Source organism: Mytilus trossulus, chromosome 13 (assembly GCF_036588685.1).
Source record: "Mytilus trossulus isolate FHL-02 chromosome 13, PNRI_Mtr1.1.1.hap1, whole genome shotgun sequence".
NCBI lineage: Eukaryota > Metazoa > Mollusca > Bivalvia > Mytilida > Mytilidae > Mytilus > Mytilus trossulus.
Genome location: NC_086385.1, coordinates 26,889,011 through 26,961,099, shown reverse-complemented (window position 1 = coordinate 26,961,099; position 72,089 = coordinate 26,889,011). Strand labels below are relative to the sequence as shown.

The 72,089-nt window shown below is 31.5% G+C and overlaps 1 protein-coding gene, 1 long non-coding RNA gene and 1 pseudogene across 2 annotated transcripts; all 3 read left to right on the top strand.

Moving 5' to 3' along the window:
• The first annotated feature begins 3,524 nt into the window (after nucleotides 1-3,524).
• Nucleotides 3,525-4,925, top strand: LOC134694707 (innexin unc-9-like; annotated as a pseudogene).
• Nucleotides 4,926-19,477: 14,552 nt separating this feature from the next.
• LOC134693944 (uncharacterized) lies at nucleotides 19,478-24,213 on the top strand. The gene is made up of 3 exons (XR_010102528.1): nucleotides 19,478-19,497; nucleotides 21,975-22,018; nucleotides 24,077-24,213. It is a non-coding gene; the product is annotated as an uncharacterized LOC134693944 (long non-coding RNA).
• Nucleotides 24,214-30,553: 6,340 nt separating this feature from the next.
• Nucleotides 30,554-51,481, top strand: LOC134694202 (obscurin-like). The gene is made up of 6 exons (XM_063555198.1): nucleotides 30,554-30,610; nucleotides 38,802-38,840; nucleotides 39,933-40,199; nucleotides 40,501-40,767; nucleotides 45,378-45,641; nucleotides 51,132-51,481. Exons 3-6 carry the CDS (start codon nucleotides 40,007-40,009, stop codon nucleotides 51,479-51,481), a joined length of 1,074 nt encoding a protein of 357 aa, XP_063411268.1. The 5' UTR covers nucleotides 30,554-30,610; nucleotides 38,802-38,840; nucleotides 39,933-40,006.
• The last annotated feature ends 20,608 nt before the right edge of the window (nucleotides 51,482-72,089 follow it).

Genomic DNA, 72,089 nt, shown 5'->3' with positions numbered 1-72,089 from the left:
GATGTAGAAAGATGTGATATGAGTGACAATGAGACAACTCTCCATCCAAATAACAATTTATAAAAGTAAACCATTATAGGTCAATGTACGGCCTTCAACACGGAGCCTTGGCTCACACCGAACAACAAGCCCAAAATTACTAGTGTAAAACCATTCAAACGGGAAATCCAACGGTCTAATAGCTTTTTTGAACGATTGTTGTGAAATTGTGAACAGAAATAAATAAGAAACCCGATAAACTTTAAAAAAAAAAAATCCGTTATCTACACTGTTCATTTATAAATATATGAAGCTCTCTTTGCTATTCAGATCTATTCACAAGGACGTACAACTTACATATCGTCCATGCTGTTCCAATCTGAGTTTTTATCCATACAATACCTATACATAGCCAGGTGCTGTTCCAAGTATAGTTTTCTTGTTCTGCTTCTTGAGAAGTATTTGATTTACCTGTTCAGTCACTATAAAGTGTTTCAATTCATATTTAGACGCAACACATATATAGTGACCAAAAAGGTTCCGCTATCGCATGAGAGAAGCTAGATAGAAAAAAAATGAAATTTACGCATTTTCGATTTTTTTGTGGTACCTTGTGGGCCCTTAATTGGTAATAAGATATATCTTTTCTCTTATACAATTTCAAAAGATGTGGTTTCATTGTCAATATAAAGACAACAGAGGACAAAAAAGTGAACATATTCAAAAAGGGGGTCTTCAAATGCAGATCTAGGATAATTTTTTCTAAAGGGGTAACCGAGGGTACCAAACTGGACAACGTTTTGTGTGGAACAGACATGAGGCAAAAATTTTGCATTAACCATAATTGTTGCCTTTATAAGGGTGACTGACCCGGGTCGCCTTCCCCTAAATTGGCTTCTGAAATATTAAAGGTAATCGCAAGTTTCATATTTCTAGTCCGTGTTAAAAATAAATGAACATGACTTTGAAAAAAGCAAAAAAATTAATTCAAAGTTGAGTGACGTCTATTAAAATGTTTGAAATAATTATGAAGTCGACAAGAAATGAGCTTGTTCGGATAATTTACAGTCAGCTTACATTGCCTCCTGAAATGTCTGCTTACTGTGGTTTCTTAAAATTATTTGAAATCAATGTGATCGTTTTCATGACGAACGCTGAGCGAATAATGAGAAGATTAATGTAATTGTATCCACTTAACTAAGTAAAATATAATCGATGTAATTACAACTTGTCGTTGAACTTAAAAATGATGCACTGCGACAGAATTTCAAATGGCGTAATGCAGCCTGTGACGCAAGTGTGAATCGCCGTTATTCGACGCGAAAAAGTAGTTCGTTTGCTATTTTCCCTCTTATTGTAGTGATTTTCTTCTTCTTTTTTTCGGGCTCACCGGATATTTTACTGTGATAAAGTCAGTGTCAAAAACAAAAGTTCTTTATTCTATATATATCGGACGAAAGAGGAAATGGTAGTTCGAATATCTATTATATCGAAAACTGTATTTATTTTTTTAGAGAATAAAATATCTATCTATCTATGTTTCTAATAACTTGTAGTTAGAAAACGGAGACTATTTTATTTTATAAAGACAATATCGGAGATCCCGATGCAAAACAAAAAAAATATGATTTTAGCTCTTTTCTTACCGTTATATTTACAATGATGCGTATTATTTTGTTTATCAATTCAAACTTACCACCGTTAGGGCATTTGATTAAATTCCTTAACATCGCGATTACCCAAAAATATGAAAACAAGTTCAAAGCGCAAGGCTTGTTATTGGACGCAAAAATATTCAACTGTGTTAATGAGAATCGATGATTAGAGAAACAATTAAGACCTCTGTTGACTGTTTGAAATTATAGTTCTTCCTCAAAGAATATTAGGGTCAAGTTATGTGGTATTGTATTTTAATTTGAATATTTAAAAGTTTTTCTCAGTCAGTAATTATATCCGAATTATCAAATTTGTGTTTAGGCTAATTATAAAATATAATAATACTAATGAGAAATTATTGATTTTTTATACAGTCATATATTTTAGGAAGTAATAATTAATAATGAAGAGACAAATTGTAACGAGATTTAAAGTTTATTCATAATTTCTTAAAAAGACGTATTAATAAATAGAAATACCAGTAACACTACCAATTGTAAAAATTGTAAAAAAAAGTATTCATCTGAAATTATATCACACGTATAATAGTATAACTTCCTTATAGAACAGATAATATAAAGAGATAATGGTATGTTATTGAATTTGCCTTATTTATTTCGTTTAAAGCTTTGTGAGAACTCATTCAAACGTTTCATTATACAAAGATTTTATGTCCATATAAACCAAAGAGGCACACAGGGATATTTTCGACGGTAGGTAGGTATTCATTGTTAATATTGAGAATTTACGAGAATAAGAAAGTAGGAAATCAAATTCATGCCTCCGATCAGTTTTGCTGGATGTACGATGATCTGGACAGCTCAAAGACGAATATTTGAACGCAAAAGCTGTAAAACCAAATTTTGTAAAAATATTTGACGAAGACAATCGATCATCGGCTTCACCTCTCAATTAGTGAAATAACAAGTGGCTACTGAGGTACTGGCGAGGTCCTGAGTCTAAGTGTAGTACATGTAAATGTGGCAAAGATAACCTAGTTTGTTTAGATTTTATTTATACACTTTACAAAACACAGCGTGGAACTCCGTTTTTATATTGTATGTGTTTTGTCGTCCTTTTTAATGTGTTTTACATTATTCCCCTCTCATATCTGCTTTCTATTGTTCTACTATAAAGGTACAAGTTTTGTACAATGGGAAAAATAGGTTTTGCACCTGTCCAAAGTCAGGAATCTGATGTTCAGTGGTTGTCGTCGGTTTATGTGGTTCATAAGTATTTCCCATTTCTCGTTTTTAATATAGATAAGACCGTTGGTTTTCTTTTCTTTGAATGGTTTTACACTAGAAATTTGTGGGGCCCGTTATACATGTAGCTTGCTGTTTGTTATGAGCATAGGCTTCGTACTCAAGACCGTACCTTGACCCACTATTATGGTTTACTTTTATGAATTATGACTTGGATGGAGAGTTGTCTCATTGGCACTCATACCACCTTTTCCTATATCTAATTCCAAACGACATTTTCGTAATCCAGAGCGTAATTATTTGTTTCAGCTACTTAGGAATTTTTGGCAGTTCTTTTGTTGGTATATCTATTTCCTTAATTCCTTTATGGATCTACAACACACCCTATTGAAAAGGGAAAACACTCAAGTGTGTGCTGAATCGCAATGTTAGGGATTTGATTTTGACTGGGAAAAGTACTTAAAATAAGTTTGACTTGTTAGATGAGCGATTTAAATCAACTAGCTTTCATGTTAGGCATGTATCTTCAAAATGCATAAACTTCTTTAATTGGCCTTTAAGCCAAAAAATCGATGTAACAAAGTTTTGACATATAATTAAGTAGAATCTCGTTATAACCCTTTGATACATGTTTATTTTGTAACCAGTAATTGTTGCTAAATGGCTTCTTTTCGTTTTCTAGACATGTTAGAGCTTCTCACATTTGTACCTTCATTTTCAAAGCTTCGGGGAAAGCCAAAATGATGACTGGATAGATCGGATGTCGCATGTTTATACAACATCGATATTGATCATCTTCACAGTTACAGTAAGTTCAGGTCAAGTATTTAAACATCCAATACAATGTTGGGTTCCGGCACAGTTCGAGGAATCGATGGAGAAGTATACAGAGTATCATTGCTGGATTAAGAATACGTACTACGTTCCAATGCTTCAAGAAATTCCGGAAAATATTTCCGAACGTCAGGATGCAGAGATAACGTACTACCAGTGGGTTCCATTGATTTTGCTTCTCATGGCATTCTTATTCAAACTTCCGAATGTCGTTTGGAGAATATTTAATGGCGGATCTGGAATGAATCTTGATCAAATGGTACTCTTTGCGGAGCAAACTCAACTTGGATCGCCAAAAGATCGCGAGAAGTCGATAAAAACTCTGGCTAATTTTATGGACAAATGGTTGGACTCCAACGTTGAAAAGAACTTGAACTTTATTAACAGGAAAAAGGCTGGGAAGTATTTAACCGGTCTTTTCCTTTTTGTCAAGGTCTTATATGTTTTAAATGCATTTGGACAAATATTCCTATTGAACGCCTTCCTGTCAACTAAATACAGCTTTTATGGTTTTGACTTCTTCGATAACTGGAAAAGCAATAGACCATGGAGAGATTCCCCAAGATTTCCAAGAGTAACATTATGCGATTTTCAAATAAGACAGCTTCAGAATGTTGAGAGATTTACTATTCAATGTGTTCTACCTATCAACCTTTTCAACGAGAAAATCTTCATTTTTATCTGGTTTTGGTTAATTTTCATTACTTTTTTGGCCGCATGCAATCTTCTCATGTGGATTTACATGATCATATTAAACACCAACAAAATACATTTCTGTAAAAAGTATCTGAAAATGAATCATGAGCTTTACAACAAGTTTGATAAAGTACTTTGCCGCAAGTTTGCAGAACATTACATACGAGATGATGGAGTATTAGTGCTGCGAGTTATTTCGAACAATTCGTCTGATATGGTAGTGAACGATCTCGTTAATGAGCTGTGGGCAATATTCAAAAACAAGAACAATCGGAATACCAAGACAGGTGAAGATATTGCATTATTGAATCCAGTTGTTAACGCAAACCTTAAATGATGAGAATTATCAAATTTCCCAATTCAATATATATTAGGCTTCTTACTTTTGTAAAAAAAAGGTTTTTCCTTGATCAATCTATGACTTTTAATATATTGTTTATAAATTGGTCTATGAAAGCCATGACTTTACCAACTTAAACTTAGACACGTTCTGAATGAATCAAATTAGTTACAATATACACAATAACAATTTGAAATAATATCCAAATAGAAATAAACGAGAAGTTAAAAAAATAAAACCATTTACTTTAAAAAATATAAAAAAAACGTTTATTATGAATGTTCATTTCAATCATTTTTGTGTGAACTGAAACTTTTTACGATAGTGATAATAGCACAACACTTTTTGAAAACTGTGAAATAAGCATCCATATTCTAATTAGATATGTCTTCAAAACTTTTGAATTCTTGAAATACAAAGGTTTTTCTACCTCAGGAATAGATTACCTTAGCTGTGTTTGGCAAACGTTTAGAAATATTGGTCCTTAATGCTCTTGAACTTCGTGATTTATTTTGTCTTTTTAACTTTTTTGGATTCGTGCGCTACAGATGAGTCTTTGGTAGAGGAAAACACAGTCTGGCGTGAACACAAAAATGTTATCCTGGTATATATGATGTCAACTATTAAAATTTTACTACATGTATATCAAATCAACATAACAGCTTCAATCGTAAACTCCGGCTTTGACAGTCGAAAAGAACAAGAAGATTCTAATAGATGTATGGTGAAATCCGTAATTCTTTGATTAAAACCTTTCTTCTCATACTGTGATCTACATACTATTCAACTCCGGGTGTAGAAGAGACGATTCGGGTATCTTAAGGATGTTCTTAGGTGAGGTTTTGGAATTCATGTCAAATGTTCGGACTCCTTGGTGTTTTTCATACAATACAGGGTATAATACTTTGCCCCATAACACCAATCGTTCTTTGAATAAAAAAACTTCAATAGCTCATAAAAGGCCATTTTCCAAAATTTAAGTAATTTCTTAATTTTTGTTCTTTCAATTTTAGACTCAAGTAATACCAATGCAAATGCAAGGTAAAAGCCCGAGTCTGCCTTTTCCCGCTTTTTAAAAAAAACTCAAATATCCAGAAAAGGAGGTCCATGACCTATGAATATTTTTAGCCTATTTTGATCCTTAACTGGTGCTATTTCAAAATATAGTATCAATTTTAATTTCTTGAATTTTAAAATTTCACCTAGTAAGTACATCCTTAAACGTTTATTGGTTTATTATGCAATACTAATGCATTTGCGATCTAGGTCCAGTATTTAGAAAATTAGATTAAGAGATCTAAAAAAGAGCAATCATTTTTTTCAGTTTCAAATATACGTAACCCTTATTATAGCTATTAATTGCCTTGGTATTATTTGATTAAAAGCTTTGACAGATAATAGTCTCCGTACACATTGAATATCAATTTTTATTAAAAAGTAAAATAAAAAAAATCCAAGTTCCAAGAAAACTACAAAACGGAAAGTCCGTTATCAAACACTTCAAACGAATGGAAAACAGCTATTATTTTCCTGACTAAGTACATGTATTTCTTTTTTTCTCAAGAAAATAGAGGTAACAATTAAGTTATATTTAACTTTAACAACTTGCCTATTACCTGAACATATCTGAAAAAAGAATTTTTCTTTTTCAAGATCTAGATAGTAGTCTGATCTCATTGGTTCAAACTCAGTTGACTCTAAGTTTCTGTTGAGTCGAAATTTTCCCGTAGTCTCAGTTTTGGGTGATATAAAACAAAATGTATTACTACTTACGATGAGTCGAAATTTCGGATGTCCAGAACTATATTTATAGTCAAAAGGTAAACAAAATCATTTAAATTCTTTATGCCGTAACAATACACATGAAACTGTCAAAACATGACCTCGTGGATTTAAATTGATTGTATAACGAGTTTTATCTGACACCACACTATATTGATTTATGAAATTCCTTAGTCACGACAGTTTAAAGTCTCTAATCAAATGGCAATATCAAAAGACATAAATACATGAATATAAGAAGATTTGGTATAAGTGCCAATGAGACAACTCTTCATCCAAGTCACAATTTGTTAATTTAAAAGTAAACCATTATCAGTAAAATATGGTCTCAACACGGTGCCATGGCTTACACCGAACATGTATATATTCAACAGAATGTTTCCACATTAATCCTACATAAAGAAATAAGGCAAACCCCATTTAAAATTGCAAACTCGGCATTTGTATTAGAGAATACAACTAGACAATTCAGATGAAACATGTTTAAAAATGTTCAAAATGTTTCCTGTATACTTTGATGTTCAGAATACGTCTTGATAATATCAGACTGAATAAAGTCTGCTATGAATGACACTAAGAAGAAAAAAAAGTGTTGTGAACTAGTTGAGACTAGGCCGTGTTTAGAATGTGTAAAATGTGCTGAGATCTATTCTGATAAATTTGGGGTACTTCTATATTTGTTGGTTTTATAAGACAAAATTACATATGTAATATGAATTCAGAAAAAAAACAAATGGTTCTTCAACACACTGGTTTATTTAGTAGTGTAGGGGAAATAACAAAAAGGTTTGGTGAAGAAGAGAGGCGTAATGTACCAAACGGATATGCAAACTCATTATGCCATGGTATGGTACAAAAAGGTAGAAAAAACAAACATAACACATTGCATACAAATAGATTTGTCCAAATGAATTGTATCCTAGAACTTTAAAGGTGTCGTCGAATAACACTCTAATTGGTGTATACGGATCACTTAATTGTATTCGTGTTTGTCGAAATTAAAGAGAATGTTTTCATTAGAAATTCTACAGTATAGTGTAAAAATAAAATTTATAAAAATACAGAACTCTAAGAAACATTAAAACACAAAGTCCCTTATCGAAATGACAAGATCAACAGTTCAAATACATTTAACGATGATAATGACTTGTCGATGTACTATCAACGACTATTTCTGTGCTTTAAAATTGTATGTGTGTTGTGTACGAGAGCTGTATAGCACATTGTTTTAAAGGATAGTTTTTGAGGCACAGTTGAGATTGAAAAATAGTTCCAATGACAACTAAAATAAACTGTTTTATAAATAGGAAACTTGTGCCATATTACCCAATACGTAATCTTTTATTTGCTTTTCAAGAGATGCATGAGCTTCTCTAAATGACACTTTCATTTTTGAAACCATTGAGGAGAGACAAATGATGACTGAATTTACCGAATGTCAAATGGTATACAACCAAGGTTGTTAACTTACTTCTCAATTGCAGCCAATGTTTCACAGATCCGATAAAATGTTGAAATAGTTTAAAGACCGTTCGATGATAAATACAGTTCTCTCAGATTTGTATTTTGCGTCTTTTGTGTTTTTGTTAGGTTTCTATGTGATTTGAACTCATGTGATGAGTTAAGCCCTTTTCAACTGAATTCCATAGTTTGGTCTTATGTTGTACTGTTACACCCCTTTCTCAGGTTAGGAGAAGAGTTCGGTGCGAGCAAACACGTTTAACCTCGTATCTTCCTGTATGTCCCTGTCCCCGGTTAGTAGGAGAGTTTAGCTTCACCAAAATAAGTTTATAAAATGCTTACACATTTTGTATGTGATTGTTCCAAGTCAGAAGCCTGAAATTCATTGGTTGTCGTTTATTGCTGTTTTTCATTTATTGTTTTTGTTTGGTACTTAATTTTGGCCGTTTGTTTTTTTCTTTTTAATAGTTTTACATTTGCCATTTTCGAATTGTATTGTTAAAAGATTGGTTATTTCTAATTGTTGAAGGTCATTCAGTGATCTATAATAGTGACCTACTTATGTCAATTGGTCTCTGGTGGAGAGCTGTCAATCAGACCACATCTTCCTTATTCTCATACATATGTATTATCCTATATAGAATTATTGGAGTTTTCATGTTCATTGAAGAAAAAAATATCGGTTAAGCCGAAAAATTGAAATTTCATTTGTGTGGTCTGTGTTAAGTTTCGGAAAATCTTCGTGTTGCATTAATACCCGCGTTCAAATAAACATAACGATACATAATCCATTTACGCACGGCAATTATATTACACATGTATACATGTACGTTAATTTGTACACAGCAAAACTTTGGTTTCAATACTAACTAATGTATTCATACAGTTTCATGAAATGTAGAGGACACCAGACCATAGAAATTGATACATGTTATAGAAATATCCATTCATATTTTTATGCTTCTTTCAAATGGACAACATCAACAAAATTAAAGGGCAAATAATATAAGAAACAAGGAATTGAACAACATAAACCAACCATATTTAAAATGATGAAGCTCAATAATTGGAATCAGTCGTAAATGGTAATGTTGATGACATTAAAAAGTCTCAAAATTATGAATATTCCTTATATTGACAATAAGTGACTTATTTGTCCACCCAAAGTCTTCCAGGTCAAATTGTTTGAGATCCAAGATAAGGAAAACTGTTGTATTTGTTGCATTTGACATATAATTTCTAAGGTGTTTTCTTTTTAAAGCAACGAAAGGTAAATATAAATGAATCGTTTTCTATCTTACTTTATTTTGTCTTTCTTATGGTACAAAAATATTGAATAATGAAATGCATATCGTTATTCTTCCAGGTTTTTAACTAAAACATGAGTTGCTCTACGGCGCATTGAACCTTAGAGAAATACGTCACAATTTCCAAAAGTTACCTTTTGGGATAAGCAGATTTGACAGTTCAAGAATATTAAATGATTTCACGTTCGATGTGTTTTACTTGTCAACCTACTAAGAGAAAATATTTTTTTGGCATTATTCAATCACTTCTTGTTAACATATTTAACGGGTGCCACATGTGGAGTAAGATCTGCTTTCCCTTCAGGAGCAACTGCGATCACCCTTAGTTTTTGGTGGGATTTTTGTTGCTAAGTCTTTAGTTTACTATGTTGTGTCTTCTGTACTATTATTTGAATGTCTTTTTTCTATTTTAACCATGGCGTTGTCAGATTATTTTCGATTAATGATAATAAATAATGAGCTCCAAACAAAGTTTTATGTCGACGAAACGCGCGTCTGGCGTTAATACAAAATTTAATTCTGGTATCTATGATGAGTTTATTTCCATGGCTTTCTCAATTGTCTTCAAAGATTACTATTTTAACCAGGTATATATAACCTTAGGCGTATTTGACACAATTTTTTAAAATTTTTGGTTATCAATGCTCTTCAAGTTTGTAATTGTTTGGCTTTATAACTATTTCGACCGGAGCGTCGCTGATGGGTCAAATGTAGACGAAACGCTCGTCTTGCGTATAAAATTATAATCCTGGTACACCTGATACTATTGTGTATCAAATTATCTATGACAAAATTATTCAGTCTAATAAATTTAAATATACAAATATGTAACGTGTGGTACAAGGCCGTATTGCTACTCTGTTTGCTAAGTTACACAAAATGACAAAATATATTTATACTCAACAGAAAAAAGACTTAAAACTACTGATTTTTATTGTTTTCAGAATAGAATTGTTGCGCTTATCATATTCTTAATCTTTATCAAATATGTTGTATTTTTTTTTCTATCTGTTTTGTTTTAAGTCGTATGACAGTGATGCTTATAGTCGGATTCTCTACATTCAGTTAACTGTTGGGAAATTCAGTATAATTTTAGACGCGCAAAAGCATAGTTAATTTAGAAATGACAATATAAGTTTGATTCACTTGTGCCTCATCCCTTTTGCAAACTTTTGAATATATAATATTTAAACTGAACTTATTTTTAAGATTATTAAAACGGATTCCAACATTACCTTTATTTCAGATTATAGCATGAGTGAACATAAATTAAAACACGCAAATTGTTCGGTCAACCCTTTGTCTCGCCACTGTCAATAACACTGTGAAATGAAATCTCAATGAGTTTAAAACATGATTATAACTGATTTTTTTCTTTAACCTTAGACTGTATCTAATTCTTAGAATGCAAACATCACACATTTATCAGTAACATAAGGTAGATAATTAGATGATGAAAAAAAATAACAGATCGACAGGTCTACCTGATTATATAATTGACGATTTTTTTATGAACCCTAATTTTATTAAAAAACTATTCCATGGAAGAAACCAAAAACATTCGAATGCAAAAATTATCCCTTTTTAAGCGTACATCAGAGACAGTCTATGGAAGAAGCGAATCGATAAAAACTTTTCTTATATCAACGAGCGATATTGTCTTAAAGGTTTATTTAAACGAGAAAATGGAGCTGTTGAATAAATGAAACTCAAATGCACGAGTTATCATTTGTAGATGTACACATTCAATAAATATCATGTAGCAAATTCAGTGGAATGCAATTGAGATGAATTCAATTGTTTGCTAGGCCAATATCACCTATAAGTCAAAGATACTGCTATATTTTATTATATCAATGCGATGTTTGTCTTATATCATAGCGATGTTTTTTTAATATCAAAAATTTATGAATACGCTACTTTTCTAATATAACTGCTATAGTTTTTTAATATAAAATGAATACGATGACACGTTACAAATCATGTCAAAAAATCGCAAACATAATTCACAAACTTAGTTCATGACCGGCTTTATGTTTGAGGATCAATATCACTAAAATATCGAATCTGTAACAAAATTAACGCTTACATGAACTTATCATTTCGAAAATGTTGCTTAACCCTATTGATAGTTGGAAGTGTTAACAACCTGTTCAGTTTATTGGTTTCAATCACATAGTTTAACCGACTAGGTCAATTGAAGTGATGATGCAATGGCCGAATTTAAATGCGGTTGTAAATAGTCTTCCGATTAGATTCTAATATAGGTGCAGTGGCGGATCCAAGGGGGTTATATCCGGGGGTTGGAAACCCCTTTTATTTGTTTTTGACCGATCAATGCATTTGAATGGGGACATATGGTTGGACCCCCCTCCTTATCCTGGGTTTGGAACCCCTTTTTGAAAACGGCTGGATCCGCCCTTGAGGTCACACTGCTATAGCCTATCCACATGGGTAATATCGAAATAGACAAACAATATCATGCCTTAAAAGAAAGAAAAAACATTCGTTCAAACAATCCAATACAGCTCAAAATAACAATGAATATTCAAATGGTAAAATATATATCAAATTAAAATGTACACATGCTAATGTCCTGAACTTTGAAGATACCAGCTGAGTAGCCTCAGACTATAAATAGAAAAACTTCAGATACTACGTAAATAAAAAATCTTGTCAAACAGAAAATGTATTTATTATTAACATAGAAAATAAAGGGAAGGAAAACAGTTCTTTTTGTACATCAAAGACTTTTCCCGTTGGTAAATCGATATATCTATGAATATAATCAGCTCGCCGCATATAAGCTCTTTAACATTGCGATGACCGTGAGGGCATTCCGATGTATTGTTGCCACAGAGATTTAACTTTCGTTTTTGACTAGTAACCTATCGTAGAAATACGCGAACATTTCTGAGTGCAAACAAAATAACAATCTTTATCGCTTCTTATAAATTCATTTCTTCAATGAAAATTCAAAAAAATGTTTAGAAAACAAATAAATAAGATGTAAATGTCTGTTGACGTTAGAAGTGTGTATATATATTTTCTATATTTATAAATTTAGACCGTTCAGTGCTGTTTATTTGTTTTTTTTATTGACGTAATCGTTTTTGTACTTTCATAACTGTCGTTACCGTTAAAGCTTTAGAAGTGTGGTTGTTCATATTGCACTTTACAAAAGACGTTTTTGGAGGACTGGAAAGCAGTTATTTATAAGGAGAAAAATTTAAAGATTTATAGATATAAGAAGATGGATGCATGAGTTCAAATGAGACAACTTTCCATCAAAGTAATATTTTTTTTCAAGTAAACCGTTATAGATCAAAGTACGGCCTTAAACACGAAGCCTTGGCTCACAGCGAACACCACGTTATATAGTAACCAAAAAATTACCAGTGTTAAACCATTCAAACAGGAAAACCAACGGTCTAATTTGTATAAAAATGTAGATTTAAAAGTACAGGTCAGATTTTGTCGAATCAATCTGAATGAGGACAGTATGATTTATCTTTGTCACAGGTTAGTTTCATTGTTTTCAATATAGAAAGTCTTCCATGCGTGCGTTGCCAGCGTAGCAGATATACATTGTATATTATTACGGTGCGTTTATTATGAAATTTGCTATTAAATGTTATATACGTGAACAATAATTTTGATATTTAGCTATTTGATTACGACATTGTTTATTAAACCTTATCGGTACTGGCATTTTCAAATTTTGAAAATGGTGTATGGAACCTAGTTTTATAGCGCTAAACCTCTCACTTGTATGACAGTTTCATCAAATTCTGTCATATTTACAACGATACACAACGATACGAAAACAAAACAGACATAATAGGTAAAATTGTCAAAATATGGGTACAGCAGTCAAATATTAACACTAGTAAGTACTAATATTGATATAACAAAAACAACGCTATGATATTTTAAAGGTATCGCATTGATATAAGAACTAATAGCATTTGTATATGTATGTATATAAGAAAAACACAGCACTTCAAATTTTACACGAACATAAACGTGTGCTTCTAACTAATTTCTGAATGTATATTTAGACTCAATTTGTTTTTATATTTTAACAATAAGTTTTACAGTGAGTATTTTATTAATTTTTCGTTGCTGAAAACAACATTTTCCGCATGGAATATCTGCATATTTAAAATTGATATTAGACAATACCGCTATGTTATATAAGAAAAGTTTTTATCGATTCGCTTCTTTCATAGACTGAGAGAGACGCCTGTACAATTTTAAAATTTCCAAACACTACATAAAGACTGCAAAGATATGCCAAAATAAAAATAGTAATTTGCGATCTGAACTGGCAAAACTAAAAAATTCCAAAAGTGACGATAGTTAAGATGTTACAACAAGTGCGGGGAAAAACAGTCCCAATTAACTTCACTAACTGATCTAAGTTGGTATAATATTTCAAATTTGACAACTGTAGAGTAATTGCATTAGAGACTGCGTGTGTAAGCCTCCCAAATAAATAGCAGTTGAATAATAATAAGAAAGATACGTAAAATTTTATTTACTTCTAAAGGTAAAATAATTGAACGTGGCTGCGTACTTGTACATCCATCCCAAATGAATGGAACACTGTAATCTAACCTGGTGTGCATTTTAAAAATCCTTAAAACTGTAAGTCCAGTACGGAAGCCGTAGTTACTTGAAATAAGTGATGGTAGGAAAAACAGTGATGGGAGAACAATGAGTAATGGTAGGGAAAATGAGTGACTCATTATGGTTTTTCATTTAAGCCCGCTGCAGAAACTGTCCTTAACTTTTTAATCCAAAACTTATCCCTACCAAGTCTGTCGGCCCTCAATCAAACCTCGTTGTTGTCTATGATTGCGATGGAAATGTTTATGAGATCAGCTTGGGCTTGGGAGAACGTGCTTGTCAGTGTAGTCACTTCGATTACCATGCATGCGTTTGTAAAATGGATGGTCTGTCAACATGTCACATCGACACTGAAGAAGGTATCAAACATTTTGGGATTGCAAGTTACATTAAAAAATACAAACCCAGTGAAGTGGCAAGTAAATGTTGATTTTTGACCTTCCTTTATAAATGTAGTTGTGTCTAAGAAATCTATTTTCTGACATTTCATAATATGTAAATTTAATTGACTGGTGGGCGTTGTTTGCATGTCTGATAAAATCATCCAATTTGTGTTGGGATTCAATCCGTTTCATGTCAACATCATCAATGAAACGGAACTAAGACAGAGGTTTGGATAAAGATGTTGAAATAATGTTGGCACCGTCTTACGCCAATATTTTTATGGGAAAAATACAAAATCGATCCATTTCTTGTCAATATCATCAATGAAACGGAAACAAGACAGAGTTTGGATAAAGCATAACAACATATAGACACAAAATTTTCAAAAGTTTTCATTACGATCGTCGGAAGTCAAACTCGATTTGTTTTTCATCTCAAAGTTATAAAACAAATAACATGAACTGTATGCGGTTGATAATAGACCATGGATATCCCTGCAAATATTTCCTTAAGTTACACTATTCAATCTTAAAATCAGGCAACTTCAGAATAAATTAAGATCTACCTTTCAATGTTTTCTATTAATCAATGTATCTTCATTTTATTTAAAGTGATGTTTCTGTCATTAATTAAGAGAATAGCATATGTGCCTATGCACTATTTCCTTATTGTCTTGTAGAAGTACAAATTTGCAGCCCTCCTTCTGATTTGGCCGCTGTGACAGGACTTACATTTATGCTGCTTTATTGTTCTTCCTCATATATGGTCTAGTATCGTGTATATACATTTATAAAAAAGATGTGGTAAAAATGCCAGTGAAACAACTCGTCACAAGGGAACAAATGGCTCAGAAATAACCAACCATCGATCAACGTAAAAAAACATGCACAGTGAATAATCTCCCTTAGAACATATGGTAAATAAATGCAACAGTAGTATAACGCTGTTCGAAATTCATCCGGGTTACAAACTAAAACTGACGAAACACAACAAATGTAAGAGAACTAAAACACAACAGGACATAACATAAAAATGTAACACACACAAAAAACGAACTATAATATGACAATGGCCATTTTCCTGACTTGGTGCAGGACATTTTAAGAACAAAATGGTGGATTGAACCTGGCTTTGTGGCATGCCAAACCTCCCGTTTTTATAGCAATGTTAGCTTTACATTAAAATGAAAACATGACAGGACTACAAAACAGATTAATGGAAGAACTTATAGAACAGAAACACACAAGAATAATAGCTAACAAAAGATACCAGTTTTTTTTAATTTGATACACAAAACGAATGTTTCGTCTACACAAGACAAATCAGTGACGCTCTGATGACAAAATTTCGAAAGCCAAAACAAAAAAGTTGAAGAGCATTGAGGACCAAAAGTTCAAAAAAATGTGCCAAACACGCCTAGGATTTTCAGCCTTGAACTGGGACAAGAACATCCTTACTACCTTTTTAGTATTTGGAAATTTTTTTACTTTTGCAAACATCATTTGTTTTATAAAATGACTATATAATAGATATACATGACAACATTGAAGTAGAACTAACTACAAAATATAAACGGACGCATAAAAAAAACTAAACCAGTACATAAAAAATCACAGCCGAGTTAGCCAAAGCGATAAACGCTCAAAGTAACGTCACATTTTAATTTCTAAAATTTTCCTAAAAGTAAGATAGAATTAGGATAGTATTCAAGATTAGATTTGTAATACGGATATATAATATCTTTAGCTGAAGAAAAAAAACTCATACCCAGTTCATGACATAGAAACTATATACTAAATAAGAAGACCTAATTAATTAAGGTCATTTCCTTTTTCAAAAGGGAAAGACCTTACTGTATTTCTTCTGTTATTCTTTTTCCGCCAGACTTTTACAAATTTATCCGCGTTAACCGTAAGACGTGTCGCTTTCATGTTCACACTTTGTTTCGGTGTCATGAATACCTATCCGTAACTCACCCCGTGAATCGAAATATTTTGTCGGTTCGGAGTAAACCCTCCAAAACCCAAAAACCTTGTTATCGTTCCAACACCGTAACCGTAATAGGTAGAAAAAAAACGAAGGGTGAAATTTGTTCAGGACCAGACCCTGGTTCTTCCTTACATTTGGATCGAAAAGATTCAACAACTCATTGGTAGGGTTATGCCCCTATACAAATTAACCGGTGTCGGTTGGCCACAAAAACTCAGAAACCGTAAGTCGTAGACACCTAGGATCTTCACCATTCATCATCAATTCATGTGACTTTGAAAAATACCTCAAGGTCAAATGTGTATGTTGACCTTGACCTTTGACCTAACACCTTGTTTGCGGATAATCTCAGCAACCTTAATACTTTCAGAAGTGTTGTATAGCAGAAAATGTTTGAGTCATTTATGCGCAACTTTGTTACATTTTGACCGATTTTACCTTTCTGTAAGGGGCATAACTCTTGTTTTAGGTTTCTGAAAAGGCAAAATCAGCTTTTACTATATGACCAAAGGTCCTATCCCATGGGATCTTCAGCAATGACGTTGGGGACCAATTACCTTGACAAAGGTCAACACGTCGAAGGTCTCACATATAGCGAATTATGTGTTTTTTTACCTTATTTAAAGAATTTTCAGTGTATTTTAAAGCTTTTTAAGGTCGACCTTGACCTTTTCAATACATTCTACGTCTACTTGAACATGTATTTTACATTACAAAAGGAAAGACCTCTCAATTGTTTTCATTTTAATTCTAAATATTATTGTAAATTCTATACTGGGTATTATTTTCCCCGTATTATGAAAACAATTATAGAACGTTCCTGTTTAAATTTGTTAACGTACTTGGTTTTCCCAAATGTATGACTTTGTGTATTGTTTATCTTCAACACATTGCTGAAATTGTTGAACTAGTGAAGTGATTACCATCCATAAACAATTACTACATTTACAATTTTTCATAAAACTCGTTTGACTACAAATCTCAATTTTTAAAAAAATGAAATTTTCAAAAGACTGTTAAGTATTATTCATAAATAAAAACTTTGATTGTGTTATTATATAAAGTTCCTAATTTTTAACAAATGATGAAAATTGTGGCAGTACAATTAATAAAAAAAAGTTATGATGAAGAATTGGAGAGAAACTGAACATTGTCATATTGATAATATTATTAACTGTTATGAAGGAGTTTAGTCAAACATATAAAATGTTAGTTTTTCGTGCCTCGTTTTATTTAAATTCTTTTTAAAAACAGAAGCTACTTTACAAACGATAACACTATTTAGAAATTTAACAGCAGTTGTACAAACCAAACATTTTAAATCCGAAGGTTTTTTAGATAGTTTTGTTTGCCCATGTTGCCGTAATACAGAATTATTATGATTACATTTTGATAATGACGTTATTGTACATGGACACTTATAACCTGAAGACTTGTTTCTCTTTTTTAACCTTCAAAAACAATAACAATAGATTGAAATATAAAAACGTTAACATAACTAGGTAAATAACCTATTAACGTGTAAACTTATCTCAAGTACCCGAACTTTTGGTAAATTGCGTATGTTCAGGCATAGAACATATTGCTGTTAGCATTACTTAGTAATGAATAAATAAAACAAAACTTTACGACAAACGAGATTATTTCAGCTTCCCAATTGTGAACTGTCCATTTGTATATGGCAACTTTCCAGCAGCGCCTGCATACATATAGTATATATCTTCAAATTGATGCGATATTCTCGCGCTTGAATTTCTTATCAGGTTTTCAATGATAGAGTGTGGCTGCTCACAAGGAAGCTCTTAAACCAAGAGTTCCAAATGGTGAAGTTGAAATCATCCTTTCGTAAATATTACGGACACCACGAGTTGGAAGACCGTTATGGAATAACCGTTTCACCGATACTAGCGGATATGTTTCTTACGTTATCACAATCCTCTTCCCTTTTCATTTACCGGGGTTTGTAATAACATGAACAACACGACAGGGATCATATGTGGAGCAGGATTTGCGTACCCTTCCGGAGCATCTGAGACACACCCCCCCCCCCCCCCCCCCCCCAGTGTTTGGTGGGGTTCGTGCTGCTCAGTCTTTAGTTTTCTATGTTGTTTCTTGTGTACTGATATGTGTATGTTTGTCTTACTCATTTTGAGCGATGGCGTTGTCAGTTTATTTTCGATTTATGAGTTTGACTGTTCCTCTGGTATATTTCGGCCCTCTTTTATTACATGTACCTCCGGTTTTTTAAGCAAATTTTTTACCTATATTGTTTTCAAATTCTAGACATTGCGTAATAGTCTTGATATATTTGAAAAACAATAAGGCTTCATCTTATAGTTCATTAATTAAGAATGTGGCCCACATCCATTGCTTTATTTCAACTCTTACATGTGTTTTTCCTTTCTGTATCAAAAAGTGGACTTATTAATCAAGTTTGTTTATAGTCGACTAACATCTATAGCCAAAAGTTAACAAACAATCCCAAAGCCATCGATTGTTCTTCAACGTAGTGAGAATATCGGACAACCGGAATCGTTCTTTAGCTGACCCATTATCAAAAATGTGTATTTTAATTCAGCAAAATGTGCGTTACTCCAAAACATATACATGTATATACATAAACTTAATAAAAAAAAAAAGATAACAAAAGCTAGATTTTTACTGACTTTTGACAGGCGAACCCATACCAATAAACTCTTAAAAACGGCAATATAGATAGTTAAAGTTAATAATGAATAAAACAGGTTTTATTTTTGTAATTTACACCATTACCCACTTTATGTTCGTTTATATAATAATAGGTCACTCCATTTAAATCTAGTTTGAATACAAATATTAAAAAAAACAGTAATCCTAAACCGTATTTTACATGTTTAAAGGAAAAGAATAAGAAAAAAACTATATTACCTGTGCAGGTGAACTGTAATGGGAAGTAAAGTGAAAAACCAGTCATCTTTAGTTGCTTTGGGTGTCTTATTACAATATAAGGTACAGTAAGGGATAATAATAGAAAATTATTTATATCTAACTGTTATTTGTTTTGTTTTTAAATACATTTTACTCATAACTATAATTCAAACAAACTCTTCTGACAACGAAGTATGAATCTATTAAGAATAGCAATTGGCATCATTTGTCAATTATCTAACTGAATTGCCCCATACACAGTACAAATGTATATTCCCGATAATTTTATAATTTAGATAACAAATGAATGATATGACGGAATACAGTGAGTTTTTTATGTATTTTTCTATAACTCTAGATATATCAATTCTTAGCTTTAATGAATTTATCGCACATATTCAATATTTTTGAGCATATAGAAACAATTAATTAAAGGAAGTCGTGTTTTTTTTTTTTAAAAACAATAAAGTTTATCCGACTAATATCTTAAAATATTGACTTAGGCGAAGTATTTTCTAATTTCATCTGTCTACGTTATTTGGTAAACAATGTACCGATAATATAAAGGGCTTACAATTGTTAAAGCACTGTACAAATATGTTTATAGTGGCCTTTGTAACTTACTGTTCGTTTACAATTCAAGACGCCATTGTTCAACTTAATTTATATGTTTATAGCTGAGTTGATAGTTTATTGACCTTTGAAAAGGACATATCATTGGTTGTATGACATGTCAAAATATAGTACATTTTATACATTTTATACATTTGTCTATGGTTTTAAATTAATGATATGGGAAAGTTAAACACATTTTGAAGGGATCTTCATAAATTCTGAAAATGTTTTTAAAGGAAACAATAGTATTCATTGTTGTGCAGCAATGATATAAATATTCGAGGTATTTTTTTCTGTAAATGGTATAATTTTAAAAAGTTCTGTATTTTCACTTTTACATATATCGATAATTTAATTTCTATTCAATGGCTCCATTTTTGCATCTTAAATATCTTATTAAACTAATGCTTTATGTTTAGTTTGACAAACAGAGACGACTTTTTTTATATATATAAGGCCATTAGTTTTCTAGTTTGATTTTTTTTACATTGTCATTTCGGGGCCTTTTATAGCTGACTAACCAGTATGAGCTTTGCTCATTTTTGAAGGCCGTACGGTGACCTATAGTTGTCAATTTCTCTGTCATATTGGTCTCTCCTGGAGAGTTGTCTTATTGGCAATCATACCACATCTTCTTTTTTATATTTAAACCAAATATACTACAAACATGATAATTTCATCTTTCTAATTGTAAACTTCAAAATGTACAACTTCCTAACAACCTCTTGATATGGTTACACTAAATTTACCACAATAACAGGACTTTGCTCCCAAAGGGGTTTGAGGAAAAGGTAAAGTCACCATGAATAATTGTTTTACATATTCGTTATGTTTGTGAACCTAATCACTAGCGATATCTTTTAGTTGTCTATTCTGTCAGTTTAATGACCGTACCCTATTTCCGTTTGTTACATGCGTACCGCGTTTGGTATAGCTTTAGTGATGAAGTGAATTCTGTCAAAGTTCCTGTTCATTGTAAATGTTGTATATATCTAATAAAATGTACACAGTCGATAATATTTAGCCAGATCAAGAACGAAATAACAATGACCAAAATAAATTTTAAAAAATTGTTTCTGATTTGATCTTTAACATTTATAATTCGAGCATCACTGATGGGTCTTATGTACACAAAAATTGCGGTAAGTCTACCAAATTTTGATATCTGAGATTTGGTATTTGATAGTCAACTGACTTCCTGATGTCACTGCTTGTGTATGTTCGTGACTTTTTTTTTGTTGTCAACGATCGTGGTTTATTGTGAATTGTCACATTAGTACAATAAGTAGTTGGCAACTTTAATGCTCCGACTGAATTAAAAACAATATGAGCATGATGCTATATCATTCGTTAGATTATTTGCTTTATGTCCTGCATTGCTCTTACGTCAATCAGTTTCAATTTCAAAAGTTCAGAAAGAACCTTCATTAGTATTGTTAAAAAATAACTAATTGTCTTTTGGCTTTTGTACTAACCATGGCCTTTTATCTTGATTTTTATTTTCAAAAATTGCTTCGAACAAATATTTGTTGAACTGCGATAAATGATTGATATATTAAGAAGGAAAAAATTGGTGTGGTGTTGCTGAGCTGAATTTCAGGCTATTAACAATTTTGATGTTCTGATTGTTAAGTCAGATTTTTTATTTAAATCCTTTGACAGAAACAAAAAAAAACTCTTACGTTGATAAATGTTCACATGAACAACGCAACATGAAAAACAACTTATCTAAGTAAAATAATGTGTGTGAATAGCATTAACATATGCAATGTAAAATTGAGAAAAGAAATGGGGAATGTGTAAAAGCGACAACAACCCGACCATAGAACAGACAACAGCCGAAGGTCACCAATGAGTCTTCAATATAGCGAGAAACTCCCGCACCCGTAGGCGTCCTTCAGCTGGCCCCTTAAAAAATATGTATACTAGTACAGTGATAATGGACTAACAAAGGCCAAAGGCTCCTGACTTGAGACAGGCGAAAAATTGGGGCGGGCTTAAACATGTTTGTGAGATAGAAACCCCCCCCCCCCCCCCTTATACCTCTAGCCAATGTAGAAAAGTAAACGCATAACAATACGCAAAATGCATGTTATGTTTAACTTATTACAAATTTGTTTTTTTGGCAAGTATTTAACATAGCTGTCATTTTCCATAGCTTTGATTTTTACGAAGATTTTTTCACAGGTAAAGATTCATCAAAAAGGATGTTTTTCAGTATTTTAATCCTGGTGAGTTTTGCAGTTTGATGGACATATTAAAGCATAATTTAATAAATAGAGAAGAGAAATTGAAAAAGAGGTAACGACAAATCTTCGTCTTCAGACGAATGTACGAAAAACTGATCATTGGAAAATACCGTTATTTAAAATAATATCAATAGAACTCAGATCGTCTCGATCGATCTGAAAGAGTAATGAGTTTTTGGTCGACAGAGGGAACCTTCCCTGTTTCATATACAATTTTGAGATATCGTGTGATCATTGATTTCATAAACAATAACATTAAGACGAAACAGGGAATACAACAAGTGGACTATTCCCGTATGTATGTTTGAGGCAGAATTTATTATTAAGATGGATTTTGATAAACAGCTTCCATATACAACAATGTCACTAATAGGAAACCAAAGATCTTGAATATGTTGATATTTTTGAGACACCATCATATATTTATTTTGATACAATTATGCGCGTCTGCAGAACCATTTCTTAATTTCAGAATTCAACCGATCAAATAAATTCATTAAATGTGTAAAACACTATTTTGTACTCCACCTCCTGAATACAAATTAATGACCGTAGGCCCTGGTCCCTTTGTTGCATTTCTTCCAAATAAATGAAAGAGTAGTCATGGGGTATTCTTATAAAAAGGAAGATTAGGTATGATTGTCAATAATACAACTCTCAACAAGGGACCAAATGACACAGAATCAACAACTTTAGGTCACCGTACGTGTAAAGGCAGAATACCAGACAAATACTGTATTGTTTGAGTAATGTTTGACCAACAATGTCCTGTTATTAATCGAAGCACTGAGGTGTTGTTTCCGCCAGGTGAAGACTGCTAAAACATTATTTGGCTCAACGTTTTGAACATTATATCTTTGCTTACTCTTAAATTCGTATTTGATTTGGCTTTCCACATATTCAAAATGGCTTGATTCGAGTGTAACTTTAATACACAATTTAAATCTGATATCTATGATGAGTTTGTTTACAACCACTGTGTCGATACCATTGCTGGTGGAGTTTTAATTCCTCGAGAGTATCACCAGCCCAGTAGTCAGCACAATATTGACATGTATTATTATTGATATGTCATATTTATAAATTAACTGTTAACAACTTTTGAATTTCTGAAATACTATGACTTTTCTGCTTCAGGAACAGAACACCTTACCTTTATTTGTCAAAACGTTAAAAAAAATTTGTCCCCAGTGCTCTTCAAGTTTGAACTTCATTTGGCATTTTTAACTTTTTTAATTCGAGTATCACTGATGAGTATTTGTAGACAAAATACGCGTCTTGCGTAAATACAAAATTGAATCCTGGTATCTGTGATGAGTTTATTTAAGCAGGTGTGGAAAAATGCATGCCTTGCATCGTTGATGATGATTTTAGTTTGTGTTTGTTCACATTTTCTAGTGTCAATATTCTACCTAAACAATAACAAAATGTTTCCTTTTCAAATTTTACTTTAAAATTATGTTCTTAAAATTTGATATAGTTTGCAATTCTGTAAATATTGACAATGCAATTTCCCATAGGTACTCCCTTTACGGCAAAAACTGTACAATTTTCACTATGAAATTTTGAAAAAAATCTTATCCTAGAATTGAAAGTTCATAAGCATCATATTTTTTTCAGAGGTAAACAAAATAGGGCTGTGCAGCATATTTTCAACGTTTATATGCCCTGAACTTCTTAGAGTTTAAGCTAACACTAATTTTCGTAACTACTCCTACCTCGAATGAAAGGTTACCACATATTTCAATGTAAACAATATGCACAGGTAAATGAACTGGTAACATTCCAAATTATGTCTCTGTGAGATGGAACACAGAGAGCATAACTGGGAACCAGTATGTAAACAAAATTAATTTTCTTTGAATATTCAAGTTTTTCCTAAAAGAGGCGTGTTTTGAGAAACAGCTGTATTTACAAAGTGCAACCTATAAGTAATTGAGAGAATGTCGTGTTCAATAAAAATGCAAACCATAAATCAATGATTTTTGCTTAAACATAATTTTGTTCAAAGATATAAAGATAATATATCATACATTTCAGGTTCATGGTTGTGTGGCATTCCCATTGAAATGCCCCGAACCAGCGCAGTGGTCACTCCGTGCAAGAGGTCATTGTCCAGATCCATCTAAGTATTTCTGTTTAAAGAATGATCTTATCAATGGGTTTTCGGAAAATTGTACAATTTTCGATTTTCTGCAGCCAGGTAAATTTCTCTTAATTAGAAGACCAATATCAAAAGTGATTTGAATTCAAATAATTCATTTAAAAAAATTTCAATCCGTTTGAGTAGACATTTACAAAATTACAATATCGACGTGTTAATATCATTCAGTTTTATTAAAAAATATAAGATTTTGTTAATATTTAGTCGGAAAGGTTTTTCTTGACTTTTCGATGTCAATATTAATTTAAAAAAATTACTTCACCTACTGCTACGTGGAAAATCTGAGTAAACAATTATTTTCCTACAGGTAGGAAAAATGTTCTTCGAGGAGGATTAGATGCCGACATTTGTTCGTCAAAGCGTTACCAACCGTGGCCGATAAACTTTTACACAAATGTCAGTACCAATTGTATATTTCGTAAAACTGAATGTAAAGAAGAAGGGCAACTTCTTCATGGTAAAGGAAATCGAAACACAGATACAACATGCAGATGTGACTACAAAAGCGGTTATGATTTCCTGATCAAACCTCAGAATATATGCTTTTGTGTCCCATCAGAAGAAGATTGTTCGTGTTATTTAAAGACGTGTCCAGACTCAAGATATGTGTTATCACAAGGTAATTATATAACTATTTTTTTCAATATGACAAATTATTTGTAGCTGCTGTAAAATGAAAACGGTTACAACACTTGAAATGGTTGTTTCACAAATAATTCACGATGGTCTTGAAGTATGAATTATAGCACTAGTAACCATAATTTAGCTAAATCGGCCAAGTAGGTATTAACCATCTTTAAAAAAGATTACTGGAATATTGAATAAGATTAACAAAAATTAAAAACGATGTTCTATCTTATTCAATCTATTTTTATCTATTTTAATACCAGTCAAATAGCTTCCCTTGCGGTCATTCAAGTTATTTTAAGATAAGGTTAACCTCCGTCAATCTAATAAGCCACGCCCCCGTTACACTAATTCAAACTGATGTTAAGGCCTTTCTAACTTTAATTTGTCCGCCACCTTGTAAGGTAAATCACTGAAGCAGAAAAGCAACCCCGATGGATGTATATTTACTTCAATCCATTCCATACGTTATCGATTTTATAAAAAAAATATTCAAAATTAAAATGACTTAATGACAAATACATAAGAAAATAAGTACATGTAACTTAAAGTTATTGTTCCAAGATATTTTTAAAATGCAGCAAGAAAAGCGAACCAATTAAAAATAGATATTTACGGTAAATAATATGATTTTGATATGTCTACATGCAGTAGCTCTTTATCTGAAAGAGTGTTGATAACTGATATGAAAACTCAGTATTTGTGGTCTTTAAACAATAATTTCTAAACAAATTAAAAAGAAAAACTATATCAAGGATTGTGAAAGACAATAAAGAAATCAAATAAAAATAAACTAAATACAATAAATTTGTCAGTTTGTTACTCTTTATGGTGATGACTATTATTTATATCTGTATTTCTTTTATTTTGTCGTATTCCCGTATATTTACTTTTTCTCTTCGTCTGTATTCCTATCATGTATTCCTTACGGATAATTAATAGAGTGGTAAATGTTAAAGGAAGAGACAATAGTGATTGTTTACATAAATTAAATCGATATAATTATGTATCCTTAAAGTTAATGAATTGCATAATAGCATTCGATAATTTCTTGGATATAGAAGGGAAATTTGATGTCTAGTTTGTCATGATAGCATAACACAAAATGATATCGGCTTACCTGAAATTGTTTTCATATTTTATCAATAGACTAAATAAAAGAAGAATGGCTAGTAACACTATCAGTAGTTCTGTAAAAATTTCTGTTAGTTTGAATTAGAATTCCACATGTGTCCTTGAAGGAAATAAATTCTTATATAACTATCAATGATAAATAATATTCAATTTATTATGAAAAGATTAAAATATTACAAAACATTTATATTATATTATTGTTTTACAGATTATGAATGCATTAATTCACAGAAGAATGTATCTATGAGCCATTGTAATCCAATTACAAATAAGAGGTAAATATCACATCAACAAGAGTGCTTACTTCATTTGTACTTCTTGACTGTTTATGTCCTCGATGAATCGTGGACGAATCGGCTATCATTAGTTACATCGCCCCAATGATTTTAACAAAAGTATCAATGAAATGAACGTCGATGTAGTAAGAATTTGGGAACACTAAAATACTTCCCAAACTAGTTTATTTCTCTATAATAACTACTATGAACCTGTAAGGAAAATGGGTGTTATGCCCCATTACCTATTGTCCTCATTTTGTACTATGTCGGTAATGACAAAGTTGTGTGATTTCAATTCACTGTGTTTTAAAATCTGAATAGTGTTAAAGGAAATGTTATTAGGTTGGAAATAAGACAAAAATGTACTTTACTTTTCTTTTAAATTCATTTCAAGTAGATATAAGATAATGTAAAACATATTGACATTTTTATTAGGTTTTTACTCAGGTATAAAAGAAACCTTCATCTAATATAGCATGTTTATAATTTTGTACGCCAGGAATATTTTTTCATATGTCTCATCAAGATATTTTCCAAACATTTTGCAAATGATAGTAAGTAAGGGTGAAATAAAGGATGACGTTTGACATGTTTGATAAAAACCATAATATAACGGAATATTAACTAAAAATATAAGATAAAAAAAGCCGTGAAACTAAGTCGATGCTTTTTTTCTACTTTCATGAAATAACGAAGGTTTGAACTATCCTAGCCAAACACTAAAGCTATAGCAATAAGACAGATGTAAAAACACGTAATAGCCAATTTGAAATATTTTTCCTATGTTTATTCTGTGGAAGAGTTTTCTGATATTCCATTCACTTGCTATTACTCAAAATGAAGGATAATCAACCTTTCACATAATGTATACGTAATCCTGTCGAATGATTATCATTATAGACTATAAGAAATACAGAATGCAATCCTTGTGACTGTTCGTGTAATAACTCCTAATTGTACTAGCCAGATGATTATTAGGGATCTTAAATCAAATTGATAGAAATTTTGTCTGTTGACATTATGTATACTCCATTCATAATAATGAGGATAAATAGGGTCGATCATGAACTTGTCTTTAAGAACAAATGTAGGCAAATTGACATTGTGGTGGATGAATATTTAGGTATTTTTAAAGATAAGAATGTGACGATATAAATTTTAATTTATCGTGTCACAAACAATTAAGAACATAATTAAAAAGACAACATTTGATGATAATCACTAACGTATTTTTGCTTTTCAGTAACAGGCTAATTAACAGTTAAAACATATTATGAAACAAAAAGCAATGTATCCCTCCGAGTAATAATCAAGCAAAATTATAAAATTATTGATATAATCAATATTGGTAATGATAAATTTAATGATTTACTCAATACAACATATCAGTGCATCTAATATATATATATCTGCAAACATATTCACTATAGAAAATTGTGGTTGTAAAAACAGAACATGTTTTTATAGATTTTTTTTTCATTTTCCTGGTTTTCAAATTCGGTCTAACACTTATTTGTTGGAGGTTGGTTTATGTGCCTGGAAATACGTATGATAATTTTATATCACTACAATTGCTGATGTCTCTCTGTGTCCCCAGTATTAAACCGTGCCATCAATTCAAGCAATAGAAAGTGTTGCGTTCTCAACGAGTGCTTTAAAAAAGGGAATGTCTTATGATTGCCAATGAGACAAATATCCACCAGAGTTCATATTAAGTGGAAATAAGCAATTAAAGGCCACGCAAATCCTAGAATACCATATCCACTGAGATAAACAAAATGAATTTACAGTTCGGATCAGTTCTAACCTCTATTAGTTCCTTTATCTTCTTCATTTCTATACCTAATTTGTAACCAAACATATCTTCATTTGTATATAATAATGATTTAGCAATCAGGAAATATATTTTTAATAATTCTGAATAATGATACAAAATTCAAATTCTATTTTCTCTTTGGAAATATATTTATACTAGTTAGAGAGCACCTTGAAGTGTTTATTACAGGTAAAATATTTGGATTGCACAGTAATCACATAATTTTTTGGGGGAATGATTAGATACCCGAGTTTATCTGACTTTTTTACTATTATGTGACATACATATGTAGTCTAGTATTATAATGATAAGTTTGGTACGTTCTCATATTCACAATAGTTCATTAAAAAAATAAAAATATTTTTTTTAAATACACAAGTATACGAAATAATAAATCCTGACAGATTACAACACTATCCAAGAATATATTGTTGACATACACTGAAATATAAAAGTTAAACAAAAATAGATTAATAAATAAGAAAAAACGAAAGAAAGAAAACAAAAGTATAAATGAATAAACAAGGACAAAATTAGATGAAGAAATATATTTATGCAGGTAGGCTCATTACGTCACCGTAGTGTATTCTACCTCTACAAAAAAACAGTCGATTAGTGTGTGTTGGTTGTAATTAATCAAACAGACAGATCAGAGGATAATTTTAGAAAATGATAATTTAAATCAATGTAGTACGATGAAATTTTCTCCGAGCATTCAGTGTTTCTATATTCATATTTGTATGATTTTATTGATATACTATGGTTAGATTAGTATTTACATGAAATCCAATGAAAATTTTATTATATTTTATCGTACTTTTTAGAATGATTTACCAAGAACTTGTGCAACCTAGATATTGTATCATTTAAATAGATCATGAAGAATTATTTATATGTTTCAGAATGCACATAGAAGCAAATCAAAGTGATACCAAGCACTTACGGCGAAAACAAAATACTTCATTTTCAGGTAAATGATATTAAATTCAAAATAAGGTTTCGTTAAAAAACATACATTATAAACTATAAATAGACTTTATGAGTATCGACATAGATATAAAATATTAGGTGCACGTATCCATGTAAACACCAACGGCGAAAAAGTGACTCAACGATGCAATGACTCCAAATATTTCATATATATTATGTAGGATTTACGTAAATGTGATAGCAATCCAACGAGATGGACAAAAATCATTAGACACGAACAGTCATCACAAGACATTTTACGATAACCAGTATGTTTATAAAATATTTTAATCTCTAATCAGATCACGAAACTTTATAGATATATGTAACCACTGACTATGTTACTGAAACAAACGAGATATAAATCAAAAGAAGAAAAATGTGTGATGTTGACGATCTGGTTGCAAGGATGATAGTCATCAGCTAAAACGAAAGTGTTTCGATACTGAATGAATATAACACTTTATAAACATTGAGATTCCGATAGGTCTTTTCTATATAAACGATCACGTGGAAAACTCAATCTAAGATATTTGAAAACCAGGTTGTGTAAAAAAAGATATTAGGGAAAAAGTGAATACGTCTAACGTCCACGTCGTCTGAGTGAGTCGGAACCCTAGTTTCTTTGATTATTTCTTATTTTATCAACGGTAAATATTAAAATAATATACCGACTGACCTAAATACCTACCTAATGACTTATATATCCACCAGCAATTTTATCGGCCCAGTGCTAGCAAGTAAAAATAAAAGATGATATAGATTTTGTTCCTCCGACGTGCTTTTCTGGATTTACATTCAACACGAACGCACAAACATAAACATTGAAAAGCCATGAAAGTGTAACTATGCTGTATGTGCAAAGAAGACACATAGATGATAGCAAGTTCATCGGAGACTAACTTTGTCTGTCATGTCTGTATTAAAGTTAAATCCGTTGTTTCTTTGTTATTTCTTATCTTATCAATGGGTTATTTTATATTATAGTAAGTTCTAAATCTTGTAATATAGTTCCGAAGCAATGACTTCTTGCCTGATGATACTCTCTTTGACCAACAGTCCACCAGCAGTAGCATCGACCAAGTCCTGGTAAATGAAAAAAAAAAACTCTTGATCAATGTCGTACGTCCAAAGTGACATCTGGATTTATTGGGAACGCTCAAGCCTAATCATTTGGAAGCCAGGGATATGTAATACCGCAGAAATGTAAGGAGCTGTATAAGCAAAGAGGACATAAAAAGAATGTTCAAATTGATTTCAGTTCAGATACCGACATGATTTTTGATTTAATTGTCATATAAATATATGTACCGTCTTTTAAGTTGTATTGTCAACATGATGAACTTGAATACTTAAAAAGAAGAAATAAATGATATAAGTATACTAGATTATATGCATAGAGGAAATAACATTTTTTTCAAGAGCAGATATATAGTTCATAATTCAAAGAAGATAAAAGAAATTTCAATGTAAATAGAAAATAACATGAACTGTATTGAAGAACTTTGCTTTTCAGAAAAAGTATAGAACTCTTGCAGCAATTTTTGTTACATCTGTTTTACCTGTCATTATTGTCTTCTCTTTTCGTAAGTACAACATATTTTCACTTGTAAGGCTAAATAGCTGTTACTTTTGGTTCAATAGCTTAATAGCATTTTCCCCGATGTTTTATCTGAAGTAACAAATAAGGTGTTTTAAAATGAAGCAACAGTTAACCCCAAATTATGGTGAGGGGGTCATATAGATGTCGTAATAAAGATATATAGATATATAAATGCACTGTAAGTTGTTTTTTTTAAAGCAAAATACCGTTTAATCGATTCAACAGTATATGTGTCGTTCGAAATGTATACCTTTTCGTTTCTAAAACAGCATACCCTTCAAGAAAAAACTTTACGAAAATACGGAGACGTGGTATGATTGCCAGTGAGACAACTATCCACCAGAGAACAAATTACGTTAATATAAGCAACTAAAGATAACCGTACGGTCTACATCAATCTACAAAACCATTCTATATTAAGCAATATAAGGCCTCGAAATGAAATTTAAAATAGAATTCAAACAAGAAAACCAACAGCATTTTTATTAATTTTGTAATTATATTGTGTCATAGATCAAATTTAATCGTTCAGTGTATGTTTACTTGTTTTGTTAATGCCATTTCAATTGATATTTTATAGTGTGTCTTTCTATGTTGTAATGTTACACTACTACTTCAGGTTATGGTGAAGGTTGGCGCCTGTTAAAACGTTTAAACCCGCTGTATTTATGTGCACCTGTCCTAAGTCAGGAATCTGTTGTTTAGTGGTTGTCGTTTGTTGGTGTGGTTCATTAGTGTTTCTTGTTTGTCGTTTTTTTATATAGATTAGACCGTTGGTTTTTCTGTTTGAATTGTTTTACACTAGTCATTTTGGAGCCCTTTATAGGTTGCTGTTCAGTGTGAGCCAAGGCTCCGTGTTGAAGGCCGTTCTTTCACTTTTAATTGTTTACTTCTTACACCTTGTGACTTGGATGGAGAGTTGTCTCATTGGCACTCATACCACATCTTTCATTTATCACTGTGTTTATTAAATTTGTTTAAAATAAGTTCCTTTAGGACAATTGCAGCAGTTTTTATACACTTTTTGGTAATTTAACACAAAGGTGCTATCAAGGTAATGTTGGGTGTAGTGGTATTAGAGATTTCCAATAAAATGACATACGCACGTAATTCGACGTTCGGACCTAATGGGACTGGTTATTGCCAACCATAGAATTTGATTAAATTTGTCGCGTGGTTTTCTAGATTCCCGCCTTTTTTCTCACTGACACGTATAAACACAAGTATCCCATACCTATCATACATGCGATTTGAGTTATCTTTCAAGGTTTGGTTTATGACAATTATTTTTCAATATTCTTTGCAGATGAACGCTCCATTATATTTTTTTCTGTCTTTCTTTATAGTTTATCTATCTTTTTGTAATATTTGTTGCGGGGAAATTATTAAGAAGGATATTTCCCTGACGATTTCAGAAATATCGAAACCAGAGTTTGACAGAATCTGTCTCTTTATAAAATTTGTAAATTGAGATAAAACTATCGCTTCCATTTAATTTCTAAACAAAAGTATTTTTCATTTATTATAAAATGTATTAATAAAAAATCTCTATATTTGTTTTTTTTATAATAAAGGTGTGTTCGATTAGGGGTTGTTCTGTATTTAATTTGTTTAACGGGAATGCTATCGGAGTCCAAATACAAACGACGTTTCCAGGGATTTTTTTAATATTCCTTGAAGTAAATTAACTTTAAATATTTTATCCATTTTATTAATAAACAATTAAAAGGGGGTCACCGAATTCATTTTACTGAATTACATCATTAACAGAAATGTGTAAGGTAAGTAACATTGAACAACATAATATTTCGTTGCCAGATGATGATCAAGGATTTTGAAAAGGGGGGGGGGGGGGTAAAGTCAACGTTAAAAGTGGAATAGGTGTTCGTTGCATATGTTTTTCACATATGCATTTTTAGAACAAGAGGATGAATATCAACCAGATGTGTATTATACCACAGGAATACATGTCATCCTACCTGGACACATGATTTTGACCCCGGTCCGACCAATATTTGCTCTAATTCCGAAATATTGCGTGCTTGGCAGAGAAGCAACCGATCTTCAATTTGAAATGGGCGAGGATCGAGCCCAAGACTTCCCACACTCGGGCAGGGGTGTAGCTTTTATTCACGCAACGAGACAACCGCCTCACCAAATTTTTTACCATTAAAACGAGAGATAAGAAGAATTGTATACCATGTACGTCATAGTATACTGAGTGACGACGGTGCAAAACGTTGACTGCTTTACTCTTTACTCACTCATTTCTCATTTTTAACGTCTTGAAAGCTTTCTTTTCATGAAATGAAAAAGGTAGATGCAAATATCTTTTTTAAGTAACAGACAAAGTATACCTCGCAAAAAAGTTATTATACAAGAGTCATAACTGTGAAATTGATATAATGCTTGATTTTTTTTTCTAACAACGAAAGTGTTTCTTTTGGTGGACAATGCTTTTAAGAGACACTTGGCATTCCTACATTTTATGTAGTAGTCGTCTACCTTGTTAATAAAAGCATGTAGAAGAAGGTTGAAATCCTGATCACTCCTGAAGATAAGAAATGTTCTTATCAGCCAGTAAATCTTCAACTGAAAATATTTGCATGCCATGAAATAGGTAAAACAATTTTTACAAGTTATATGGACTGACATTGGGATATAAAGAGATGCGAGGTTTCGTCACTGAGACAGTAAACTGAAAAAACAACAAAATATCTAAAGAGCATTGTAAAGTTTTTAACTAATGAAAATGTGTTTCTTAGTACGTTAATCTAATTATTATCATTCATACATTTTAACAGAAGCTAAACGTATAAAGTTTAAATACATAGAGGATCTCAAACCTATTATCCCTAAATCTATACAAAAGCATTTTATAGGAGGTCATACATATAGTTCTGTCAATTATTTTTGTTTTAATCAGGACCTGTCTGTAACTGAATACTGATAATTAAACCTTAATCTAGCAGTTTCATTGAAATATATTGATTAAATGCGCACTCGAAATATAAAATTCCACAAATCTGGATTTTTTATAGACAGGATTTTTTTGCCAGTGTGTGACCTATCAAGAGTATGATCAACTCTCCCCATTTTGAGATTCATATTTTCAATTAACTGTCCACTCCCTATTGACATTGCCGTCTGTTTACCAAGGTGAGGCGTTGACTGCCAAGATTCCAATCATTTGTCTCACCAGAAATAAAATTCAAGTGACGCTACTGCCGATTGATTGATAGTTGATTGCTTAACGTCAAGTGGCAAATTTTCCATGCATAAATAACGTGTAGAGAGCGTGATATTTTCTCTATAAGAGGCATCGGATTACACCTTCCTACTCTGACCGGACGAGACTGCGTACTTGTACATCCCGCACAACCAAACGGACTCCCCACTTTGGCAATGGTTTAACTGCCGATCGAAACGAGACCAATAGTGACTATATTTCTATTCCCCCGATCACCTGTGAGGGGTTACTGTCGAGGCGAGCGCGCGACCAAAGACAGTTATGAATATTGAAGATACATATACATTTACGTGTATTAATCAAACTATTTGCAACAATAATGTGTGGCCTTAAGACACCGTGCCCCTTCACATGATCATATTACCTTGTTCAGTGCACCACTTAATCCGGGTCAAACTCTAATTTGGTATATGATTTTAAACTCTTATACTTTGAATAGAACGGATGAACGGATAGATGCACAGACCAGTAAATATTATATTCCCTTGCTGTCATATGTTGGTCATAAAAGTAAAATGATCATCCTACTTAACAAAACTTCAAACACATATTCCGTACATGTCCGTTTTTCATACGTATTTGTATAAGTTTAACGTCAAACATTTTAGAAAATCTGATTTAAGAGCAATGACGTTAAATTACGAATAGGTTTGTACGGGATCTTCCTAGAATCTATGCATCATTATAATTATTAAAGACAAGTTATAAAAAAAAATTACTGATTCAGTAAAATGTTATCATATTTTTTCTTGAAGATGCGTACTCATAAATTATATTTGATTAAGTTCTACGGAAAGGTGACAAAGTACAATGGTGTGAAAGCGGAATGTAGAGAGTCAAAAAATCGTAACTGTCAATCGAATTAAAAAAAAATCATCAAAACATGTAATTTATGTTTAAAAAAAAGTACACTCCAAAAATAATTATTTTCAGGTGCTGTTTCACAAAACTTTATATTTAGTTCGTTGAAAGGAGTAATGGAATTAAATCAAATCACTGGAAAAAAAGTTGTGCAACACTTTATAGAAGCCGAGATGAAACGGTTTTGTTGTTAAGTTTAGTTACATAGTAGGGACGTTCAAATGGTCAGATGAGGCGTTAAGGTACTCAGGAAGATAAGATGTGGTAAATGTATGATTCTTTACTATTTGGCTCTCTTTGTGGGTGTACGAATCTGAAAATAGAAGAACTAATAAGTTTGTTATTTATAAGTATTTACGTCACACCACTACCACATTGTTGCATGATTTGTAGGCCGGTACGAACAAAAACCGCTTTGCCAGTACCTAAAGTGTGTCTATAATTCAAGAAACGTGCGTATTAGAAGGGCTTTCACTAATTTACAAAAAAATTCAAATGTGATAACAGACTTAACACGATATTCAAAAAAATTAAACAAATAAGAATCGATGTATTTGTTGTTGGTATTCTCTTGTTTATGTCGTGTACAAGTTGCAATTTTGTACATTTTATAACATGTACAGAAAAATTGTACATGTTATAACTTGTACAATGCAAAATACAAGTTATAACATGTACAAAGGTACCTCGTATATGTTATAACATGTACACAATATTGCTTAAAAATTATTTTTACTTGTATAAGATTTAAAAATTAATTTAAATAAAGCAGAATATACATTTGAAATTTATTGAATTATAAAATAAATAATCAAAAGCTCATAATAATATATTCTTAAGAGCACAGTAATCACAAAGTTTCAGAAATGTTTTATTGCTTCACGGCTTATGCTGGCATAATGCGTTTTCAATTCATTGTATGTTTTGTGCAGTCAACCATGACCTACATTGTTTAATAGTAGCAAACATTTCCCCAAAAGCAACAAGTTGATAACTGGTTCATCTGATATTTTCAGAGAAATGTCTTAAAATGTTAATTTATTACCCTTCCCCTCTTTTTTTAACGTGCAAAAATTAAACGTCTCCTATGCATACTCCATAAAAGCCAGAGAGAGCAAATTGTATTTATTGGACAGCGCTTAATTATAAATAACTTTGAATTTATTGAATCTGGTCATCAACATTTTTAACCTTGAACATAACTGATGTAAATATTTACTATTGCCTTCTAAGTGGAAACTCACAATTAGAATTCATCAGTTGAGAATACTGAATAATGTTTGTTGATTTCATGTGTGTTTTAAAGGGTATTAAGTAATCATTAAACTATTCATCTGGTCATTAACTGTATCAAAAAGGTCAAAACACAATAACATGAATGAAAAATAGAAAAAAATAATGAACATTTATTGAGGTTAATTGCATGTGTTGTAACAATTGAACATGTTGAAACGTATCTTTAATTTTATATTTTGTACAAGTTAAAACCATTTTAAGCAATATTTTGTACATGTTTAACATGTACGAGGTACTTTTGTACTAAGTTTTACAACTATAAATGCGTTTCTTTAACGACGTTTCGACATTCTTTTTGATTTATTTTCGATAGATATTGACATGTTGGTCTTTTTTCAAAAGGTGTTTATCCTGTTGGTAATGAACGATATTGAGATTATCTGTAATAATATTGCTATATAAGCAATTCGATGTTGTAAAGTCTTACGTCTTACGTCAGATGTGAATACGTAAAAATTTCTACTGGTTTTTTTTATATTGATAATAAATTAGAATTTGGTCTGTGTTATCAATCTATGGAGGCATAACCATTTTAATGGTATAAGGTCATTAGATTTACTAGATAAATTGATGAAATCCATACCAATCTTAACATATTTTATTTTTGTTTAATTCCGTTTATGATCTTCATGTTTATATCTAAGCGGCGATAACTTATTTCGGCACAACAGTCTAAGTATACGCATACACTCAAAGAGTAGTCTGAAATACGAAATTATATCACACTTATAACAATATACAGTGATTAACTAGGTGTTGTTCATGTTTGTATAATAAATGCTGCCTGCAATTGTTTAAATACAGAAGAGATCATCATTATATTTATGATGCTAAATTCGTTGATTGCGGTTGATACGTTTGCCATGAAACCTATTATTGATTTATCTTTAATGAACAATGTTAATGCTGTCAAAAGAAGAAATTTCGGAAATGTTTCCTTGTCCACTGATATTGTCATTAAGATCAAGAGGATATGTTGTTGCCGTTTAATCCAAGACAGTTCGAAAATTTTACGGGATTCTTCATGAGTGTGATTGTTGATGTGGTTTCTAGATGGTTTCGAACGGTTTGAATTTTATAAAACAAATATTGTATTTGTGCTTTCCTTAATTTTGGTAAATAAGCTTTTTAATTTCTGAGTTTTTTGGAAGCGGTATAAATTATCATGTGTTCGTTACAGAAATTCTTGTTGCGTTTGACGTTCATATTGTACATGTTGTATACTACTACACTTGTTGGTTCAAGTTACAAGACAAATGATGCTTTGGGTAATCAAGTTATGTCACAGGAAAACATGGAAAAGGAGTTCGAAAAAGATCACATGTTATCTGGTCACTTAATAACTTTATAAGAAGACAGACTGTAGCCGTTTTTCATTTTCTGTCATTGCATGGGATTTTTTTTGGATATCCATGTGCGTTTTCTGTTCAAGCGCCTTTTTGTCCTGTATCAAGTCAGGAAATGACAGCTGTTTTCCATTCTTTTGAAGTGCTTGAGCTTTTGATTTTCTCATATGATAAGGGACTTTCTATTTTGAATTTTACCTATTATGTCTGTTTGTTTTGCTCACACATTGTTGTCAATATAAATTATTTCTAGGCGTATACACCCATCATTGGGATATAAAAAAGACAAGACTGTGTCATGGTATGGTCCAGTCGCAGTTTGATGCCTCCTATATTGAAGGGTCAGGTTTTGTAATGTGCTTTTGATGAAAATAATGCTTCAATTTGTTTTATAATTACTTATGCACTCATCAATGTTATACAAAGATCTGTTATTCTTATTATATATCTATAAGATGAGTGAAGAATAAAATTAAAAGACAAATTTGCACCACCTTTAAAATTGATACTGTATATTTATATTGTGCCTTTTTGGCTACAGCATTTTAGATGTCATTTCAAGACGTAAACCTCAAAGAAATATAGATTTCCCTAGGCGTGAAAGAAAACGCTGGGCATAATCCGGTACATTGTTTTTGTCGTTGCATTACTGGACAAAAAATCCTCGGCATGCCATTTTTGTACCCCTATCTTTTAAAATCATGCAACAACCTAGCATTTTTCGTTGGAACTCAGTCAATCCATTTTCATTCAATCCGATTCAGTTCAATTGGTGTTGTATCACTATTTTGATCAATGAAATTTGACGTTTTATTTCGTTTACTTGCAATACGTTGGAATGTAAGTGTTGATTGTCCAATTTCAAAGCTGGACTGCTGGTTTGTGTATCCAGGTTTTGGAGCTTTATCATTAACTTACAAATATTTTTTTACTTATATGTTATATTACACATACAATCAAATTGACCCAGTCATTGTAACGATTTAAGTTTACGATGACTGCACACGCCGGCATGTCCGTTAAAAAGTAAAGATTAAGAAAGAGTACAGCCAATCATTGCAATTGGTGAAGGAATTAAAAAAAAATTGAAGAATTGAAGGTAAATAAATGTTTTATTATATCGTTGAGATGTTTATAGCTTAAATAATGAATTATCTTTGTTTTAATCGTTATCAATATCACAATTTAAAACTGGGAATCCGTCCCTTTCTATTCGATTTTTTAATATTTTTAAACATACTTGCAGAGGTTTTTTTTCTGTTAGCATACTAACTTTTAAATATTTTGTGAATAACGGGACTGGTCATTGGTTAAAGTAGTTTAAGTAAACGTCCGTTTGTACCGTGCATCAACAGAAATGAACACTTCATTCGAATCAGACGGGTTTTTCAAAATGAAATAATTATGCATTGTTTTTACAGCATTAGCAGTTGTTATAAGACACTGCTATAAAGAACACAGTAAGTATTTACAGTTAAAGTAAGGAAAATATATATATATATATGTATATATGAGTGTTTGTGTGAGTTTGAGTGTGTTCCGAACTTTGTTTAAGGTTATAACAGCGCAAGCGTCTTTTCGAAAGGAACGAATTATTTTATAGGGATTATTGATTCGTTAGTCGAGACAACGAAATAAAACAAATTCAGATAACGAAAGAAAACCGAGAGAAAAACACACAAAAATCGTAATAACGAGTTTTAAATCCTAAAAAGACCTGCTACATCGAGAAAACGGACAGTCATGTAAATCGATATCATTTTCAAGCGATTCGAGATAAAGAATTGTTAAACGAGTTGACGGACTGGTCTATCGTGATCACGGACAACACAAAGTTAAGTGTGTGACTTTATGGAATCCGTACAATTTAGCAAAATAGCATGCTATTCTGATTTCTTTTTTTTTTTGTCATTTACAGAGGAATTAATTTTTGGTAGGGACATCAACGTAGTATCTGCATCTGCTTGCTTTGATGTTAAATGTTGCAGACTTTTAGCGAACATTAATTAAGGATTTTTGTTCTTTTACATGTCATACTAAAGGTGCTTAAACTAATGTTTGATACTTGAGAGCAAATTTGAATACATTGCTTTATCGATTGTGCACTATTCCCTAGTTGACATTTTTACTTAGTGTGAATTTGAACTCAACATGGAGTCATAAATGCGATTATATCTAAATGAAACAACATATGATTGCATTTATAAAAGAATTCAGAAACTTTTTTTCCACGCGGTTACATATTTCCACAGATTATTATTGTTGTCGCTTCAATAGTGGTGTACGGTCACATGACGTAAATCATTTGTAAACGGTAGGTAATTGATAATTATTTTTAACATTAATGACGATTGGACAAGTTCCAAATAGAATGCAAATTTCGAATAACATATGGACAAATATCAGTAATTTAATATTAAAAGCTCATTCCTGTAAATATTTTTTTCCGATCGATAAAGAAAGGGGACGGTCAAACTAGTAGCTAAAAAATTTATTGCTAAACATGTAATGTGTGTACAGTTTTTTAAAGGTTTATCTTCGTAATATTTCAGATATTTTTTCTACTGGCTTAACAATTTATCCAAAAGAACAATTAGCAGGAGAAAATATATCCATCAGTTGCAAAATGAAAAGAAAAAACATGCCTGCAACTTGGTATAAAGATAGTAATATAGTGTTGAGTACAGGTAGAATGGAATGCAATGATTTTAAAGAGCAAGAACACACCTTAAAAATAAATAAAGCTGAACTGAGTGACAGTGGTGACTATTGGATATATGTTAAAGGAGTGAAAAGACAAATACATTTACAAGTTGAAGGTAAGATACATGATTCAGTAGTAGTGTACAGTCACATGACGTAAATTATTCGTAAATGGTAGGTAATTGATAATTATTTTTCAATATCAATGACGATTGGAAAAGTTCCAAATAGAATGTAAGTTTCGAATATCGTATAGACAAACAATATTCAGTTTATTAACATTAAAAGCTCATTCCTGTGAATATCTGTTTTCCGATAGATAAAATACGAGGATGGTCATACTAATAGCTAAAAATTTGATTGCTAAAAATGCAATGTGTGTACAGTTTTTAAAGGTTTATCTTTGTAATATTTCAGATATTTTTTCTACTGGCTTAACAATTTATCCAAAAGAACCATTGATAGGAGATGATATATCCATCAGTTGCAAAATGAAAAGAAAAAACATGCCTGCAACTTGGTATAAAGATAGTATTATAGTGCTAAGTACAGGTAAAATGGAATGCATTGATTTTAACGAGCAAGAACACACCTTAAAAATAAATAAAGCTGAACTGAGTGATAGTGGTGACTATTGGATATATGTTAAAGGAGTGAAAAGACAAATACATTTAGAAGTTGAAGGTAAGATACATCTTTATTTTTACATATGCTGAAATGTACTTAAAATAATTACATCATTCATATTGGCTGAACATAACATGACAGATGTACAATACAATTGAACTGCCAACAAAATTCATAAAAAATCTTACCGCCAGTTCTCATCTTGCACAGATAATCATTGGTGTTGCTTAATAGAGCTTTCAATAGAATGACATACTAACGTAAATCGACAAACGCATGAAATTGGAGCACTTATTCCAATATTATTATTTATTTTATTCAAGACTGAATTGGAGCTGATTTGCTTATAAATTCAACACACATAGAATACACACATGTTCACAAATCAACCGATTCCAGTCAGGAAACCTTTTTTTAATATTAGACCATTGTATTTAATATTTTAATAGCTGCAGATGATGTTTTTCCGCCATATTGTCCTTATCTGTTACACCATATCTCCGGAACGTATTCATATTTGCATCTACAAACTATAAGATGTGTACATGCCTTACATTAAACTAACGAACAAATTCATTAGTACAGGCGTCCGTTAGATTAAAAGTATTGAAACAGACTTTTTACAAGAATCAAAACATAAAAGTGAAAGAGAAAAAAATATAAAAAAAATTTATAATAATAAATCGAATGAATGAATTAATAAGAAAAAAAATGAAATGTCGTTTCACATGAATATGGAATAGTTAAGGGTGTATTTGATTTTTACTGTTGTAAATATTGATATATTGTGTCATGTTAAGGTAGATCATAAGTAAATATTTTTTGAGACAGAATTTTCTTATACTTAGCCAGAATGGAGATTTTAATATGCTCTTTTCAAAAACATAATAAAAAGGAGGGGTCATCGTGCTTTTTTTCAAGCTATGAGTCATTGAAAATTGCCTAAATTTGGTTAGATTGTTCATGGAAAAACACAATTGTGTGCATAAAAAATAATCTATACGATATAATTTTGAAATAAATTGTGAAAAGATAGGTTTTGTAATATGTTTTAAGAAAATAAAAAAGAATAAAGGGTGTCACCGAACTTGTATTCTTACTACAAGTAAAAAGAAAAAAAATCCCTATCTGTCCAGTATAAAATTTTTACTAAAAGAGTTATTTTCCCTTAAATGGCTCATTTGAAAGAAATGATTCAAAAAGCAAAATAAAATGATATTTGTTTAAATATTTTGAATTGTACAATAAATTGCCAAGTTTTCTTTATACTTTTAAACAATTTAACCATTAAATTGCAAATCTGTCTCCAAATTTGCAGATTTAGGCAAATAACTAGATCGATTTTTTACTGTGATTGTTCAATCCAAGATGGCGGTATACCATGAATCTACCTTAAATGATATGTTCATGGGATAAAAAGCCAATATTGAAATTCATTTACTTTACTTAAAACTTTAAGTTTATAGTTCGGAAAATAAAGATAATGAAAATGTTGTATGATATTAGTATAACAAACAACATCAAAATCTGCCGAAGTCAGCAAAGATTGAAGTAATCCACAGAATGGAACTTAGTGGGACTAGATCCATTTCCGTTATGTACGTTGAAACATCCGAAAAACAAATCTATAATTATTTAGTATCTTAATTTCTTTCTTTTTGATCCTGTAAATACGTAAGAATGTTGTTTGAACATTACAAAATATATATGCACAATATTATTTTTAATTTAATGAGACATTTGCAATAAAAAAATCGATTTTTACAGAACGATTGAACAAATTGTGTGTTAAACCTTTTCTAACTGCGTGACATTTGCTCAATTCGGATTACAAATTAGGAATGCTAGTACTTAATCTAGCACTGTAATTTTCTGCGTGAATATTTTGCGAATGACAACGGAGGAAATATAGGATAATATAATAGAAAATGGAAACGGTGAATGTTTCAAAGAGTAATAACCCGACCAAAGAGCAAACAACAGCCCAAGGCCATCAAAGAATCTTTAACGCAGCGACAAAATTCCTGCTTCTAGTGGTGGGTTTCAGCTGGTCTCTAAACAATAATGTATACTGGTTTAGCGAATTGAATTGAATGCCACACTAAACTCCGAAACATACAAATGAACCAAAATTAAGACAAAACACAAGACTAACAAAGGTTACAGGTTCATTACTTGGGACAGGCGCAATAATCATGATAATATGACAGGAATAAACATGTTTTGTAAGATCTAAACCCTCTCTTATACCTCTAGCCAATATGGAATAAACTAACACAAAATAAAAAACACAGTAAATTTCAGTTTAAAAGAAGTCCGAATCCGATGTTAGGTCAATGATCAACATAAATTAACAAAGGACTACTAGAAGTTACTGAAATGCCAGCTGCAGACCTCAATTTAGCTGATCAAAAGATACTTTCTTCTTCATATAAAAATCAACCACCATTTCTCCCTTTAGGGATTTAGCATCATGCCATCAACAATTACACGAGAAGACCATGAAAAACATAACCTGAAGAATGCTAACAACTGGTTTTCGCATAAATTTGTTTATTTTCCGATGCAATGACCCTATGAGTGAATCAATAATAATTCCAAAACTTGACACCATTATCGTAACTATATTCCTAATGTATATGTCTCTTTGAACGTTTGGTTAGTTTTTGATATGGATGACGACATTCTTGTGCTTTGTGTATAATTTTATCATAAAAGATGGGATGTGAAACACCCGAAGATGTACACGTTGATTTAATTTTTCCTTGTACCGATGATAACATTTAGTAACAGTTTTGACAAGTTTGTGATATCGATTAATTAACAATAGAAAATGAAAAAAAAAATCATCTCTTTTATCGTAAAGTTTAGAATTGAGCTCAAGTTAGAGATATAGTTATCAAGACCCAGAGGAGGGCAGTGTTCTTTGTTAATTTTAACTTTATTTAAAGCAAAATCAACAGGATAAATCTTTTTAGTTTACAAACTGAAGTTGACACTATTTTGATAGCCAAAATTTCATCCAAATATATATATAAAGTGTTATCAAATTTTTATATCAGATGTTGTTTCGATGCTGATTTTACGCATACATTGTGATTCCTAAAAAATACAGGTCCACAATTAGAAGTGCGTAGTTAGATCTTATTGGAACTCCGATAACTTGGCGATTTATGGAATCTCCATCGCGAACAAAATATCATGTAGGTATAAATCAAGTGCAGTTATCCTATCAAAGCTAGATTCTAAATTAATTATTATACAAGTAGTGTGGAAATAGTTTGAACCAGTAAAATAACTGATTATGAGTAGAATTAAAATTAAGAACAACGAACTCGTTTCATTTTCAGACCAACCAAAGTATGCTTATTTTTTACGAAAAAGGTGCGTTCGATTTGAAGTAAATAAACGTGTATTGCTTTATATATAGATATAGGTGAATTGAAATCATATCATCTTCCATTTACTTATAAGACGACTGACAATATTTTGAAAAAAAGTAACGATCCCTTTATTAATGGTTCAACAGCTATGTTAAAGTAAGGGGAGATGGGTTAGTTTCGTAGAGTTTCGCCAGAAAGAAAGAAATATCAAACAAAATCAGTTATTACCACCCTATGAATTTGGTAAAATACGTCAGTGAATCTTTAATTTAGTGTTAAGACGCTTAAATTAGTACCTTAAAGCTTTGTCAAAGGCCTCTAATTTTCGAGAGATGAGAAATTATATATATATATATATATAAAGTTACTTTCATAAAGGAATGTTTTGAATTTTTATATTTTGTTTTGTAGCATGAAATCGAGTCCTGTGCCCCAAGTTTTTCTTTTAATATAACGAAAGTACATAATAAGAGCTATCTTCTCATATTTTATCTTTAAATTCTATGGCTTAGTGTTTTTTTTTATCACACATAGAAAGAGTTTCCATGCATAATCTATACAAAAGCTGACAATTTTGCACAACATGTAGCTTGAAAAGAAGCCTTGTAACTCATACGTTCTATTATGTTTTTGAAAAAAGCATGATATAAACTACATTTTTGGCGAATTATTATAAAATTCTATGGATTTTAAATGAGACCCCCATCTACCTTAATTAGATAAAGTCGTCTCATATCTTCTTGGATGACGCACCAGAATTATGTGATTGATTGATTGATTGGTGTTTAATGCCACTTTCAACTCTTTTGTGCTATTTCGTGGCGGTCAGTTTTTATTTTATTGGTGGAGGAAGCCGGAGTGCCCGGAGAGAACTACAATGTACCGACCTTCGGCAGGAAAAATGACAATCCTAGTCAATTAAGATTGAGTCGAGTGCACCTGCCCCGTGCGGGATTCGAACTCACTCAGATATGGGAAGACAATATATTATTCATATAAAAGTATCACAACCTATCATAATCATATCATAAGATTGATTATAAGTATACTATCTTTCTTTAATTAGCGTAATTTGGTTTGCTCGATAAATGTTCAATTATTCTATGTTTAATCTTACATGTCTTATTAATTTCATAAATAATTAGGTCTTTCTAGTGTCATTGCTTTCTGATTTTTTTTTAAAATCTATTAGGTACAGGGAGGGATAAAGTAGATTTTAAACAATGTGTGCTATAAATCTTAATGTGTTAAGTTGGTTAAAGGTACACCCTGGTAATATTTCAGATCATTTTTCTAATGACCTAACCATTCATCCGAAAGAACCGATAGAAGGAAATGATATATCCATCAGTTGCAAAGTAAAAAGGAAAAATATTTCCTCTGTGTGGTATAAGAATGGTACTCCCGTGAAAGGAACACCTAGAATGAAATTCGATGTAAAAGGGCAAAAACACATTTTAACAATACATAAGGCTAAAGTGACTGACAGCAATACTTATTGTATAGAAATTGAAGGTGTGAAAAAAGAAACATATTTAGGAGTTGAAGGTAAGATACATCATTATTTTTACATATATTGAAATGTTTTACAAATATATACACAAGTCATTGAGCCAAAAAAACACAATTGATATACCGAAATGAAAGAAAATACCATTACACTTCGAAAACATTCCAAAAATAACAATGATTATCTGTGGAAAGATAAATACCGGCGGTAAGTCTGTATTCATCTTTCAACAGATCATCATTGTTATTTCTAAAAAGAGATTTCCACTAAAATGACGTACGTACATAACTTGGCTATTATAACAACCCTACTACAGATTAGCATTAAAATGACATACGTACGTATATCGCATACGGACCTAATTGGACGGATTATTGTTATAATATTGTTGAATATTTCTAAAAAAAAAAATTTGGGCAATGACGTTAAAGTTAACCCATGCATCATTACAATAAAAAACAAGAAATCATAATTTTTCACCTGGAAGATGCATTCTCTTACATAAAAAGCTATATAATTCTATGAAACATTATTAATAATAAGAATTTTGGTATACTCTTTACTTATATTTTGGCATCGGATTAGGTCGGGTGTTTCTCATACTGTTTATGACGTCTTAACATTAAATCCATTGGATGTATACTGGTTGATACTTAAGTTGTGGAACACATTATCTATTATTCTTAATTGGCTTTGAACTATATTTCAGTAACTGCGAGTAATCTTATTTCGGTGTTTTCTGTCTATTGTTTATATGTTGGCGGTTGTTGTGCCTCGTGCCGATATTTGTAGTAAAGCCGATTGCAACTGATTTTTACAGGGTTTTTTTATGTTGTGCTGGTATATCCCCTGTCCCAGGTTAGAGGAAGGTTGAGCGCTCACAAACATGTTTAACTCTTTAATTATCTATGTGCATGTCCCAAGTTTGGAGCAGAACAGTGGTTGTCGCGGTGGTTCATGTCTGTCTTATTTATTTTACGAAAATTGTTTTGTTATAAATAATTCCTTCAATTTCCTTGTATGAATTGTTTCACATTTTTGATATTCGGCCTTTCAATAACGAATATATGGTACTGGAAAATATTGATAAAGATTTAAAGTACAGGTCGGATTTATCAAAAAATATAATATGTTCCAACTAAATATGTGTAGTGACGAGCAAACAAGTATTCACGCAGTCTTGGCTCCACTCTGTCGTTCTTCAATACATTGGGCGGAAACACATTCAGGTAGGTTGATTATGTCGAGTAATGTCATTTTTTGGGAAATCTATCATAGGACCAGTTATAGCCACTGTAAGAATGTTGATAATTACATCGTTTTTATAAAACTGAGAATTGTAGTCATTAGTCAGTCTTATTTCTTTATTTTTTAGCTCACCTGGGCCAAAGGGCCAATTGAGCTTTTCCCATCACTTTGCGTCCGTCGTCCGTCGTCCGTCGTCGTTAACTTTTACAAAAATCTTCTCCTCTGAAACTACTGGGCCAAATTAAACCAAACTTGGCCACAATCATTATTGGGGTATCTAGTTTAAAAAATGTGTCCGGTAACCCGGCCAACCAACCACGATAGCCGCCATGGCTAAAATAGAACATAGGTGTAAAATGCAGTTTTTGGCTTACAAAAACCAAAGCATTTAGAGCAAATCTGACATGGAGTTAAATTGTTTATCAGGTCAAGATCTATTAGCCCTGAAATTTTCAGATGAATCAGACAACCCGTTGTTGTGTTTCTGTCCCTGAATTGGTAACTTTAAGGAAATTTTGCTGTTATTATCTTGAATATTATTATAGATAGAGATAAACTGTAAACAGCAATTATGTTCAGCAAAGTAAAATTTACAAAAAAGTCAACATGACCGAAATGGTCAATTGACCTCCTAAGGAGTTATTGTCCTTTGTAGTCAATTTTTTACCATGTTCATAAAATTTGTAAACTTTACTAACATTTTCCACTGAAACTACTGGGCAAAGTTCATTATAGATAGAGATAATTTTAAGCAGCAAGAATGTTCAGTAAAGTAAGATGTACAAACACATCACCATCACCAAAACACAATTTTGTCATGAATCCATCTGCTTCCTTTGTTTAATATTCACATAGACCAAGGTGAGCAACACAGGCTCTTTAGAGCCTCTAGTTCATTCTTCCCAGGATCTTTCCTAATGATCAAATTTTGAAAAGATTTTTTGCTATCACACTTTTAAACCAGTTTTGAGCAGAAACGGTCTTTTTGATCTTAACAACTCTTAAAAGACTGAACAATAAATTTCATAGTATTTTTTAGTTTTTCAGTCAATGTTTTAGACTTATCTACTGCTGTAACATGTGTAAATTCAGTATTGTTCAGACTATTCGCTTGCAGTCATTTAAGATCTGTTATGTGTATGTTCGGTAGACATTATTTACCTTTTCACATCATCAGTATTCTGAATTGTCTAAAAACCAATTGAAGAGAACTGAATTGACTGAATTAACTTATATATAGAATTTATTGTACAGACTTTTTGAGATGCTGCTATGGTCACAATGACCGGTAAAAAATAAATAAGAAGATTGGTATGAGTGCCAAGGAGACAACTCTCCATCCATGTCACAATGTATAAACAGTATACAATTATAGGTCAAAGTACGGCCTTCAACACGGAGCCTTGGCTCACACCGAACAGCTAGCTATAAAGGACCCTAAAATGACTATTGTAAAACAATTTAAACAGGATAACCAACGGTGTTATCTATATAACAAACGAGAAACGAGAAATACCTAGGAACCACACCAACAAACGACAACCAATGAACAACACGTTCCTTACTAAAGACATGTGCATAGAAATAAAGCGGGTTTAAACGTTTTAACAGGCACAAACCTTCATCCTAACCTGAGACAGCAGTGTAACGTTACAACATAAAAAGACACACTATAAAATATCAATTAAAATGGCTCATAATAACTCGATCAAAAAGATAATCTAAAATTCAATTACTAGTGTCATCAATATAAAAATAAAACAATTTGTCATAGTTCATCTGTTAATATAAGTTTGAGACCTGTAAGTTTGGCAATTTTTTGTTTATGTATCATCCTTTATTATCTGATTCTGGAAATTCCAACGAAGGGCTAGTTATCAAATGTTTAGTTCATTTTAATTTTATTTTTATACTTTCCTCTGCATTTCATTTTTAGGCACCTAATGTATACTGTTGGTGTCCATATTAGGCGTAAAAATAAAAATACGAACGAATTGATGAAAATGTACATTAACCTATTTAATGATCAAAAACTTTATACCATATAATCCAAAATGGAAAATGTCCGCAAATTAATAAATCCAATATATAATTTGCTGTGAATTGTTCAAATGACTATAATTCTTAAGCTGAATTATAATATCCTGAACAATTTCTTTAACCTATTAATTTAGAATAAGACTTGATGAAATACAGCTTCCTCTTCGAATATTCTATTTTACTCAGAATGGTCTGTTTTTTGTTACCTTACTAACGATAATTATTTTTTACCAGAATAATCTCTAATGTGTTAAAGTGCAATATTTAGAAAATAGTTTGTAAACAGTTCGTGATTTCAAATCGTTCAATGCAGTAGGTCAATGTGTACCAAATATTTTTCATTTACAACATAACTTTTTCCCTGATCTATGACATGCAACAGAACACATCATTATCAACTTCATAATAAAATAGTAAGCAAATCCTAATAATGATTTCTAATACAAAAATACATTTACAGGGAAGATGGTACGAAATAAAACTGTTGTTTATCTGTTACAGTATATTCATACCAATTTATTGCCCTGATAAGAACACTGATCTGCATACCTGCCATAGTCAAAATTTGGAACTTTCTTGAAGTAAAAATCTTTTAAATAGTCTAACAAAAATCACAGATTCCAGGCGTATCATTGTGTTAGCGATACGCACTTTTTGCGTACAAAAGACTAAAATTAATATATGTTATCAAACTTTATTTATTCAAGCAAATAAAATATACATACAGTCTGTGATCACTTGCATCATAGTTGTATGCACTATGTCAAGTTACATTCAGCTAGGTTGATTGCATTGAGTAATGTCAGTTCTTTTGTTATATATTAAGTGGTGATTTGATATTATAATACTTTTTAGTCTCGGTATCGCAAAGTTCTCATTGATCTCATTAACGTGACAGTATAATGATTCTATGGTGATCTGTAATTAGGTCTTTCCACTTTTCTGTGGAAAGACCTATTGTTTTTCTTCTGATTATTATTTTTTTTTTTTTTTTTTCTTCCGCCTAATTTTGTTCTTGCGATAAACATTTGTTTCGCAATAAGTCGCTTAGATATTTGGTATATGATATCGAACAGTTTATGCGCTTTTGAAATTTACCCTGCGTAAACGAATACTTTTCTTTGTAGGAGTTATCTCCCCAAACACTGTTTTCCTTGTTAGCGCATCTCCTTCGCAACCGTAAAAGATTATGACAAATTTATTTTACAAAATTGCTCGTTTTATCCTTGGCATGATTTGTCCTATTTTGACCGAAGCGATATGACCCCTCCATATGAGAGTTATTTCCCCTTATGCATCTGATATAAGTGATATGAATTTCTATCTTATAAATCATAAGTGATAGAGACCTAGGATCTTTTGATTTGAGGTCCTTGGTCCCAAAAAATGAAAATTAGGTCAAGGTCAAAGGTCAAGGTCATATTCTAATATTTGAATTTGGCTTATTTTCACTTATATCCAAAGACTGTATAAGATATCAACAAATTATTTTTACTAAATCGTTAGTTGCGACATTTCGTAAGATGTAAATTTTGATTGCAAGCGTACGTTGAATGTAAAAGGGAGTTTTCTCCCCTCTTGTATTTAAAAATACGCGTTTGGTGATATAACTCATTAACTAAATATAATTATAAAGATATACAACTTTTAGAAAAAAGGTTTCAAACCATTTAACCTTGAAAAAAACAACCGGAAGTGACCTTTTGTAAACCGGAAGTAGCTATTTTTTTATACTTTATTAATATAAAAGTATAAAGAAACAGATATTTTTGGAATTAGTGTCAAGTAAATATTCAAATATAATCGGAAGTAACATTTTTCAAACCGGAAGTAACAAATTATCTCCCTTATTTAAAAAAAAAATGTATGGAAACAATATATTTTTGGAATCAGCTTACCAGGAGCTATCATTTGACGATTGAAATGACATTTTAAACTTAGTTTCACAACTTTTCATATCAAAATACATTGTTTTGATGGAAAGACCTTCAATTGTTCTCTGAACAATTGGTTTTTAATTGATTATTGTTTTCCATTAATAAATATGTAAATTGTTAAGTAAAGCTGTTTCTATTAAAAAAAAAAGGTACGCATAAAAAAAACATAAGGACCAGGAGGAAGTCCTATAAAGAAGTTCAAACAGAACCATTTTCTGGAGTTTGGATTCGGTAGAAAGAGGGTCGAACTAATATTAAAAAAATCATTTGCATATAACTAATGTACTAGTTTTTAATTTTCAGGTTACTTTTCCAAAGGATTAAAAATTTCCCCAAAAAAGCCAAAAGAGGGAAATGATATAATTATCAAGTGCACACTTAATAAAAAAGATATTGCTGTAATTTGGAAAAAGAATGGAAACGCAATAGATAAAAAACTTACACCCGTCGTAAACGATAGAAAATACATCTTAAAAATACCTAGAGCTGAACCAAGTGACAATGGTACCTATTCTATAGCAGTTAAAGATGCTGAATGTGTGAGAAGAGAAATAAAGTTAGACGTTAAGGGTAAGATAGATCTTCAAATGATTATATCAACATATTTTAGAATTATCTATGATGAGTTTATTCTTCGATCAATATGGAGTTGAAATCGCGAATTAAATGAATTATGAAAATAAAAATTATTGCACCGTAATAAATCAAAACATTTCTTTTCACCCGATTACATTTTTCCAAAGATTATAATTGTTGCTGTTTTTATTCTATACGGTAACCTTTAGTGACATTTTAGTAAGTAGTTTTGAGTTATTATTTATCTTAGTAACGTGACATACTATTGGTCATGGGTAAACGGTAGGAAAGGGATTATTATTGTTCTCTAGTTATGACAATGTAAATTGTTCAAGCACTGTCAAAGTAGATCTGCATGTATTTATCATGCAAGTTACGTAAATACAAGTTCAATATAAAAATATTGAAAATTTAAATACATGTAACTCTTTACTGCGTGTATTCGTTTTCCGATCGATTAGTTGCATGCGCAAGGATGGTCTTACTAGCCGGTGTAAATTTGTTCTTATAAATCAAATGTGTACAGCTTATTCGATCATACGAATGAAGGCACAACTTATTGAAATTTCAGATTACTTTTCCGAAGTTTTAACAATAACCCCAGAAAATCCGATAGCAGGAAATAATGTTTGCATCACTTGCACAGTTATAAGAAAAAATATGTCCGCAACTTGGTCGAAGGATGGAGTCGAATTGAGTTCTAACGATAAATTTAAATCCACTGCAAAGAAGAGAATTCATACTTTAACAGTAACTACAGCTGAACCGAATGACAGCGGAACATATTGTATAGAGGTTGAGAATGTGAAAAGACAAAAAGAAGTAAAAGTTGAAGGTAAGATGGCACTTTGTATATGAATATACTGAAAAGGACAAATATCTACACACTTTACATTAAATTGATTCGAAGTGCGCAATGGGTGAATCGAAATGAAACAAAATATAATTGCACTGAAAAATTCCGGAAATGTTTATCTGCCCAGTTTCGTCTTTCCAAAGATAAGCATTGTTTTCGATAGTCAAATAGAGTACGGTAATCAGACGTGACGTTATAATTAGTCATTGTTACGCAAAATTCTAATTCTGTTAGGTAACATGACATTATAATAGGTCATATGTGCAATGTAAGTGGAAGGTTGTGATAATAATTGTTCTTTGGTAATCACAATGTACATTGACTAAAGAGGACCTGCATCTATTTATAGAATTTAAGTTACGTATTGAAATAATTACAAACAATGAAATCCCGAAAATAAATATTGAAAAAAGATATTCTGTGTATATTCGATTTCTGATCGATAAGGAAAGGGGAGGTCAAACTAGTTGGTTAACATATATGCTGATAATCTAAATGTGTTCATGAATCTGATGTTCAGTAGTTGTCGTTTGTTGATGTGGTTGATAAGTGTTTCTCGTTTCTCGTTTTTTATATAGATTAGACCGTTGGTTTTCTCGTTTGAATGGTTTTACACTAGTTATTTTTGGAGCCCTTTATTGCTTGCTGTTCGGTGTGAGCCAAGGCTCCGTGTTGAAGACCGTACTTTGACCTATAATGGTTTACTTTTATAAATTGTGACTTGGATAGAGAGTTGTCTCATTGGCACTCATAACACATCTTCTTATATCTACAGCTGATTAAACTGTTCCAGTCGATCATACAAATGAAGGCACAACATTTAGGTATTTCAGATTTTTCTTCTAAAGGCTTAACCATTGCACCGCAAAAACTGATGGAAGGAATGATGCATACATCAGATACGAAATTAAATGAAAAAAACAATTCTGCAATTAGGCTATAAGGATTCACACGCAGTTCGATAGATCAAATTTGGTCCATTGTAAAGAAGACAAAACACACAATTACGGACACCTGTGTAGATGATAAAAGATGTATAAAGTAAAGTAAAGTAAAGTAATCTTTAATTAAAGTCGGGTTGCATATATATATAATAACAAAGAACATGAGCTCTTAAGAGTTCTTTAACCGACTGATATTTAAAAGAGTAGCACATAGTATGTATATCAGAGTAGCGCATACAAAATTAAACACTATAAGCACAAATAAAAGACTATATGAAGCTATAGCAAAGGTAATGCATAAGCAAAAGAAATAAATGGCTAAATAAAATAAAAATAACTGCAAAAAGATAAAAAAAAAAAAAAAAAAAAAACAAACATCAGGCTTCGAGATCAAGTTATGGGGCAGCAATTAAGTACATTATTTACAAAAACTGCATGTACATTTTTCTGAAAAACACCAGGTGGAGAAAAAAAAAATTGCCAAAAGTTGATAAGCTCCTTGCCTCATTTGGCAAGGAGTTCCAGAGTTTTGCTGCCTCATAACAAAAGCTTTTCTTACCATACCTTGTTGTTTTTTGGCCGTGGTATATCTGCTATACCTTTGTACCTAAAGTTATATGAATTTTCTTTGATATTTACTAAATTATGTAGGAATTCTGGACTTGATTTATTAATTATTTTATATGTCTCTAATGCCATGATTTTCAATCTTCTGATTTTTAGTTCTGGTAGCTTAAACTGTTCAAGAAGTGTATCGTTAGAATTTGTGTAGTCGTCATAAATAAATCTGAGTGCTCTTTCTTGTATTTTTTCTATTTTCTTTGTGTTTTGGTCACTGCAGAAGTGCCATGTAAGAGGACAGTATATATATATACGTAGCTGTGGTTTGACATGACAAATGAGTGGTATATTTTAAGTTTAGAAAGTCTGGTGAGATGAGTGCCAATTCTTTTTAGAACGTTTAGTTGTCCTACAGCTTTTTTGAAAATATTTGAGATGTGAGTGTTGAAATCCAGTTTAAAGTCTATTGTTACACCGAGAAGTTTCACTTCGTCGTCACATTTTATGTTGAATCCATTTAGGTTGAAAATAATATTTTGAGTGTGTGTTTTTTTACCTATTGAAATTGCCTGGAATTTTTCTGGGTTTGCCTGCATTTTGTTGAAAGAGAACCATGAGATTAGGGAATTACTATCTTTCTCTAAGGGTTTAATTACTGATTCCAAAGAAGTTCCTGTTTTTGAGAGGGTGTTATCAACAGCATAGTTGTATCAATCACAGTGTTTGACAAAAAGGAAAATATCATTTATGAAAACATTAAATAATACAGGGCCTAATATAGATCCCTGAGGAACACCTTTATATCTATCTTGCATTTGACCGATTTTTACACACTGTTTTCTTGCAGTCAGATAGCTTTTGAGTAATTCCAGAGCAGATGGACTCAGGCCATATTTTTCCAGTTTAAAAAGAAGTAAATCATGTGGGAGACAGTCGAAGGCTTTACTTAGGTCCATTAATAGAGCCGCTAAATATTTATTGTTATCCTGTGTCTTTTTCCAATCTTCCAAAATTTTGAGTAATGTTGACTGGCAGCCATAACCAGCTCGAAAAGCGGCAAGAAAATGGTCGAAAATATCATCAAAGTATTTAGTAAGTTGATTTTCTATGGCTGTTTCAAAAATTTTAGATATAGCAGGTAAAACACTAACTGGTCTATAATAACCCTTTTCAAGAACACTGGGTTTTTTTTGTGAACAGGTGCCAATTGGGCAATTTTTAATGAGTCTGGAAAAATGGAAGTGGATAAGGATAAATTTACAAGCTGTGTGATAGGTTTAATGACTACAGGTTTAGCAGCGTGTAAAAGTTTTGGTGATATACCATCTATACCAGTAGCCGTTTTAACATTTATTTTTCCAATTCTTTTAGAAACAAATTCCTTATTTATAGGCTGAAAAATAAGTTTATTTGATGTTGACCCGTTTGAGTATTTATTACTTATAGCTTCTATACTTGGGTGTTTGTCATTCACCTGTACGTTGTTGTCACCAATGTTTGTTGCAACATTAACAAAAAAGTTATTAAAAATTTCAGATATTTCTTGTTGGTTCGTTATGATTTTGTTGTTTTCCTGCAGTATGGTTTCTTTTTGGCTGGTGCATCCTTTGTTTGTAAGGAATGGCTTTACTGTTGACCAGAAATCTTTCGACCACCTGTGCAGCGTTCTATGAAGTATCTATTTATGTATTGTTTTTAAAGTTTAGTGACAAAATTTCTTTGTGTTTTGTTTGCATCCCAAGTCTTGCTGTTATTCATTTTTTGAAATTTTGTTGTACAGCATTTTCTTTGTATAAATTGCAGATTTTATCTGTTTGTTCATGTATGGTATCTGTTTAGATAGTATTTTACTTTCTTTAAAGGGTGCATGTTTATTTGCTGTTTCAATAAACTTCTTGTTGAAGTTTTCATACTCAGTATTTATGTTATTAAGTGGGTCAACATCCCAATTTAACTCATTTTCTGTATTTTGGTTTGATGGTTTGATGTTAGGTCGTTCACATTTTATTCGAACCCCAATGTATAGGGAACAAAACAGTTATTAATTAAGAAAATAATAGCAAGTTAATCATCAATGTTCTGCTATCAGCAATAACAAATACATACTACTTAAATATTTCCAATGACTGGCATGAATATCTTTAAATTGTCGACAACTTAAAGTCCCGAAAAATATGTTAGTCCAGAGATATGATCATCCAAATCTTAAAATATATACAAACTGATAAATTCCAATATTAAAGGTAGTTGTATGTCCACGAGGCCTATTATCTTTATCCTGAATTTCTTTAATCTTTACATATTTAAAATATAAAACTTTCTAAAATACAGCTTGGAAACAGTATTAACTGCACTTCCTTTTACCTATAAAACTATATTTGTTATTACACTCTTTAAAATGATAGTATTGCATATAGAACATCCCTCATTGTTAAGTTACTAATTCTTGAGATAAAACTAGGTAAACAAATTCCTGAGAATCCTTCAGTACGTATCGGTGATCTCAAACGTCTTTAGTTGTAATCCTCAAGCTTACTGATTAAAGTGAGAAGGTAATGATCCGTCAACGCTAACACTTGAGTGATGTAAATGTTACAAATTCAAGTTTATATTTAAGAAACTAATTATTGGATGGGAATTTTTTTTTAATATGGCAATATTTTCTATATATCAGAAATTCCAAACAATTGTTTTTAGGTGTAAAAGTTAGAAATTCCAAAATAGTCTCAGTCTTAGCAGGTATTGGTATGAATTGTCCGCGACAATGAAATAACTTTCCTTCTTCGTGCATTTTGCCTTAATAGGATGGTATGAATGTTGTCTTACAAATATGGCATCACACACGGTTTCTGCCTTCGGCGTAATAATCGCTTGTTGCAATAAAAATTAAAACGTTGGGGGAATCAGTATTGGCGAAAATGTACTTCGAGAGAATTATAACTGTTCGCCGTCTTCCGTCTTATTCTACTTTTGCGGGCTTCCCTGAATTTTGGCTTGATCTGTCGACGAAAAGTGAAAGATACCAAAGGATTGAATCAAACTCATAAGTCCGAAATAACTGACAACGCCATGGCAAAAAAAGAAAAAGATAAAAAAAAAAGACAAACAACAGTATACAAAACACAAGATAGAAAACTAAAGACTGAGCAACACGAACCACACATAACTTTCAACACCCGGCTCTTTAACTTTGAACTCGCCACCTTTTTTTTTTAGTTTGACAGTGAATCAATAATCAGCTGATTGTTATACAACATCGACATGGCAAATTGAAATTTAGTTTGTTTGCAAAGAAGAATAGAATTTGGCGACAAAATTGTAACTGGAGAGAAATATATTTGTTTAGCAAACCAAATGGCGAAAAAACAATTGACCAATCATCAACATGATCAATACCAACAATGTATGTCACAACATCTGCTTTATTTGGAACGCCATGAAATAAATTTGAAACAATTCTCAACAATACTTTACAATTGTTTTATATGAATCTGTCAAAATATCAGAATTGTTAATTTAGTATGATAAGATGATTCAAATGATAAGCCATAGGAGAATCATGAGAGAAAATTAGAGCTGGGATAGCTATTCAAATTTAATCAATGTTATGAGTAAGAACATATTCAACCGACGTCTACGTTTAATTTATATGCAGTAGGCTTGTTATATTGGTGTCAATAAAGCATATAAAATGATACATTCCATCGTCAGCCTCCGCGATGAGGTGAGTATCGTATCGGTTTAAGAGCAGTATTGAAGGTACAGACGTACTGCAAGAGTTACTAGTCAGTGACTCAGAAATGGGTTTATGTCGTGCATGGCGGGAATAAAGACTCAACCATACTGCAAGAGTAACTTGTTCATGGATTGTTACGAAACTTGGACAGAAACTAATTTTTAAGACCAAGAAATTGAATCTAAAAATTCTGTATTTTGCTGATTAATGTACTCACTTTTTAAGTCAACATTACACTTTCACACTGACAGCAGTAATCGCTAGCGAGACACTGGTACTTCAATATCTGATTTGCGCAAGCCCAGTTTTAATAAGTGTGTGGTATTTGTCTTCTTGCTGACAGCGTTTCTGTGTACAAAAGCATCCTTAAATCCTGCTACTAAGGTAGGCTAGCACAAAGCAGTCAAAATTATACATTTTCTCCAATAACTATTCCTTAATTCTCAAACACAAATTTATGCCTATTTTGGATTAACGAGTCTGTTATGAACATTTTGTTTCGTATGATAGTGATATACGCACTAAAATTGATTTTACAGCAGATAACGTTTAATTGAATTTGGATATACGCCTTCCCATGATGAAGACATAACACCTGATTAACATTAAATTATTCAAAAAATCATTTAACTTTATAAATTGACTAAGGATAATTCAGTTAGCTTTAGGCAATGTCTACCTAAATGCTTAAGGACAAAGACATGTCTGAAGATGGTCTTTATACATGTCGTAGTCCTTAGTCAGCTTAACAAAATTCTCCTAAGACAATATATTTCCTAAAGTTAATAAATCTAAATAGTTATCTTAAGATGGTCTCAGGGTAGTCCCTAATCTCTAGGATATCGTTAGACGAAATAAAAACTTCAAAAGTAACAAAAATTCCTCCTTTGTCTGTAGAATTTAAACAGCAGGTATTGATTTTTTGTATTTAAAAATGAACTTACATGAACGTTTTTCTTTCAGGTTAAAGCAAAATGACAAGACAGACAAAACAATATTGGCAATTTAATGAGACCACTTTACAGTCGTGATACAAATGAACAAAAGGATCATCATTTATCGTTGTATAATTCTTTTTGTAGTTTTTTGTTTTAAAACGTGTCATCAAATGTCAAACATATCCATAAAAAGCTTACTAGATAATAAAATGTATTCAATAACCATGGTGTGTATGCATAATTTAACTTTTATTTTGGTTCACGACTTTTCTGGTATATCAAGATCTGAGATCTCAAAACCATCTCACTGGTGAGTTGAGACACATACATATCCACTTGTGATGGTGTAAATTAGTGATATTTAGATATGATGTACTACAAATGACATCTTGCTCTATATTGCCTTTTTATCATGTGTAAAGGATCCGTATTTGATCAAATATGCAATTGTGTAGCAATTCAGAGCGACATCAAAACTAAAATGCATATTCTCATGTTTCTAGTATATATTGTTCTATCCATCTGTGGAAAAATATCTTAAATTATCATAAAAGTATTTCAAAAGGATTGAATAATACAGTTGTTATAATTTCATGGGTTAAATAATGGTTCGTATTATACATGCTGCTTTGTTTTAATTCCAACAAATATATAAAAAAAAAAGGAGATGTGGTATGATTGCCAATGAGTCAACTCTCCACAAGAGACCAAATGACACAGAAATTAACAACTATAGGTCACCGTACGGCCTTCAAAAATGAGCAAAACCCATACATCTTAGTCAGCTATAAAAGGCCCCGAAATGAGAAAATGTAAAACGAGAAAACTAACGGCCTAATTTATGTTCAAAAAATGAACGAAAAACAAATATGTAACACATCAACAAACGACAACCACTGAAAGGACTTTAACAGTTGTGCTCTTTTATTATAGATAAAAAAAAAACAGCTTTAAAACTCACCTGGCCTAAAAGGCCATGCACACTTTTGTCATGCCTTTGTGAAAAGTAAACTAACAAGAATACCGACCTTCAAGGGAAATTCAAAACGGAAATCCTTTACAAAATGCAAAATCAAAAGCTAAAACACATCAAACGAATGAAAAACAACTGTCATATTCCTAACTTGGTACATGCATTTCCTTATGTAGACAAAAGTGGATCAAACCTGGTTGTATAGCTAAACCTCTTACTTACATGATCATCTCATTGAGTTCCACCTCACCGACAACAACGCGCGAGCAAAACAAAAAGACACAACAAAACAAAATTGCCAAAAATTGGAGCACGGCAGTCAACATTGTAACATAACCCAAATAACTATTAAAACAGACAACTATTTCAAGAAAGAAAATCAAATGGCAAATAGACTCTATAAACAAAGTACATCAACAAAAACGAAAGACAAAAATACAAAATTGACCACGTATAACAACACAATGGTTGGATGCAGAAGCACTGAGCCACGCCTAAAATGGACATAACAGTGGCAATTGTTGTCCTTTTTCCTTCGTTCGTCATTTTTTTTTTCTTCTTCGTTATCTTTTTGGTGAGTCTACAAAAAAGTATCCTACGGATCAAAAGATACTCAGAATGTTATGATCTACTTACTTCCTATGTTCCAATTATTACCAGATGTCTCCTTAAAGGAGTTGTTTCTCTTTCAAAACGATGACGGTGACCTATAGTTGTTAATTTATGTGTCATGTTGGTCTTTTTTGGAGAGTTGTCTCATTGGCAATCATACCACATCTTCTTTTTTTATATTTTTTGTTGGTGTTATTGCAAACAAATTTGCATACAAGTGTAAATATATCATATTGGTTTACATTTTTTTTCTTTATTGTTTTGTCCATTATGCCTTATTCAGCAAAACCTTTCAAAACCTGGTGCAGAAAAATTGGAAGCATTTATGTTATTCAAATTACTCGGATATGATCTAAACACAGTATATCTGAAGCAACTTAAATAGTGAGGTAAAATCGAGCATACAGTAGCTATTGTGAAAACATTTAATGGAATAAACATGGCTAAGTATTGGTTTCTTAAACTGTATGAAATGCAAGAAGGAATCCATCATAAGACAATACAATTACTTAATTATAATACTGGTAAATGATTTACAAAAAAAATAAACAATTTCAAACTTTTGATTACTGCAGAAAAAAAATTATAATTCACCGTAACTTATATATACTATTCAACAAAAGAAGCGATACACGACTTTTTTTTCAAATTAAAGATGAAGTTTTTGGTTTATAGGACTAATATTGAAGGTGGTAATATTTAATGACCATGGAAATATAAATCCGTTTAAAAAAAAATTGTTTTCGCTCTCATGACGTCATTTGGCGAAATTTAAATTTTTTGACAAAATTGACATAAAACGACAATTTTAAAAACAGAAGTTCCAACTAATTATGTTAACCTCTCATTTAAAGATAAAGACAATGTTTGCCATCAATTCATTTTTTTTAAATCGTACAGTTTCTTTGTTTATTTGTAAGGCAAAGTTCGGACCCACAAGAAATCGTTAAAATGTAAACATTATCAATTGATTTACCATTGACAGTGTGTGTAAAGTGAATTTAAAAAAAACGTTAATAATCGTTAAACTAATCCGAAACCAAATTTACAGTGTGTTGTTTTCATATCTAAAACATTGATTTGAGACGAAAACATTTTTTTTCTTTTTTTGCATTTTTTTAGATTTCAAAAAACACTTTTTTTAACAAAAATTTAAAAAAAAACAAATATTTCAACCCATTAGTATATGAACATTACTTGATTAACATATTGAATATTTTTAAACAAATTTTAAAATTCATTTAGTACTTAGAAAATTATGTGTCGATTTTGTGTCCAACTTTCCGCAAAAATAATCTGCACCCGATGATCGTTTGTATGGAACTTTCCGACAGGTTTCGATTTTCATTATCATATGTGCATACATTGCACATGAAAGCTTTTTAAAAAAGTGTATCTCATTTTGTTTTAGTTTAAATACTTTTTGATAAATTTTATTCTAAAGTCGTGTTTCGTTTCTTTTGTTGACTAGAATAGCTCAAATGTGTATAAAAAATCAATCCTTGCAATTGTCGAAGCCATTTTCCGTCCTCTTTTTCTTGATTGTGACATCACATAATGAGACATATCATCGACTTTGTACGTATCATGAGCAAGGTGCAAGATCTTGAGCAGGATGTGCTTACCCTAACACCGCGCCTGATATCAACACCTGATTAGGTGAGGTGTTTTGTTACTCAGTCTTATGTTTTTATGTAGTGTTTTGCATTTATGTTGACTGTTGTTTGTCTTTTCTTTGGTTGTTTTTAATGCCAAGATTTTTGTCGGTCTATCTTCGAATTATGAATTTTGATTATCCCTTTGGCATCTTCCGCTTCACTTTGTTCTCTAATTTTTTTCAGAATTTCTTTTAGAATATTGAGATTTTTCTATAGGCTGTACCATATGAGAGACTGTACTGAATTTCGTTTGTAAAACTACTTTATGGTTTCTCAGTTACAATTTTTAATTTCTGTCAATTTTCAATTTCGTATGGGAGGTTTTTTGGTTTTTTTTTGTAAATCCTTTTAAATGGCAATTTAGATAGTCAGTGTTGATTTTGAACAGTTTTAATATTTTCCATAGTAACTCGCGTTTTCCGTTTATGAAATAAATACGCCGTTTCATTTAAATCTAGTTTACATATAAATAAAATAAAAAAAAAAAACGTAAACCTAAACCGTACTTAACGGAAAAGTGTATAAAACATTATTACCTGGTTTGGTGAATTGTAATGAGAGAGGAAGTAAAAAAAAAACAGTATTCGAAATTTGATTGAGGTGTGTATGTACAATATAAGGTACAGTAAAGGATAATAATAGAAACGAACATTTTAAAAACTGTTTGTTTCTTTTTTTCAATTTAACAGAATCAATAAATTTTAAAAGAAAGTGTTCTGACAACGAAGTATTAATTTATTTAGAATAATAATGGGCGTCATTTGCCAAAACTGTTTTATATCTATAAAAAAAAAACTAACTTTCCCCTCCACAATACAATTGGTTATTCCCATCAATATTAGAATATAGAATGATACTAACAATAAATGTATGACATAACCGACTAAGGTGAGTTGTAATTTATTTTCATAAATTTTTGATATGACAATTGTTAGCTGATTTAATGAATTTTTACACATATTCAATAATGTTGAGTTTAAGGAAAACAATAATCAATGGTCATCTTTCATTCAAAAAAGCGATTTAAGTTTATCTAATTTATTTATAGTGTTGGCTTTAGGAAGTGGTTTCTTCTATTATCTGCTAGGGGCCAAGTGGTCTAAGTAGTCGAACTACTTTATCACTAGCCAGTCAACACTGAGATTGTGAGGTCGAATCCCGCACGGGGCACGTGAACTCGACTCCAATCTTAATTGAATGGGATTCTCAGTTTTCCTACCGAAGGTCGGTGGTTCTCTACGGGCACTCCGGGTCCCTCCACCAATAAAAACTTACCTCTTCGATATTGTGCAATAGTGTTGAAAGCGGCGTTAAACATCAATCAATAAATCATTCTATTATCTGCCTAAATTTGTTTGGTAAACAACGTATCGTTAATTTAAAAGGCACAATTGTAATTCTGTTCGTTTTTAATAATTGTTCATTTACAATACACGTAGCCATTTTTCAGATTAATTTAAATGTTTATAGCTGAATTGATCATATAAAGATCCTATCAAAAGTAGTATGACAGGTCAAAATCCATGTTATACGTGTGTCTAAGATTTATATTTTTATATAAGATATGGTAGTGTTCAACATATTTAAAAAGAATACTTTTAATATCCCGAAACTGTTTAAAAAGGAAAAAAAAGATTCTTTGATGTGTAGCAATGATATAAATATTTTTAGTCAATATTTCCTTGAAATTCTTAAATTTAACTTTCAGATATATCGGTAATGTTTTGTTACTCAATATCCTTATGTTTGCATCTCAAATATCTCAGTGAAATTGAGCTTGATGTTTTCTTAGACATTGACAAAGAAAGACGACTTAAGGATGTTCGCTACTATGTTTCAAAATAACAAACTTTTTAAAAGACTGTTATAAATCGATAGTAAATGAGACTTAAAAAGCAGAAAAAAGAAGGTTCTGTTACCTTATTTTCGAGATAGAAGCCATTGAAAAATTGTCGGGAAATGATTCTTTCTATATTTTTCATATATTTAAATTGGAACCTTTTTTCTTTCAACAACTATGAAAAATAACAAGAATTGTATACATTTTCCAAGTATGGCTTTTTAAGCTTTATGTAATAGAATTACAAAAAGAAAAGTAGGGATTAGCGGGTAAAATATTTATTGGCACTACATAGATAAAACTAGAGAATTCCGAATATTTGACAAAAATTCAAAAACAAGAGGAGCGAACATCCTTAAAAAAGAATCTATAACAAACATTATAATTTCATCTTTCAAATTGTCAACGTCCAAATTGTCAACTTCCCATGGCTTCTTAATATTTTTAAATAAATGGACTACATTAATAGTACTGTGCTGTTTACAAAAAAACTTACCCCAAACAGTTTTGAGGAAAAAATACTGTGACCATCATGAATTGCTGGACAGATACGGTGTCTGTGTCTAAAATCACTTACAATTAACAGCAATTATTTCTTTGAATTCAGATCAACTTTCCACCCTAAGTGCATATGATTAAATTCCTTACTAACGTAATTACCAAAAGTATGAAAGCAAGTTCGAATTCAAGGCACTCTAAAGCTGTCATTGGACGCAAAGATATATGACAATTGAAAATTACAGAAATGATTAAGACATATTTGCTCTGTTTGAAAATAGTAGTATTTCCTTCTTTTTTTATTGAATATGATGGTCAAATAGTGTGGTATTGCATTTTCACTTGAATATCTAAAAGTTTTCTATTTTATAATCATTCTATGTATTATAAGTAGGAAATTTATGCTTAGGCTAATTATAATATTTAATAATATAAACGAGAAGGCATTAAAATTCCATAAAAATCTTCGATCTTATAAATATATTTTAACAATTTCTGTTCTTTTAGGATGTAACATGTATAATTAACTTGAACCCAATTATTGTTACGGAATTTAAAAAATATTTTTCAATTCCTTTAACAGAGATTTAATTCAAATAAAAATCATGCCTTCATAAATAGTTACACAATAAAAAAAAATGTAAAACAATATACATATGAAATTCTGTCAACGTTATAATCGGATTTTTTTCTTCACACTTAAAAAAAACTTGTAAAGGTGCGGCCATTGATAAACACGATAATATCCGCGTATTTAATTTGCCTTATTCATGTCATTTAAAGCTCTGCAAATATTCATTGAAACAAGTCATTACATAATATAACGTATGTCCATATAAGGGCGTAAACTGAAGAGGAACACAAATATTCTCGACGGTAAGTAATTATCCATTGTTGGCATTAAGAATTTACGAGAATACGAAAGTGGTAAATCTTTTCATGCTTCCGAATTGCTTTTTCTGGATTTACCTTCATCAGGACAGCTCAAAGTCGAATATTTGAAAGCAAGAGATGTAAAAAGGTGGTGAATATATTGTCAAAGACAATCAATAATCTGCATTAAATCCAACTAGGCAACAAACAAAAATGACATGCGACAGATACTTACGAGGCCCCGAACTTGAGAAAGGTACATGTTAATGTGGCGGAGAGAAACTTGTTTGCTTAGGTCTTATTTTTTCACTTTATAAAACGTACAGAAAATATTCAATATAAACCATTTGAAGAAAAGTACTTGCTCAAAGTATCAATAAGATAGACAAAAAATATTTAACAAAAGAGAGGCGAAAGATACCAAAGGGACATTCAAACTCACAAGTCTAAAACAAACTGACAACGCCATGTCTAGAAAAGAAAAAGACCAGCAGACAAACAACAGCAAAAAAATCTAACATATAAAACTAAAGACTGAGCAACACGAACCCCACCAAACACTCGGGGTTATCATTTGCTCTGAAAGGGTAAGCAGATAATGCTCCACATGTGGTACCCGTCTTGTTGCTTATGTAAGTACAAACCCGGTGATAAGTTTAATTTGGTAGGTCACATTCGGGAAAAAGAGGACGGGATTGTAGTTACTACAATTGGAACATATTCATCGTCATATATGAAACAGCTATTCCATAAAAGTTTACCATCTCGTGACGGCGTCGTTAACATTGACAAAGGGATGATTTCGACCTCACGACTTAGAAAAAGTTGTGTAATAGCTAACGCCTTCCTCGTGAGCAGTTAAATATAAGTGCTGGAATATCGTATCATAAAGGAAATAGAGTGTGTTGTTCCAATTTTTATTTTGAATTTGCTGACAGCACATTATAAGAACTCTTCTCATAGTCTATCCTAAGGGATTCTAACAAAATCATCCATGAATCTTCGCGAAATTATACTTTTTTCATAAGCTCTAATGTATTATTTCTTTTCATACCGATTATGTCCGAGAACATAGCTATTTCGTTTTCGTATTTCTATTGCAAAAATGCAAAATAAAAAATTCGCTCCTTCAATTTCTTAATCAGATTTTGAAGTTGTTATGTGCAACCTTTTGGACAAATAATATCAATCTTATAGAACATCATCAGTTCTAACTCAAAATATTGACCGTTTGATGAAAAAAGGGGTATTTTCATTTGACAGCTTCAGACATAAAAATGTTTTACGTATACCTTTTTCAACTCAAATCTCTACTTAACCTCAACATTCATGACCAACTTTTTTTGCACGTACTATCAAACCTAACATTTTATGCAATATATATATAAAGAAAGAAATTTGGAAGGTATATAAAATACATTTGCAAGTTCAACATTGCCAAAACTAGGGACAATATTTGTAGAGAACAAATATCAAAGGACAATAAGTTTGTCCCCGGGTCTAATAGAATAGGAATGACAGTACAGTAGTTAAATAATTGCCACAGTCAATTTGGATTTGACGGTCGCAAATATTCATTTTCAATTAACAATAGAATCTCCTCGACTACAGTACTGTTATTTCTTCAATATTAGGCAATCCACAAATAAGAGTTTAAATATCAAATTTCAAAGTACTTGCTTATAATTCAAATTAAAAGAAGCTGCTTAAATAGCTCTCTTGATGCAGTGTTGTTAATTGAAATAGGCTATTTCTAGCATTCCAGAAGGGTTAATTGCCCAAATCAAAATTAATCATAACTCAAACAAAGACTAGATAGGAAATATTTTCTAGCTGAAAATTAACATTAGTATCGTTCTTTTCAAGACGTAACAAATGTTACCGTTTGGTTTTTTTTCGTCAAAAGTTTACATGAACACTGGTAAAATTCTATTGATATTAGTAATGGAAACATAATGTGCTTACGTCGACAAAGAAAATTTAAACATTGTATTTTATTTCGTCAACTTTCACCAAAATCTGTATTTTAATAATCCACTGTTTAGAATGAGTGCTTCTTGTCAAATGTGTGTAAGACTACGATTCCTTTAATGAAATTTCAATTTGAGTAACAGGGGCATACAGTGTGTTGCTTTATTAATCGGAAATCACACCATCAATGGAATCAGTGTGTTCATAAGTTTCACTTGTGCATAGAATCCACATGTCTGCAATGCTTTTTGACGGGGCAAAATTATCCCCTTTCTATGAGTTTGAAGATACTCATCATTGGGACTTGACAATCCGTAATTATATAATATGTTACCCACTAAATGTGGTATACTATTCCCTATATGATTTGAATATATTATATTGAGCAGCATGATAGCGTAGTATGATCGTGTAAATACTTATATGTCAAATTTATACATGTTATATGCTTTTTTGTTTTTAAACTATATTTCGTGTCTGACTAGTTATTACCATTAGTGAGTTGTATTTCGATTTGGATACATATTCTTACTTGAAAACTGAATACTTTTAATATTAAATAATTGTCTATATTGAAAACAGTTTCTTTCACAGTCCAAGAACATCTAATAATGCTTTTCTTGCTGTCTTTTGTTCCAATAACACTTCCATCGGAAGTGCTAGCAACTTCAATTTTATAGTTATCATAATCTTATTTTTCATACTCCCTTCAATTTGGGGTTCAGCTGCCTTATCGGCCTAACCAAAATATTCAACATCTGTTTTTTGGGGTCATTTCGAGTTTTCACTCAAATCACAAATTTACGGGGTATTCGGTGGTCACTTACACCCGAACTTTAGCATAAGTCTTGCCAATATTTTCTGGCTAGAAAGCTCAGACAAAGGCTTCTGTTAATTATTTCGCAGATCGGCTCTCTCTGGCTTTCTACAATATCTTTGGCTACTTATATGAATCACAGCTCAGATGCTTATCATTCACATGCTTTGGAGAGCGGATAGTGCATAACATAGTGTTTCTGTAGTAGCTTTATAATAGATTAGACACTGGGCACTTACCAGTCGGTCTGACTATGTTTGCAAGCAAACCGCAGTTTGCCTACAACTACACTATTTCTATTTGTTTTCAAAAAGTTCGGATAATTGCTGAGACATCCGTACGCCAAAAATATTGTACATAATTGTATAGTTGTATTAGTCAATAGTTTTTGTAGTTTTGCAATAAAATTATATTCCTAGCTTGTCTTGTGTATAAATGACCTATTTGGGGTGTAACTATTAGTGCTTGGTGACAAAATAAATCGTTTTCAATTTGTTTACATGTCTTTTTACCAATTTGAAACAATTAACTTCATATTCGGGGCCAAAAAGGGCTTTAACAGAACTTACTTATTTTTCACAACAATAAAGAATATGAAAGTTGTGATTTATTAATTCAAGTAACAGCAAGCCTGCCACAGCCAATGATCGATACGATATTATATGCAACAATTATTTTTCGTAAGAATTGTTTCGGGTTTTCACTTAAGTGTTTGCAATTAGGGACTTGCCTAAACATGTATGAATATTTATTGAAATTTTTCTAAAAATCAGTCTTTCAATTTCTTACATAGTTTTTCATTAACTTGAAATATTTTCTATCTTGAACAAATGGACTTGATATTCGGGTCCAAATAGGGTTCTTACAGAACTTGCTCCTTCGAAATACTTAACACATCATGTATGATAAAGCGCGCACTATACTTTTAAATAAAACAATCTTAACCTATTTTTTTTCGGGTCACATTTAAGTGTTAGTATTTCGAAACTTTTGTTTAAGACTGTTTTAAAAAATTTTCTTGTTGTGAAATACCACCAAAACACAGTACTTCACATCCGGTTGCATACGAAAAAGTGTAGAAAAAAAATATATTCCATTGAATTTGACAGTTGTAGGAAATTAATCCTACATTTCATTGCAGAATAAAAATTTATGAGACATTAACACATATCTTTTTATAAAAAAATTTGAAAACTTGAGGATACATGGTTACTAAAGCTTGTAAACGGGAAAGACGGTTATTATCTTATATGCAATGAAATGTGTGTGAAATTTTGTCTGTAGTACTGGACAAGATAAAACTTTATTCATGCCAATTATTTTTTTATTTGAAACACAGATAAATTCTGCACAACTTTTTGAAAATTAAACAAAGACTAACAGGGAAAACCAATGGTGGTATTACACCTTGTGACGAATAAAGGAGACACATTTGCGTAACTAGATAAAAGTTAAAACAACATTTATTAGCCATGGCGTTGTCAGTTTATTTTCGATCTATGTGTTTGGATGTCCCTCTTGGTATCTTTCGACCCTCTTTTATGGTGTGTACGGGTTTGTCATTGACGTTTGCCGAAACCCACAGAAATTACAAAAATGGGTGCTTCATGACTGTAATGTACGGCACATTTCTTTAAAAGTGAGTCATAAACCTTATGATTGATTGATTGGTGCTTAACACTACATTCAGGCCTATTGTACTATTTCGTGGCGCTCAGTTGTTATTGGTGGGAGAAGTCCGAGTGATCGGAAAGAACCCCCGACCTTCGGTAAAAAAAACTGACAATCCTGGTCAAATAAGATTGAAGTCGATGACATCTATCTGCCAAGTGCGGAATTCGAACTCATAACCTACGTGTTGACAGGCTAGTGAAACAGTAGTTCGACAACTTAGACCAATAGGCCACCGAGATTCCTGTAGTGAAGTTTCAATTTTGGTCAAAGTACCCTTGACAACATAGAAAACTGTTTATAAAACCAGTTAATTTGTGCGAAATGTAGAGTGTAGGAATTGCAGTGTGCATTTTTTTCATTCGATGCTTCCGAAAAGAGTATGTATTACGTAACTGTGACGAGGCTATTTTTTAGGTTCTTTTTGGTCTTATAGCTTTTCAAATGTTTCGGTTCGCATATATCCTTGGCTTTCAAATATTCGGCTTTCAGCGATCCTGATGAAGGTAAATCCAGAAAGCGCTTCGGACGCCTGAAATTTATAACGTGTTGTTTTTATTTGTTCGTACTAATTGCTTTCATTTAAATGTATAAGAACATAAATAACTCTTGAATAGTTATGTATTACATATATAGACGACTTGATACAACATAATGTAAACAGACCATCCTAAGAGTAAGTTGTTCATGTTGCAGAATGTTTCAAAATTGTTCATGCGACAGATGATAATGGATATGTTCCTTATGTCGTAACTACAATCCCGTCTCCTTTTACCGAATGTGACCTACCGAATCAGACTTATTTCCGGGTTTGGACTAACATGAGCAACACGACGGGTGCAAGATGTGGAGCAGGATCTGCTTACCCTTCCGGAGTACCTGATATCTCCACCAGTTGTTGGTGGGGTTCGTGTTGCTCAGTCTTTGGTTAACTGTGTTGTGTTTTGTGTACTATTGTCTTTCTGTTTGTCTTTTACTTTTTTAAACATGGCGTTTTCAGTTTATTTTCGACTTATGCGTTTGAATGTCCCTCGGGTATCTTTTGCATCTCTTCTATCGAATTCGGGAGATATTTGTCATTAAAATGACTCAAATGACAAGATTTTCATAGTAAGCTATTATGGACTAAAATATTGAGATACATGACATGGCATGAAGGGATCCCAAGTTTTGCTTAGGTTTTGAAAATAATGCTCATAGGATTGGCATGTTCAGATTACGTGTTCTTTAATCGAACCAAAACTTGGACTAAATGTCACACAACTGTAAATAAAAACAAGAGTAGTATACCGATGTGCAAAAGTCATAAATCGATTGAGAGAAAACAAATCCGGGTTACTAAAACCGAGGTAAACACATCAACTATAAGAGGAAAACAATGAAACACCAGGAATACTGAAGTGCAACAAAAACAAACGCCAACATACATAGAAACGAACTATTTGATAACAACTGTCATATTCCTGACTGGTACAGGACATTTTAAGAAAAAATGGTGGATTGAACCTGGTTTAATGGCTAGCCACGCCTCCCGCTTACATGGCAATGTTAACAAAAATATCGCAAAAAAAATTACATGACAGAAATACAACACAAACACACGCAATGAAACTCATCACAAAGAAACGCACAAACAAATAATATAATAGTCGACACAACATGCAAATCGCATAACAACAACGAACACCATCCACAACGACAGACACCACAAACAGTGACGCACTAACGTAACGAACATTTAATCTCGAACTTTATACAATTATTTTCACAATACCAGTCCAAACAATTTTCATTAAAGGCTATTTTATAATTATTTGGACTAAAATAAACTTTGACATGTTCCATGAATTGGTTTTATATTCTTGAAATCAGAAATATAACAATAGCAGAAGATTAATTTTGTTAACGTGTTAACACTCTTCAAAATAACTTTTTCTTATTTTAAATGATCTTTTAAATAGTTATTGAATATTCTGTCAACCATCTAAAAGCTATAAACCGATTTCTATTTTTAAACCTACTGGAGCGCCATATTTGTCGTGTTGGATTGTAATTCGATGTATGTAGAATACATGTTTTTGACTTTTATGACTGTTGGTTCTCAATCAATATAAGAGTTAAGAGTATATAGAGTATACGGTTTACTTTTTACAAATTGTGAATCGGATAGAGAGTTGTCTAATTGAATTGGCACTCATATGTCTAATTAAGGAACTCTTTTGAAATATTTGAAGATTGAATTTTAATGGTGACTACCCTTCAAAATTTAATTTCAAAACATTGACTGAGTTGTTAAAAATACAATGGGCAGCAAATGAAGAAAAGCTGCTATCGACTTGCAGTGCTTTGCTGTTGAATCTGTAAAATATATATTGATTTTTTGTTATAATAGCAATGTTTCTTCAACAACAATGTAGGTGCAAGAAAAATCAAATAGGTATCTAAAGTTGACGTTTAAACATTTCAAGGTATAATGGAACCTCAAAATATGAAATTGTGGTTTTATTTATATATTTATTTTCAACCTAATTCTTAATAATGTGAATTTTTAATTAGGGTTTTATCCTGGATTTCAAGTACTCATGATCACTGAACATGTAACTGTGTTAGTGCTAGCGTGGCATTTTGTGAATGTCCTTTGTATGAGGGTTTCAAAGGAGGTACTTCCTATATTTAATTTTCTCCAGTTTTCTTCATTCTTTAAATTTTGTTCGCTCTAAGAGATCCATTCTCTATA

Bases quoted from the DNA above. Each gene is read 5' to 3' on its own strand.
- LOC134694202 (XM_063555198.1), top strand. From the start codon at position 40,007: ATGAAAAGAAAAAACATGCCTGCAACTTGGTATAAAGATAGTAATATA. The intron at 40,200-40,500 runs GTAAGATACATG...GTAATATTTCAG, and splicing joins AATACATTTACAAGTTGAAG to ATATTTTTTCTACTGGCTTA. The intron at 45,642-51,131 runs GTAAGATACATC...TTTAATTTTCAG, and splicing joins AACATATTTAGGAGTTGAAG to GTTACTTTTCCAAAGGATTA.